This window comes from Melospiza melodia, chromosome 17 (assembly GCF_035770615.1).
Source record: "Melospiza melodia melodia isolate bMelMel2 chromosome 17, bMelMel2.pri, whole genome shotgun sequence".
Classification (NCBI taxonomy): Eukaryota; Metazoa; Chordata; class Aves; order Passeriformes; family Passerellidae; genus Melospiza; species Melospiza melodia.
In genome coordinates, this window is record NC_086210.1 from 972721 (window position 1) to 1044191 (window position 71471).

The 71471-nt window shown below is 51.5% G+C and overlaps 1 non-coding gene and 1 pseudogene across 1 annotated transcript; both read right to left on the bottom strand.

Annotated features, from left to right (window-relative positions):
• Positions 1 to 7587: 7587 nt before the first annotated feature.
• On the bottom strand, positions 7588 to 15007 carry LOC134426186 (28S ribosomal RNA; annotated as a pseudogene).
• An 894-nt stretch (positions 15008 to 15901) lies between these two features.
• Positions 15902 to 16054, bottom strand: LOC134426051 (5.8S ribosomal RNA). Its single transcript, XR_010029849.1, has one exon. It is a non-coding gene; the product is annotated as a 5.8S ribosomal RNA (ribosomal RNA).
• Between the last annotated feature and the right edge of the window lie 55417 nt (positions 16055 to 71471).

Below are 71471 nucleotides of genomic sequence, written 5' to 3' on the forward strand. Positions count from 1 at the left end.
CACAGCAAACCTCTTGAATTCTCAGCTGAGGTACTGTATAATAACTGAAGAAATAATAAATGAAGAAAAACACGAAACTGGCAATCTGGATTTAAAAGAAACCTAAAAAACATGAGTAGTTAAGAAACAAAAAGACAAGATTCTGAAGAGACACATGTCTTGTAGATGATCACACAAAGAGATAGTGAAACACATGAAAGCTGGCTGTTGGGGTTGGCTGCGTGCCCACTGCCACGGGACCGGAGCAGGGCTGGTACCTCGGGCACCCTCTGCACCTTGACCATGCCCTGTCTCTGCCTGTGCCATCACGGGAGTGCAGGCGCTTCTGCCCTGACCGCGCCTCCCCTGCACTCGTCTCGGCGCAGGCGCGGTCTTGGGAACATCCTCTCTGCCTGTGACCAACGCCTGCGCTGTCCCAATCCCGATCTGGCTCCGTTCCCGCTTGGCGGTGTCCGTGCCGCGTCTCAGAACTGGGGAAAAACCCTCCCCTCTTTCCTGCCTGCGTGTGCGGTGTCCTGCAAACCCTCTCTGTTCCCGCCGACCACGTCCACGTCCCCCCACCCGGGGGTTCGCCACCCTGCGGCGCGGAAGGCGGAGGCTCCGCCCAGGCTCTCAGACTCTGAGTTAATGACAGTGCCTTGCGCCTCCGAGTTAAACGGTGGTGCCTCGCGCTTTCTCCAACAGCCCGTCCCAAAATGACTGCGCCCGGTCTTTTCCGTCAGCCGGCGCGCCTGGGCTTGGGAGCCGCAAAGAGCGTCCCCACGGCTGTGAATCCCTGCGCTCAGCAAAATCACAATCACCCACAGTCTGCGTAGCCGCCCCAGCACCCAGCCAGGGCACCACAGGCAAACAGTTCTGCGCGGCTTTCCACGTTTCTTGCTCCTGCCGTGTTTTCCGTAGAGCCCGCACGACTCTCCCCCATAATTTGAGATTCCGCCCCGAGCCTGAGGATATGGCCTCCTCGGCTAGGGCCTTGGTACACCTATACCACATTTCTGTGTGGAGAATATCCACCGGCTGCCCAATAACCCCAATCCGCAATAGCCTTGATACTACGAGGGCAAAATCCCCTGGCTTGCAGTCAATACCCCACTGCCTGTGAACATGAAAAATGACCTTCGCAAGGGTCTCCATTCCTCTCGCTGGTCCGGGAGTATCCTCCCCGCTGAGCTGGGCCAGCTGCTGCGGCCGTTGTTCACCCGACCAGGCGATCCCTGACCCCCGGGCAACATCCCAGGTTTTGGCACCACTTTGTTGCCTCCGCTGGAGGTGTGATGACCTGATTCGGGAATGGCACAGTGACAATGCCCCTGCCACTCAGGCCACGTACTCGCAGACACCAATGTGGTGGACGGCAAATGGCATTTATTAACGGTTACACAGGGTTATATATAAGGGGGGTTAACGGCCAACAAAATGGGGGGCTAAGTAACTTTAACAGTAAAGGGGAGGGGTTCTGTCTACCCGTAACATCACGAGATCTTCCGATCGGTCCCTAATCTCGCACATTTGCAGTTTAAGAGGGCATCATTTATTCAGGCCTGAGGTCTAGCAAGGGATAACTCCTCACATTATGTGAACATGTAATTCTACCAATGTCACTAAATGTGTATTAGAATTTATCCATTACCGTAAAACCCACCCCAAGTTCCCAGATTTAGTCCTTTTTTCTATCACTGCATTCTTGAGCCAGATGTCTTCTTGTCTTCCAACCATTCCTGCTGGGAAGGCAGCCCCTGCATGCCTTGTTCCTGTGCTAAAAGCTCACAGGCACAGTAAAAATGAATTAACCCTTTTGATAATGAGCCAAAGGCTTTGTGTGGGCAGGCAGAGGGAGGCAGGAGGCAGAGCTGTCAGCAAAGGAAGGGCCCAGCCAGGTGGGGCAGCCGGGGGATGCCGACAGCCTGCAGGGACAGAGGCACAGGGCAGGGACTCCGTGGGACAGCCTGGGCTGCACAGGGCACAGGGATGAGCAGCAGCTGCAAGACAGCCCTGCCAGAGCCAACTTGGGCAGCACTTTGGCCATGGCTGCTGGCCCTGGGGCCAGGAGGGGACAAGTGACCCTTGCAGGCCTGGGGCCTCATTGTCTCCTTGTCCCTGCTCAGCAGCCTGGCAGACGCCACCACATGATCCTGCCCCTGGCATTGCACATCCCCGCATGCCAGTGCCCATCCCGGGAAGAGCCCTGAGCAAGGAGGGAGGGACAGGATCTGCCTGGCCAGGGGCTGGGGCTCAGGCCTTGGCCCTTTGCATTCCTCAAACACATCCAGCTTTGCTCAGCACCAGAGACACCTTTCCCTTGCTTGTCCCCACGTGTCATCACTGCCTCCAATGTTCTGCTCTGCCTGGAGAACTTCCTCAGTTGTGTCCCTCAGTGGGACCCATTAAAACTTGTAGAAACTTTGGAGTTTAAATTTAATTTTTAGTTCCTGAGAAGTTCTTTGAACACTCTCTGGGACTGAGTCTTATGTAAACAGCAGCAAAGCCCTGAGAGGGTCATTAAAGTCCTTGTGCTGTGTCTGTGCTGCTGAGCTGGGCTGGGCTTCTGCCACAGGAGCTCTTGGAAACCAAGAAGAACACAAAAAGTCATTTCTCCTGATGAGCAGCTTTTCTCTCAGTCCAGCAGGGCTGAGGGCACTGCTTGCAGGTACCTGAGAGCAGTGAAGCAGAGAGAGACTTAAAGGAACTGGAAGGACAATTTTAAGCTCATTCATGGAGAAATCTTCCCAGTTTTTGACACAGTCAGTTTCTGGCTGCAGGGATCTCCTAAAGCTGGAGATGGCAGGACTGATGTGACTGTAAGGATGGCTCTGCTGCCCTTTCTGCTTTGGGGGAGGATGTGCTGCAGAGTGGGGTTGCCCTGGGCACCGTCAGAGGGACAGGGCAGGACGGCTCCTGCTGCCAGGGACGGCTGCATGGGGTGAAGCTGGGGCTGCAGTCAGGGCTGCCCAGGGCTTTCCTGCAGAGCAGCTCCTGCAGCCCTCAGGACTCTTGGCCAGCCCAGGGCATGTGCCACCTGCCAGGGGCAGCTCTCAGCCTGCCTGGCAGCTCCCCATGGACGCTGCAGGTGAGCGGTGGGTGCACGGAGTGACTCCTGCCAGGGCAGGTCCTGCTGCTGTGAAGAGGGTGCTGTGTGGGCCAGGGCTGCTCAGAGCTCCAGCTCATGCCCAGCTCATTCCTGAGGGGACTTTTCATGGGGTCATTCAGGGCAGGGGTTTTCTGCTTGGGTCTCTGCTTTCCTGAATCTGTGCTCCCACTTTTCCCTGCTCAGCTTGGTGGCAATGGAAACTCAGCTGTGCAGGCCAGAGCAGGAGCTGAGGCTGTTCAGCCATCACACTGAGTTTTCCTGGGAACCTCAGCAAGAGCCTACACCTGCCCAGCCTCCAGATCCATGCAGCATCACCTTTCCCTGGTGCCCAGGCTGGGGGAGCTGTTCTTTAATCCCTGCAGGGCCGAGCAGCTGCAGGGCAGGGCTGGCCCAGGGGCTGGGCTGGGCTTTGGCAGCTCTAGCAGGGAAGGAGCCCGGGGCCACAGGAGCAGCTGGGGCTGGGGCAGCTCCAGCAGCAGAGCCATGGGCAGGGAGGGAGGGAGGGAGGCAGTGCTGAGGGCAGCCCTGCTGCAGGGCAGATGTGGCACCTGCTGGGCCTGCCCTGCAGGGCAGACACTACCCTGAGCAGCACAGCTCTTGTGTCCCCTCGCAGCCAGCACAGCCCTCAGCCCGGGGGCTCAGGGCCCTCAGTCCCTCCTGGGCCAGCAGAGCAGCCCCAGAGATGAAGGGCATCTCTGCAGCCATGTGCCCATTCCCTGCTGACCAGGGCCTGAGGGCCACTGTCCTGCCCTGCTGCTGCCTGGCAGGGGCTGGGCAGGGCTGGGCAGGGAAAGGCTTTTCCTCAGGCCCAGCTCTCTCTCTCTCCTTGCCTTGCCCAGGTGCTGCTGGCATTGCTGAGGGGCTCTCTGCAATGGCAGTTCAGCTGCAGGGCCAGGCCCAGCCCTTGGGCTCCTCCTGTGCAGGCTGAGCACAGCAATGGGGTGTCCCAGCTCCCTGTGCCCGGGGAGCTCTGGGCAGGGCAGCCTGGGACCCTGGCAATGAGCCCACTCTCCTCAAGCACTGCCATGGACAGGACCCTTGGTGTGTCCTCAGGATGCCATCCAAGCTGTCAGCTGCCTCCAGGGTACACTGGGGGACAGGAGTGTCCTTGGCCAGAGTGGGGCTGGGACTCTGAGAAAGGCTAAACCAGTTTGCTTTGCTGTGGGTCCCTCTGCTCTCAGTTGTGTCAGGCTGATTTCCAGGGGAACACAGGGACTGCCCTGGATTGCAGAAAAGGGCAGCTGGGGACCGACGGAGTGACAGAGCAGCTCCCCTAGCCCTTCACTGAGTTCCAGCCACTGCTCTTGCCTTGCACAGCTGTCTCTGCTCTCCCTGGGTGAAGCAGGAAACCCTCTCAAACTGCCTTTGGCCATCACCCTCCCTTAGTCCTGGGACAGGAGATGCTGCTGAGCTCCTCAGCCTCAGGAGCTGTTTGAGCTGATGGAATCTAACCCCAGGACTTGCCCCTGTCCCCATTCCATGACCCCACTGCTTCAGAGCAGAGCTGACCCCTTGGTGTCCATGGGCAGAGCCCCTGCTCATCACAGCAATGGGGCCAGATCCCAGCAAAATTCCAGGCACGGGGCTGAAGGAAGAGCTCTGAGAAAAGGAAAACTGGGGGGCACAGAGCAACAGGGGCAGGGCTGGGAGAAAGGGCTTGCACAGAGCTCAGCAAAGTCTACCCTGACTTGTCACTGTCTCCCCTTTGAACATCTCCCCATGACCCACTGTCTCCCAGCCGGTATCGGCATTAATTGTTGCAATAAAGGTGGCGTATTGAGATGGCCCCAGATTCGCCAGGCTCCACAACATTTGCCCTGTGCACCTGACCTTGTTGGGGTCATTATCATGCTGTCCATCCCTCCCAAAGAGTACCTCCAATACTGTTACTTCTCTCAGCTGTTGGATCCCATCCTCTAGTCTTCCAGCACATTCTATGGTGCTGCTCCTGCATTCTCTCCCTGTGAACAAACCTCTCTCTGACACTTATTAAAAGCCCTGGCGCCCTTACAAAAATCTGATTGATACCTGAGTCCTGGGTCAAGCGTCCCAAATTCCTTGCCTCACCACCATCCAGCTGGACACCTGTACCCATAAGATCCCAGACCCAGAGTAACCAGGTTGTATAAGCCTCACGTCCCTGTGCGTACAATGTCTGTGTGCAGATTACAGAGTCTTTTGTACATCAGGGACTCAGTGATGATCTCAACCATTGGCTCCCCTGTGAGTTGTGAGGGCCCTCCATTCTTATCCTTGTCTGGGTGCTCTGATTTCATCTTAGACCTCCTCGTTTCCACAGAGCAACTGCTGCTGGCTGTGACTGCCTCTGCAGTTCAGCTGGAACTTGGACAGTTGTAACATCTGTGGGTTCCGCTGCTGCACCATCAGACTCTCCCTCTTTGAGGCAGGGGGAGGTTTCCTCACCAGCTGGGGAAGTGTATTCCTTCAGCATCTGGCCCATCTCACACATCTCCTTCATCAGACCCCCCACCCAATCTGGGTGGATCATTTCTGAGGTGGGCTGTGGGGCGTGGTCAGGCTCTGGGGTGTTGAGGATTTTTTGTAGGTTGAGGAGTTCTTGCTAGACAATGGCCATATTCGGCCGATGCACAATCCAGCCTGCTTGTACTAATGGACAATGAACACATTCACAAAAAATGGATAATGGACATATTCAGAAATGGGGTCAGTATATCCTTGAGAAAGATACAAGAAGAAGAGTCATCAGGACTCAGCAAGTTTGTCAGCAAGCTTGGGAGAGTGAGAAAAAAGAGAAAGCAATGGGTGGGCCAGACATCCACAGCAAGATGCACGAAAAATTAGATGATCCAATAAGCATTTTAATTTAGATGTGTTAACAGCTAGGATTAACCAATCATGTATTAGCTAGAGAAGCGTGGGCAGTAGAAACTTATTATAAATCTGGTCTTTTTAGGGATAATAAATTTGGCTTCACTTGATCATATTGGTCATGGTGTGATGTCCCTGAACATCCGCACCTCGCAACTGGGCTCCTGGAAGTCTTCATCTATGTCACATTCCGTGGGTTTTTATTTACTCCTTATTTGTCCATCCTGTAGAAAAGGATTGGTGTCAGTGGGAAACTGACATTGCTTGTTTGAAGGGGAGCCCACCCATCCTGCCTGAGGATGATGAACTCCTCTGTTTTAAAGTCTCTTTTTGAGGGTCTCTTCTTGGGTCTTCTACAGGTTGGTTTTTTGTTTCCTCTCCTCCAGGCTGTCCTGGCCTGTGCTGGGAAAAGCCCACTGCAGGGACATCTGTGCACCCTGGGATCCCAGGGTCCTGGGCATCTGCATGGGGATGGGCAACATAACAAAGGACTGTCTGGAGGCCTTTGGAAATGGGAATTTATGGACAGGTGGGACTGCTCAATCTGACTGCACCAGGCCCTCACCTCTGGATCTCCTTCCTGCTTGGCAGGGTTCCGTTTCCAGGGAGTGTGGGCAAGGACTGGCACTCACCTGCACAGAAAGGCTTCTGCCTTTTGTCCCTGTAGCTAAACCCAGGGTGAGATTCCTCCTTTAGTGCTCAAAGAAAGGAAAGGAAATCCCAGAAGGGATGTGCTCTGTCTTTGAAATCATTACCAATTGTGAGGAACACCCCTGCTAAAGTAGGATGTGTCCCTGATCAAAGAAGGTCACCCTTCTGACCAAACTGATCCCAGCCCAAAGGCCAGGCCTTCTGCTGGGCTCCGGAAGGGGTTCTGCAGGCAATGTGCTCAGGGGAGAGACCTCCACTGCCCTCACTTCTCTCAGGGATAACACATCCCATCCCATCCCAAGGGTTCCCAAGATGGCCACAGACAAGAGCAATGGGATCCAGCACACTTAACGACTGTGTCGAATATCAGGTTTAGGACTTTCCCAACCAGACAGTCATGAACCACATATCCTGAACTTGAAGTAGATATGAAAATAAAATAAAAAAGAAAACCAGGACATTTAACAAGGACCTTTCCCCAAGGAAATCCAGGACTGCACTGAGCAGGTTCTGGGGCAGAACACATCCCACAGCTGGCCCAGGAGCCCCATGCAGTGCTGGGGAGTTCCTGACCCTTGGGCCCACTGAGGCTCTCCTGGGCCAGGGAGCTGCCTCAGCTGCCACAGCACTCGGGCACCACACAGGTGCCTCAGTCCCACCAGAGCACAGCCACCCACGAGAGGGTGAGACCCTTCTGCCACACACCAGGAGTGGAGAGGAACCTCCCAGGCCCCTTCACTGTCCCTTGGCACATTCATTTCAGCCTGACCCTCAAAGCCCTGCTCAGCAACATCCCCCACTAGAGTAGGATGTGTCCCTGGTCAAAGGAGGTCACCCCTCTGACCAAACTGATCCCAGCCCAAAGGCCAGGCCTTCAGCTGGGCTCTGGAAGGGGTTCTGCAGGCAATGTTTTCAGGGGAGAGATCTCCATTGGCCTCACTTCTCTAAGGGATAACACATCCCATCCCATCCCAAGGGTTCCCAGGATTATTATTGCAACAGTACATCATCAGTAGGGTAAAACTAACCTGTCTCATGACAGTCCAAACCAAGCTCAGATTCCCTATTAGTGGGTGAACAATCCAACGCTTGGTGAATTCTGCTTCACAATGATAGGAAGAGCCGACATCGAAGGATCAAAAAGCGATGTCACTATGAACGCTTGGCCGCCACAAGCCAGTTATCCCTGTGGTAACTTTTCTGAAGCCTCCTGCTTAAAACCCAAAAAAGCCAGAAGGATTGTGAGGCCCCGCTTTCATGGTCTGTATTCGTACTGAAAATCAAGATCAAGCGAGCTTTTGCCCTTCTGCTCCATGGGAGGTTTCCGTCCTCCCTGAGCTCGCCTTAGGACACCTGTGTTACGCTTTGACAGGTGTACCGGCCCAGTCAAACTCCCCACCTGCCGCTGTCCCCGGAGCGGGTTGCGGCCAGCGCGCGCCAGCCGCTTGGCGCCAGAAGCGAGAGCCCCCCTCGGGGTTCGCCCCCCGCCGCCTCACCGGGTAAGTGAAAAAACGATCAGAGTAGTGGTATTTCACTGATGGCCGGGACGCCGGCGGGTGGGTCGCCCCGCACCGCCAAGCGCGTGCCCGGCTTCCCACTTATTCTACACCTCTCATGTCTCTTCACAGCGCCAGACTAGAGTCAAGCTCAACAGGGTCTTCTTTCCCTGCTGATTCCGCCAAACCCGTTCCCTTGGCTGTGGTTTCGCTGGATAGTAGGTAGGGACAGTGGGAATCTTGTTCATCCATTCATGCACGTCACTAATTAGATGACGAGGCATTTGGCTATTTAATAAACACATACAAATTGTATATGTTCCTTTTCCGGGTTAAGTAAGGTGGCCCGTCCACCTGAATGACCAAATTGGAATTTATAGCCCAAAATGGGCTAGACGTGGTTATGACGGATGAACCCCTCCCAAACAAATACCGATTCCACTGTCCAGCGAACCTGTCGAGGGGAGAGGCCTAGTTTATTTACCAGGATTTACACAGATACAATTGATCTAGCTTGGCTAATGAATATATTTACAATGTCAACGGAGGTGGATGATAGGGCCCATGCGGTTCTCTCTAGAGAGACCAAGGGCGGTCAGCAACTCATTATTATTGCCAAACCATTTGGTACGGGCTCCCATGGGGAAGCCAACATATTCAATGTCATCAGCATTGGTCAGTTGCTGAATTTCTGTATGAAGGCGCTGATATTTTTTGGCCTTCTCCAAGGCGGCCTCAGTCAATGAGACATCAGAGTGCTCAGACCTCACAGTCACATTGACCACAACTGCCTTAGAACCTTTGACAAAGATTAAATCCAGTTTAAATACTTAATTTACATAATCCCTTAGGTGTGGCTCCTCAAAAACTGTCCAACACTCCCTCTTAGCCTCCTCGCTAAGGGTTTCACAGATGGCATTGTGTCTCTTAATCCTGGCATCTTGAGTGATGGCACAGTTTCTGACAATGTGGGCTGTGGTCTCAAATCTAGCTCCACAATGTCCACATGATTGAGCAACATACTCTTGTTTACCCCTAGCCAGGAATTCTCTTGTTGGGTAGACATTCACTCTGAGTTGTAGGGCCGTGATTAGTTTACAGTGAGGTATGCCCTTAAACTGCCCTATCCAGGCATTACTGATCTCATCATTCTCGAAATGCTCAATCCCATGGCCCTGGGCAACCAGATGGGTCCATTTATGAAATTCTCGTTTCCTCCAGTTACAAGGTGTTGGGTAACGAATCTTAGGGATGGGTGCTTCCCATTCCAGCCAGGCTCCATCGTCGCCCCCCAACTCTACCAATGGTAAAGGCTCCCAAATCGATGGGATGGACTCTTGTGTCCTCCCCGCTTTCAACCACAATTTTCCAAATAACCGTTCCAGATGTACTTCCTTTAGACAGTTCACAAGAGTCTCATCCGAAGACTGGGCTAATCTATGGAGTCTTCACACCTGAATACTTGGAATGAGCAACGCCAACTTGATGAGGTCTAAACCGCCATCTTTAAAACTCGAATACAAGATCGCATCACATGTACTGGGGGGAAGATGAAGCCATTCCTTAACCGTGTTATGAATTAATTGGTCAAGGGATTCAAGCAGGCCCACCTTAACTTCGGTATGGTCAGCCAGATATATCAGTCTCGGGATGGTATAGGTCCTGAGTATATCGACTTTCTGAAGAGGTTTTAAAGGCGAACGACCAATCTGATGAAGCCAATCCATGAGCTTCTCTGATAGTCTAGGATCTGGAAAGCCAGTCCAGGGGTCAACCCATGTGCTGACGTACCTTTCTGAGCTCCCTGGGTCGATCATGTTAAGGGGGATCCATTAATCACCCACGTGGGACAATCATTGATAGTATATGAGTCCCTTGTAAGCTTGATGTAAAAGCCATGACATTTTCCCCCCTGTGTACTGAGGCCAGTTAGACTGCAAAAGGCCTCCAAAATTTTGATGTTATGACACATGCCTTCCCAAGAGTCACTCAGCAGCACCAAGTCATCAGCAAATGCCATGGCTGTAAATTTCCAGCCCCCATGATGGAAAACCTCACCTTCATTCTCGAGTTTATATAGAAGGGGGTCCATCACTAAAACTGAGCAGCAAAGGTGACATGGGGTCGCCTTGCTTGACACCTGAGCAAATGTATATGGGGTCTGTCCTTTCTCTTCCCATGGAAATGCACATCTTAACATCCCGATACATTTCCCTCACCAACTCTATCATGTGTGGATCCACCCCTCTCTGGACCAGACCCTCAAATGCTGATGACAGACGGTGTCAAATGCCTTAGCAATGTCCACGAACACAACCCCCAGATGTTTATGCTCTCACTTAGCTGTTCCACCACAAGCCATAACAACTTGAGGTTTTCAGCACAACTTGATGCGCAACTAAAACCCCGTTGCCGGGGGTTGATGGGACATGCTTTGGACAGCCTCGCAGTAGCAATCCTGGAAAACAGCCTAATCACCACTGAACCAATAGTGATAGGCCTCCAGTTATTGATATCACCAAGCTTCTCTGCATCCAAAGACTTGTGTATCAAGACTGTCTTGCAGTCCCGCAGCGCATCTGGAACAGTACCAGTGATAAGCCAGAGGTTGAACATCTCAGTCAACTGGGAAAACTTTGGGCCTTTTGCAATAATCTGACCCAAAGTGATCCCATCTGGCCCGGGAGCAGAGGTTTTGCACATCTCTCGCATGTTCTTATCAATCTCTTTTCCAGTAATTAAGGCCTCGAATGTGGCGTTATCCGCCTCCTTATATGGAGGGAAAAACTTGTCCACCAATTGTACCAGAAGAGCCTCTTCCTCCTTAGTCCATACCCATTTGTGGGCCCCTCAGGGCGATGACTCTTTGGGATGAGAAGCAACAATCCGCTCCACATTTCGCACAAGAGGATGTCTTATTCTCTTGTGCAGACCCAGGCCAGTCTTAGTAGCGAACCCACGTTGGCACACGTCACAGACCCATTCCCCAGTGGGAGCCATACACACCACCCCCTTGCAGCGCGGGATGTGATTGGAGATACTGTGGTATTTTATATTTTGTTTACCACATTTTGAACACCTGAAAATGATCTTTCTCTGCCCGTGCGTCCTTTTGAGATGGTCAATCAGCCCCAACATCCTAGTAAACCAGGTCTCACAACAAGGACAAGATGGTTGTTTGTCAGGCATGGACACGACAGGTGTTCTTGGCGTTGTACCACCACCTTCAGACCCGTGAGGAGCCTTGGGTGTTTTGGGCTCTTCACTAGCTCCCATCGCGCTCTCAGCCTCAGGTGTTTTGGGCTCTTCGGTACCTCCCACTGCACTCTCAGCCTCATCCTGGGCCATCCCCATAGGGGAGATCTCATAGGGCTCAGGGAGTTGCCCCAAACCCTACCAAACATCCACATGATGTACACCATCTTCTTTAACAATTCTGGAGTTAAAAAACTCCAAACTTACAAGATCGAATCCCTCTTCCCTGGGCACACAGGGCATAGATGGTAATTTGACATCAATGACCCTTAGATCTAATGGGTCAGTCTGAGTGGTAGTCAAGATATAACGCAAAGCCATTTTGTCCGTCTGGTAAGCAATAAAGTGACAAGTCCAAGTGAGAGTAGAAGCATATAGTAGCTGACCCTCTCTCAAACTACCAACTGTGTCAACAACAGCCCATGGACAAGGCTCTGTGCAACAGCGAACTAACTGTGCCAACCTTTTTGTTTCAGCAATTCGTGAAACTATCATTGGGTGGTGAGTCCAACGACAGGGAGGGCTGATATGCGCCCTCTCTCACACTGGGGCAGAAGTCGACTCAGTTACCACGAGGGTATCCGGCAGGACCACGAGGAGGTGTGACTTCCGCGACTATGCCCAGTTAGTAAATATAGTTACTCCCGCTGTTTACCTGTGCTTCATTGAATTTCTTCACTTTGACATTCAGAGCATTGGGCAGAAATTACATTGCGTCAACACCCGCCTCAGGCCTTCACAATGCTTTGTTTTAATTAAGCAGTCGGATTCCCCTGGTCCGCACCAGTTCTAAGCCGGCTGCTAGGCACTGACTGAGGCGGGGCGCTGGCCCGGAGACCCTCCCCCGGGGACCCTCCCCCGCACGAACCGTTCAGCCTACGCTGGCTGCGGCTGCGCGCGCACTGGCCGCACACCGCGGGAACCCCACCGGCGGGAACCGCTGGGAGAGCGGTGCGCAACAATGATGGCCGCCACTGGGGCGCCGGCTGTGGCAAGGCGGAGGGTGGGCGGAGGGGGGGAGCAGGCGGCGCCCGCCACAGCCGGGGCGATCCACAGGAAGGGCCCGGCATGTGTCCAGAGTCGCCACTGCGCGGTGCACACCCCGGTGCCCGGGCAGGCCACGCGGAGCGCACTCACCCACGAGCAGCACCTCGCCCAGCTGCAGCACGCGCCCAGCCCCGCTTCGCGACCCAGCCCGACCGACCCAGCCCTTAGAGGCAATCCTTATCCCCAAGTTACGGATCCAGCTTGCCAACTTCCCTTACCTACATTGTTCCAACATGCCAGAGGCTGTTCACCTTGGAGACCTGCTGCGGATATGGGTACGGCCCGGCGCGAGACTTACACCCTCTCCCCCGGATTTTCACGGGCCAGCGAGAGCTCACCGGATGCTTCTGGAACCGCAATGCTTTCCAAGGTGAGGGCCCCTCGCTCGGGATGAATCCATTCCAAGGCACCCAGCCCTTCACAAAGAAAAGAAAACTCTCCCTGAGGCTCCCACCAGCTTCTCTGGGATCGGTTGCATCACCGCACTGGGTGCCTCACGGCGCCCGTCTCCGCCACTCCGGATTCAGGGATCTGAACCCGACTCCCTTTCGATCGGCTGAGGGCAACAAAGGCCATCACCTGGCCTTTCGGAACGGCGCTCGCCTATCGCTTAGGACCGACTTACCCATGTTCAACTGCTGTTCACATGGAACCCTGCTCCACTTTGGCCTTCAAAGCTCTCGTTTGAATATTTGCTACTACCACCAAGATCTGCACCTGCAGCAGCTCCACCTGGGCCCACGCCCCTGGCTTCGAGGCGCACCGCAGTGGCTCTCCTACTTGTTGCAGCCTAGCCCCTGCGGGCATCGTACTGCCGGCGACGGCCGAGTATGGGCCCGACGCTCCAGCGCCATCCATTTTCAGGGCCAGTTGATTCGGCAGGTGAGTTGTTACACACTCCTTAGCAGATTCCGACTTCCATGGCCACCGTCCTGCTGTCTAGATCAACCAACACCATTTTTGGGCTCTGATGACTGTCAGCATCGGGCGCCTTAACCTGGCGTTCGGTTCATCCCGCAGTGCCAGTTCTGCTTACCAAAAGTGGCCCACTGAGCATTCGCATTCCATGGCGCAGCTCCACGCCAGTGAGCCGGCCCCCTTACCCATTGAAAGTTTGAGAATAGGTTGAGATCGTTTTGGCCCCAAGACCTCTAATCATTCACTTTACTGGGTAAAACTGCCCATTGCCGAGTGCCAGCTATCCTGAGGGAAACTTCGGAGGGAACCAGCTACTAGATGGCTTGATTAGTCTTTCGCCCCTAGACCCGGGTCGGACGACCGATTTGCATGTCAGGACTGCTACAGACCTCAACCAGAGTTTCCTCTGGCTTTGCCCTGCCCAGGCATAGTTCACCATCTTTCGGGTCCTAGCACGGACGCTCACGCTCCACCTCCCCGGCCCCACGAGGGGGCGGCAGGCAAGACGGGCCGGTGGTACACCCGGGGCTGCCAGGCGCGACACGCACCCGGGATCCCACCTCAGCCGGCGCGCGCCGGCCCTCACCTTCATTGCGCCACGGGCTTTCGACAACGGCCCCTGACTCGCGCACGTGCTAGACTCCTTGGTCCGTGTTTCAAGACGGGTTGGCTGGGTAGCCGACATTGCTGCGGACTCCGGGCGCCCCAGCGCGGCCCGTGAGCCTGGCCCAGCGGCGCTGCGCGGTCAGGGCGCACTGAGGACAGTCTGCCCCGGTTGACAGTGGTGCCAGGGACTGGCAGGCCCAGCCCCCACACCCCTGCGCGAAACGCCGCGCTGTGATGATGCCGCCCCCCCCCACCCTTGTGAGAGGCAGGGAAACGATGCCCCCCACCACAGCACCGCCGATGTGGGGGGAGGAGGGCGCGGCAGCAGTCCTTTTCCTCGGCCCCGGGATTTGGCGAGACCTGATGCCCGAGGGCTGTAACACCTGCTGCTGCTCGTGCGGCACTGGAACACCTGCCCGTCGGAGGCCTTCCCAGCCAACCTGGAGCCGGACGTGGCGCACCATTGCAGAGGAAATGTGCCCGGCCAGGGCCAGCTGCCGGCTGGGCAGCAGTGCCCGCACCAGCCTGCATCCCCCAGCCCGCCCCCGCAGACGGGGTTCGCCCAGGGGACAGAAGGGAGGCAGAGGTGAGGTTCCGCTGAACCCATGCCGACCGCAACTCGCCCGGTTGAATCCTCTGGGCGGACTGCATGGGCCCCACCCGTTTACCTCTTAACGGTTTCACGCCGTCTTGAACTCTCTCTTCAAAGTTCTTTTCAACTTTCCCTTACGGTACTTGTTGGCTATTGGTCTCATGCCAGTATTTAGCCTTAGATGGAGTTTACCACCCGCTTTGGGCTGCACTCCGAAGCAACCCAACTCCGAGAAGCCCCGGGCCTGGCGTGCCGGGGGCCGCTACTGGCCTCACACCATCCGCAGACTGCGGCCTCAATCACAAGGACTTGGGTCCCCCGAGAGCGCCGCCAGGGATTGGGGCTTCTGTACGCCACATGTTCCGCACCCCACTGTGGGGCAGGGATTCGGCGCTGGGCTTTTCCGCTTCATTCACCATTACTGAGGGAATCCTCGTTAGTTTCTTTTCCGTGGCTGACTAATATGCTTAAATTCAGCGGGTTGCCACGTCTGATCTGAGGTCGCAAGGCCAAAGCTTGGCCACACCTCCTGGCCCATACAGCTCCTAAAGAAGCAGAATGCCAACAGGCCAACAGCCAGCCAGCTTCTCCCACCTACTACCCTCACCTTCCTCCCCCACTGGCGCCCACGTGCCAGGGGAAAACAAAGCCAGAGGGAGAGAAGCGGAGACAGAGTGTCCCATCCCGGAGATGAGAACCGAAAAGGGAGTGTGGCAGAGACAGCCCTGATGGGGGACCAGCCGAGTGGCGGCACGTGATGGCCTTGGTGGAGAGAGAGAGAAAAGCCATGGTGCTATTTGCGCCCTGAGACCACAACAGAAGAGGAGGAGGGCAGGTGAAGGGAGGAGGGGGTCGGAACATCTGTCCCCAGCGCTCTCGCCTCATGCGCACGCGCAGTGGCACAGTACCCCTGCAGTACCCACCTGCAGACAGCCGCCCGCGCGGGGGGGAGGCTGGGGGCGAGGCCTGCGCCTCATCTCCCTCTTGCGCTCTCCCTTCTCTCGGCCCATGGCGGTGCTTTCAACACTGTCTCTTACTCTCCTCAGCTGCCACCACCACCGTACCGCGGTACGGGCCCTGCAAGGACAAACTCTGCCCCAGTGGCTCACTCCAGGAGTGGGGAACTACGGAGCAGTCCCTGAGTCTGCATATAGGGGGATGAAAGCCCTGCGCGGCAACAGTGACGATGACGGCCATGACGATTATGACGCCTGCTGGGTCACAGCGAAAACATTGAGGCTGCCGAGGGAAACGCATCCCTTGCCAAACCCCTGACCGCCTTCCCTCCGGGCACCAGTGAGCCACCATCACCACCGCCGCTGACCACAGTCAACTGGCCTGTGAGGCAACCCCAGCCGCACCACCGTGGTGGCCGCTGGATGGCGACTGATCGTCAAGCAACGCTCAGACGGGCGTAGCCCTGGGAGGAACATGGGGCCACAAGTGTGTTCAAATTGTGGATGACCAATGTGTCCTGCAATTCACATTAATTCTTGCAGATAGCTGCATTCTTCATTAACGTACGAGCCGAGTGATCCACCACTAAGGGTTGTCTGGCTTTGGCACCAATCCTGCACCCGTGGAGGGGCTGGGACCGCTCACATGGGGTGCCCCTTTCTCTTGTGCTGAGGATGTGCGGGCGTGTGCCTGGCTTTGACCGTCCTTACTTGATAGTCAGGAGTGCAGACATAGGAGATCCAGCCACACTGAACTGGAATTCTTCCTCAAACCTCCACACTATGGTGGCACTGAAGGAGATCTGAGCAGTCTGGGTCACACCTGGTGCAATGATGCCATCCTCAGGTGCAAACTTGAAGCAGAAGCCCACGTTGGCAGTTGAAGGGCTATAGGTGAAGGGAGCATCAATATCTCCTAGGTTAATCAGTTTCACCTGCAGCAGCAAGAAAGCAAAATGGAAATACATGTGGAATCTTCCCTTCTTGTGAGTTACTGTCTAATGACGCAATTAATACCCAGAAATAGCAGACGATGCTTTGAATGGCAAAAAAATACAACAGGACAAGTTCTGCCTTGAAATTTTCATGCAAAGCAGCGGCAACTCCACAGAACTGGAGTCCACAACCCTGGGGTTATCCCATGGACACAGAGCTGTGCACCTCTGATCAGCATCACCAAGTTCATTCAGACCTGGCCCTGAGAGCAACGTGGGCTGATTGCAGCTGCGTAGTCAATCACCCCAGAGCTGCTGCTGCCCCAGTGAGCACAGCTCCAACAGCACCATCTACTCATTCACCTTTTCCCATGTCATGAAAACAATACATTGATTATGAGGCATCAGCATCAAAATGTATAGACAGCATCATCTTTTGGTAAGAAAACTCAGCATGTCTTTGCCTCCCACAGCCAAGCTTTTGGAAGTGTCTGGCATGATGTAGTGCCTCATCTTCTACCTCTTTCAGCTGCTCTCTCTTTGGATTTTGTTGCAAACTTGACACTATTGGGGAGGAGACAAATAGGTAGAAAAATGCTTTGCTTTATTCCCAGGAACACTTTTCTCTTTCTAGAGCCAGAGATGCACCAAGGCTGAAGTGTGGTGAGGGACTGGTCAGCAAGGGAAAGAACTCCCAAGCCCTTTGCAAGGGCCAGCACTGAGCCAGGAGGCTGGATGGCTTTTCTGTGACCTGCAGCAATAAGCAGGAGACACTTGACTGGAAGCTGTCTGCAGTTGACTGAAGCTCAAAGGCAGCCAGTTTGTTCCAGCTGCTTCTGAACAGCCCAGTCCAAAGGTGCCTTGTGTCTGGCACTGCCACAAAAGCCTCTGAACATCCCTTTTTGACCCAGGCTTCGTTTCATATGCCAAGGGGTTGTTTTGCAGCAAGCCTCCCAGCTGATTCCCAAAGAAGGAACTGGGGCTTCATGAACAACAGACACACCTTTCAGACCCTCCCAGATTTCACCAGTAGATCAAATATTCCCTGCTCACAACTGCCCAGGTCGGCAGCAATTCCACACTTCCACCAGGCTTGCTCTGCCTCAGGAGCCATCAGGATCCACCCCAAGCCTTCTGCTCACGTCATAGATGTGGGGGGTGTCGATAGAAATGTTCCCAAGGTTCAGAGTAGGAGAGCTGAATTCTACCAAGGGTCCTTGGCCTTCCCCTGAGAGGTGCAGGGGCAGCCTGCTCTCACAGCCTGGGGAGAGATGTCTATTGCACTACAATCATTCCCTCTGTTATACTGGATTTTCCAGGCTGCCTCAGTGCTAGACCCTGACTCTGAGCTGGATGCAACCAGCTCCTGACGCTGCAGGAGAGGATATGGACCCTCCTCTTCCCTCAGCCTTGGGGCTGACTTCTAATTTCTAACCCATTCCTTGGGCTGCTTTCCAATTTCAGCCACCAGTCTGCTGAGTTTAAAACATCTCTGCTGCCTTGTAGTGACAGGCCAAGGAGTTACAGGTATAAATTGAAAGAAAGGAAATTTAGCTTAGATATTAGGAAGAAATTTTTTACTCTGAGGGTGGTGAGACACTGGAGCAGGTTCCCCAGGGCTGTTGTGGAGGTTCCAGCCCTGAAAGTGTTCCAAGCCAGGCTGGATGGGGCTTGGAGCTACCTGCTCTAGGGGGAGGTGTTCCTGCCCAGAGGCCTTTAAGTCCATTCCATCCTTAACATACTCTGGTTCTATGCTTTCCTTCCCATGCACTTAGAGGAGCTTTGAAATCATTCAGTGAAGGCACAGAGCTCCTACAGAGTTTGGCAATTACCAAACTACCTGGCCCAGGAACACAGGACTTCGTTGCCAAAGTCCCCAACTCCTGACACTCAGCACTGTGTTCTATTTCCACAGACAGAGCTGCAAGGGCTCAATTCCCACAAAGGGAGAGAGGCAAGTGCTGGCCAAGGCCGCTCCTTCTACCAACACCCTGGGCTCAGGGGGGCTCAAACACCTCTGCTCTGCTGCTGTCTGGGCACTGGGAGGTGATCCAGGCTCAGGGAACACATTTGTAACTCAGCTCCTGCTGCCTGATGATGGATCCATGTCAAATGGACCCATCATCCTGGAGGCCAGGGGCCTGCAGGGGCTGAGTGCTTGTTCACTAAAGCTGTTCTGCTCTGCAGCTCTCTGGCCTTTGGGGGAATGCTGACAAAGCCATGGCATGAAAACCTCTCCCTGCACTGCCTGAGCTGTTCTGGGATCAGTCAGGCACACACAGCATTCTGAGCCCTGGCCTGGCACAGGAGACTCCCTGGGAGCTGCAGGGCCAGGGGGGATGTGCCAGCACTGCCCTGCTGACCAGGGACTCTTCCCAGCACTTCCATGGGAGCCCCGTGGGCTCAGGCTGGCACCATGGCTTCACTGAGGGGGAGAGAAGCAGGGCAAAGGAGCTGTACCTGAGATGCTGCAGTAAGCCACACTTCCATTCTCCAGTGCTTCCAGGGGTCTGAAGGTCACCTTGAATTTGGCCAAACAATTTGGCCCAATTTCTCCCTCCTACAGCAGAAAGAGACAGCAAAACATTGCTCTGCAAACTTCACATTTCTTGTTTTCAACCACACTTCTGTAAGCCTCTGTTTAGAGCATTAGTAATGAGTGAACAACACAAGGAGCCCAAGGAAACACTCCAAACCTAGCTCAACACAGCGCTGGAAGCTCTCAATGCTCAGCTGTTCAGCTCCCACTCTCCACACTATTCCTGCTGCTCTGACAAAGGCTCTTGGTCACATCATGCTGCTGTCAGCTACAGTGGGATGCAACTGCCACTGTGCACTGGTGGCTCTTCACAAGAAGAAGAGAACATGATGCCTGTCTTGGGTCGACTATATGATGCTTTTATCCCAAATCGTCTTGTTCTGTTTATGCTGAATAATAAGTTTTGCACCTTTAAGACTTGTTGCAGAGAGTGAAGGGGGGAGAGAAGAAGCAGCAGTTTGTTTTCAGACACTGCACTCACTCCTCCACATTCCTGCTCCTGGACTGCATTGTCTGTGGATGGACAGACAGCGGGACAGAGCTCTCCTTTGCTTTTAGTTAATTTAGCTTGCTGAGGCAAAGAAGTTCCCTGGACTGTGGGGTTTTTTTCCTTTTCTTTGGACCTGTTCAAAACTGCTCTGGACTGAACACCAGAAGAGCACCGACAGCTCCACCTGTGGCCACTGGGCTGGGCCTGGCCTGTGACATTTCCAGCACCAGAGGGACTGATCAGAGACTGAGTGAGCTGAGCTGCAACCCAGGGAGGGACTTTCTCAGTTTGTCATCTCTTTTGGAGCAGCAAGGGGTTTTATTGATTAATACTGTTTAGGGTTTATTGTTTAATAAACAGGTTTTTTCCACTTCAAGGAGGTCTTTTCTCCAGGACCGGTTGGGGGTAGGGGCCGATTGAATCTGCTTTCCGAGAGGAGCCCCTTTGGGGGGTTCTCTCCCAAATTTGCCCGGAACCAGAACCTGGGAAATAAAAATATTAGTTTAACCTATATTGAAAGAAAGCAGAGGCTGGCATTATTCTAGGGTTTACTCCAAGATGAGAAGGGATGTTGCACTGTGCAGACATCAGGCATTCATTGTCTCTCACAATGCCAGTACTCAGAATCAGGACTCTGGTTGATATGAGGACGTGGTGGTTTGCTTGCAGAAACAGAAAAGGAAAAGGTTTTCTGTCCCTGTGTGCAGGACAACTCCAAAGGCCCATTTCAACCTTCCACCCTTGTGTCCAGGCTCACAGAGGACACTGGAAGGGACACTCAGAAATAGTGCAAGGCGTGGTTACGGGAGGGGATTGGCATTTCTATGATTAGCCGTAGGCTGAATTTGGCCTCACTTTCCCAGCAAACCATTGCAAGCTTCAGGTCAGTGTGTGAGCTGGCAGTGCTCCAACAGCCTCTGCTGAACCTCATATGTGGGGGGAGCCCCTGCCTACAAGAACTGCTCCCTGTGGACACTGCAAGGACACGCACAGAGTGCCCTTGAGCTCAAGCCCTGGCAGCACAGCATGGCTTTGTCAGGCTCCCAACCCTGCCATGAGCCTCCAGGGCAGAAATGCTTTTAGCATTTGGCATTTTTAGGCGAGCTCTGCAGGTGCACCAGAAACTCAATGTCCTCCCTCCCAGCACTTCGAGCCAGCTGACAATCTGCCCAGTGACCGCAGCCGGGGGTAGAGTGGGTGGGAGGAGGAAGAGGGGGAGTAGGATGAGGAGGATGAGGACGAAGAAGAGGAGGAAAATGAGGTTTTCACCTATCACTTACCATTGGCTCAATGAAAAAAATGTCATCAGAGAACAGCATGGGGTCTTGGTGCAACTTTGCCTTCTCCCCCAGGAGCCTCAGGAGGGCAGTGTGATCTTCACAAGAGCCCTTCTTCTTCCCTGTTTCTTTCCCCTCCATTAACTTTTCCAGCCACAGCTCTCTCCGTGTCTGCAGGAATCTACGCTGCCTGCACCCACAGGAGAGACAAAGCCAGCAGACTGTTTAATAAGCCACAGATTGGCAGAGAGAAGTGTGAGTGCAGGAGAGCAAAGCACCTGGGGAGGAGCTGCAGTGTGAGAGATGAGTAATGCGATGATTTATCAAAAAGCAGGATGCCCCATTGCAGGGAATGATTGGCAGCTGACTCCATTGATTCACAAGGCTGAACAGTTGCTTTATTAAACTAAATTATATTACATTGTACTACACTATATTAAAGAAGCATACTATACTACAAAGAATACTAGAGAATCCTAAAGAATACTAAAGAAAACTTGTGACTGTCTCCAGACAGCCAGGACAAAGCTTTTTCCAATTGGCCAAGGAAACAAAACAATCCTCAGCAGAATCCAACTGACAAATCACTTCAGGTAAATAATCTTCCTAACACTTTCCACATGATGGAGATACGAATTTTTTTCTTGCTTTTCCCTGTGCTTCTCCAGGAAAAGAAACCTTGAGAGAGAATTATGTCTCTCCATTCAGAGAATGTGAATGCCACAATGATTGACTCTCACAATTAACAGACAAATACCATGTATAGAAGTTAAGAAAAATTTCTTTTACCCCCTCAGTTGTTATCAAGGGACACCTGGGGTTGGGATATGTGGGAGGGTCACCTTGTCACTACAGTGACATTTGACCTCCAATCAAGATTTGAGGAAGTAAATTCTACCACTGGACACTGAAGAAGGAGTCAATGGACAGAATTTTGGGAGGGGCTAAAGGGTTAAAAGGCAAAAACTCCATTGTATGGGAGAGCACATGGTGGGGAAAATCCTTTGCTCCTGGCGCCATAACATTTTCTCTATTCAGTCTTCTGTTGCATTTTTGATAAGGTTTAATAAACCTTTCTAAACTTATGAAAAGGGAGTGGCTATTTCTCCCAAGCAGCAGCTCCCCAGCAAGGGCTGACCCCAAGCCATGGGGGTCCCAGATGGATCAGAGGATAACTTGTTGTTCACTGGCCCAGCAGGGAGTTTTACTCCACACCTGCAAGCTCAGGAGAGGTTTCCAGAGCCAGCGTCCCTCCAGGGAACCTCCTGGCTCAAAGCCTCTGGCAAAAAACTGAGGGAGAATCCATCAGCCCCTTCAAGTGGCTTTTCCTACCACTGAGCTGCTGGGGAGGCAGATAAAGGTCATGGAGCAGGACTTCCCTGGGAAGGGGAGACAAAGCTGGGTCGCAGCTACGTGCTACCAGCACTGTGAAAAATGCACATTATATGATTGGCTTTTCGCATATATGAAAATAAAACATTGGTCTGTTCTGTTTCAGTCTCTATGCAATATTGCATAGGGAAATGTAAGATAACGATTAGAAATCAATCAGATAATACACATAACCAATAACACATCTGCAGTCATACAGTTATCAATCACTGCAACACTGAACTGTCATCCCAGAGTCTGCGACAGCTGATGAACCTTGAAACAACAGAGAACTGGAGAACTCATGTCTGGATTCATGTTTCTCCAAACTCCCTTTGAAAACAGGCTCAGCTATCATACATGGTCAAATTGCCAAGCCAAAACGACTTGAATACTTTTTGATGCAGAAAACATCTGGGTTGATTGTCAATCATTCCATTCAAGCAGAGCTAGACCTTGGCCAGAGTTCAAACTCTAATTGATGGACATCACTTAATACATTTTAAAACAAGACTGTTAAAAACAGCAATTATGAATAGGAAACCTTACAATTTAAGATCAATCAAACTATTAAAGAATTGAATCCCTCCGAAACTTCTGTCAGGAGAGAAATTCTTCAAACACAGCAAACCTCTTGAATTCTCGGCTGAAGTACTCTATAATAACTGAAGAAATAATAGCTGAAGAAAACCACAAAACTGGCAATCTGGATTTAAAGGAAACCTAAAAAACATGAGTAGTTAAGAAACAAAAAGACAAGATTCTGAAGAGACACGTGTCTTGTAGATGATCACGCAAAGAGACAGTGAAACACATGAAAGCTGGCTGTAAATATTACAACAATATCTTGATCATAATTCTTATAATAAATTCTGAAAATTCTCATTATATAATCAACTTATCAACAGGAAGTATTTGAAGGGGTTATGACAACTTTTTTAAAGTATTCATATAGCATTAATAACAATCCTTATTTATCAGTATCACCTATAAAATCCAAAAATAACAAAGGTTACAAACTCCATACCAACAAAACTGTGAATCATTGGAGAATCAGCTGGTGACCCCACAGATAGGATCTGATTGATATTTCTCAAATGCTCTTTCTTCAGAGACATTTCATGTAATTGAATCATTGCTAATAATTCTATCTTTCTACAGTGGTTTCCCTTCCTAAGAGGCATTTTGCACAACAGAAGATTTCCATTTATATCATATTTGGAATACCACTGATTTGCACTGGTTTCCCCTTTTTCTGTATCTTGGGAAAAAACCTGGGTGCTTTCTCACTTTACTCTGATTTTGGACACCTTTTTTACATGTCCATCTTTTGCATCTGAAGCCTGATCATCTGGTAAATGCTGTTTCCGTCACTTCTGTGGGACCGGGCTGTTGAGGAGTTCGGTGCGCCTCACACAACATGCGCTGCACCCGCCAAAAATCTCCAGCTTGAGATTTTGATGGAGGCTGAAACTGTGTGCTGGCTGCCGGGGCCGGCTGCGTGCCCGCTGCCGTGGGACCGGAGCAGGGCCGGTCCCTCGGGCACCCTCTGCACGCAGACCGCGCCCGCTCTCTGCCGGTGCCCTCACGGGAGTGCGGATGCCCCCGCCCCGACCGCGCCTCCCCGGCGCTTCTCTCGGCGCAGGCGCGGTCTGGGGAACGCCCCCTGTGCCCGTGACCGACACCGGCGCTGCCCCGGTCCCGTTCTGGCTCCGGTCCCCGCTCGGCCGCGTCCGTGCCGCGTCTGCGCACTGGGGAAAAACCCGCCCCGCTCCGGCTGCCGGGTTTGTGCGTCATCAGCGGGCGCCTGCCGCGCTCCGTGGCGGTCGCAGGGACGCTGCAGCCGTCCCGTCCCGTCCGCCTCAGTCCCGCCCGGCGCGGCTGCCGCGGCCCGTGCGCGTTCCCCGGGTGCCGCCGCCCGCCGCCATCGCAGTCGCGCGGGTTCTGCCCTTCGCGCGCGGCTTTGGCACCCCCTGCGTGAAACCGCCGCCGCCGCCATGGCGCATGCGCCCGCCGCCAGCGCAGCCAGCCCTGCGCCTCCCGCTCCCGCGCTCCGCCCGGCCCGGCCCCGCTCGGCGCTGCCCCCGCAGCCGCCGGCCGTGCCCTGCACGCTGCCGACCGCCCGCTGCTGCGATCCGGGCACCGCCGTGCGCGCTATCGCCTCCGCCGCTGCTGTGCCTGCGACTGCCCCGCTGCCCCCGTGGGCCCCCGCCGGCCTCCGCAGCCCCCACGGCCGCCTCTGCGGCCCCCCCGGGCTGCTGCCGGCCGGCGCCGCCGTGGCACGGGTTCGCCAGTCGCCGAGAAGCGGCTCTGCCCCGGGTTCCCCGACCCCCTCCGCCCACCTCCCCCTGAGAGTTCTGGGCGTTCTGGGGACCCATGGGACCCTGGGCACTGTGGAGATGATGCCAATTCCTCCCACACCTGTTTGCTGGGGATTACCTTTGTCCCTCTATGGTCGGTAAGGGCAACTGCCGCCTGCTGATGGCAGGATGACTTCCCCCATCCTCGAGAGAATACTGCTGCCTGCTGATAGCTGGCAGCCCCCGCGGAATTCCACGAAATTGCCTCTAACATTACCCTTGCTGGGGATAAAAGCTTCAAGGCCGTTTATCTTTTTTCAGAGATTTTCACAGGGTGTGTGGCTGCCATGCCCTGTAGGGCTGACAAGATGCTGGGTTGTTCCTGGGAACATGTCTCCCCCATGTTCTCAATTTTGACTTTTCTTACCAAAAGCTGAATCATCTGCAAGGTCAGTCCGGAGTTTGCCCTGGTCACCGTCCAGCAGCTCGCAGGTGAGGGTTTCCAGGCGTGCTTCTGGTCCTCCTCTTTCCAGGTCGAGCTTGAAATGAATCTTCTCAGCAGAGGTCGAGATGCTCTTTCTGGATTTTTCCCTTGAGAGTGCCTGTTTCCTTTCCTTCTCGGGCTGGGTTTCAACAGCTGATGGCTGTGGCGTGGCTGCTTGCCAAGAGCCCACCTGGGTGCCCTCTTGGAGCCCACCAGGGATGCCAATGTCTCAGGGTCTCTTGCTGCTCAGAGTGACCCCAAGAAAAGTTCAAAGTCTCTTTTCCCAGCCCGGCGCTTGAAGAAGGAGTCAGGGCTCTTCATTTCTCAGCCTCAAGGTTGTTTATTTTATCTTATCTATAAAAAAATTTTCTCCTGCCCTGCCGAGGTCAGCTCAGCAGGACAGTCTGAGGCACTCTGCCTGCCCCCGGGGCGGTGTTATGTCTTTATACTAAAAACTGCGTGTACAATGTTTACAATTACTTTCCAATACCTATCACCTATGTTAGACAGTGAGCTTCTACTCTAAACCAATCAGTAAGTGCCAACATCACAGCAGAAGATGAAGGCCAAGAAGAAGAAGGAGAAAGGCTGGACACACCCAGTTCCCTCCATCTTGCCTCCTGAACCCCCATACCAAAAACCCCAAAATCTACTTTTCCACCCTGTGATAACTTCACTAATATTCTACCTAAACTGTTGTGGCCTGCTGATCTTCATATAAGGTTTGTATTTTGCTCTACGGGTCATAATCAAACCCACTGGTGTTTTGGGCTCTGTGCCAGGGCTTCTGAGCCCCCTGGCATGGGTCCTGGCCATCCTGGACTGCCAGAGGGATGTTCTGGGTTCCCACAGGTCTCTTCTTAGGTCTTCTACAGGTTGGTTTTTTGTTTCCTCTCCTTCTGCTTGTGCTGGGAAAACCCCCTGCTGGGACATCTCTGCACTCTGGCATCCTGGGCATCTGCATGGGGATGGGCAATGTAACAAAGGACTGGCTGGAGGCCTTTGGAAATGGGAATTTATGGACAGGTGGGATTGCTCAATCTGACTGCACTGGGCCCTCATGCAGGACAGAGCTCTGGATCTCCTTCCTGCTTGGCAGGGTTCCGTTTCCAGGGAGTGTGGGCAAGGACTGGCACTCACCTGCACAGAAAGGCTTCTGCCTTTTGTCCCTGTAGCTAAGCCCAGGGTAAGATTCCTCCTTTAGTGCTCAAAGAAAGGAAAGGAAATCCCAGAAGGGATGTGCTGTGTCTTTGAAACCATTACCAACTGTGAGGAACACCTCTGCTAGAGTAGAACATGTCTCTGGGCAAAGAAGGTCACCCCTCTGACCAAACTGATCCCAGCCCAAAGGCCAGGCCTTCTGCTGGGCTCTGGAAGGGGTTCTGCAGGCAATGTGCTCAGGGGAGAGTCCTCCATTGGCCTCACTTCTCCCAGGGATAACACATCCCATCCCACCCCAAGGGTTCCCAGGATGGCCACAGACAAGAGCAATGGGATCCAGCACACTTACTTAGCTCTTTGAATAGTGCTTCTACACCTTTCTGAGCCAGACAGCCAGCAGCCACAGACACTGGACATCAGGTGCACTTGAAAATAAAATCAAAGACAGGATATTTAACAAGGACCTTTCCCCAAGGAACTCCAGGGCTGCACTGAGCAGGTTCTGGGGCAGAACACATCCCACAGCTGGCCCAGGAGCCCCATGCAGTGCTGGGGAGTTCCTGACCCTCAGGCCCACTGAGGCTCTCCTGGGCCAGGGAGCTGCCTCAGCTGCCACAGCACTCGGGCACCACACAGGTGCCTCAGTCCCACCAGAGCACAGCCACCCACGAGAGGGTGAGACCCTTCTGCCACACACCAGGAGTGGAGAGGAACCTCCCAGGCCCCTTCACTGTCCCTTGGCACATTCATTTCAGCCTGACCCTCAAAGCCCTGCTCAGCAACATCCCCCGCTAGAGTAGGATGTGTCCCTGGTCAAAGGAGGTCACCCCTCTGACCAAACTGATCCCAGCCCAAAGGCCAGGCCTTCAGCTGGGCTCTGGAAGGGGTTCTGCAGGCAATGTGTTCATGGGAGAGATCTCCATTGGCCTCACTTCTCCCAGGGATAACACATCCCATCCAAGGTTCCCAAGGATGGGCACAGGCAAGAGCAATGGGAGCCATGAGTCCACACTTACTTATGGACTCAAATTGGCCTCCTTGGTCATGCTGCCAAGAACTGCCTTTTTTTGTGGCCATTAGGTTCACCTGAAAACAAAAAGAATAATGAAAAAGAGGAAGCTTAACGATGATATTTCCCCTTAGGTTTTAAAAAATGCATTTAAGAGCTTTTTTGTGACACATATATCCCTCAAAATATACTACTCAAACCTCTGATTTACTCAGGGTTTTTTAATTTACTGATTTTCCTTTCCATCACTGTCCAAACAGAATACAGCTCTTTCCAAGATATTCAGTCCTTGCTTGTGGTCTCCCGTATCATTTTCTCTAGGTTCACTCTGCAATGCAAGGGAAAAGAGGGGCAAAATCTCTGTGGTGAGCAACATCTCAGCACTAGAGAAGATAAGGCAGTTGATAAGATGTTCTGTTGCACTCCCAGCTGGTCCCTAACCCATCTTGTCTGCCCTGGAGCTCTGAGAATTCTCACAGACGCACACTTTATCTTCCTTGGTAAAAATTAAGACCTTCTGCTTTTGCAGAGTGCAGAACCTGGTGTTCAACCCCAGTCATATTTTCCTCAGAGGCAAGGGACCATTTTCCATTTCTTCAGACTCAAATCCTGGAGGTTATCCTGACCAGCTATGAAGAAATCTATGGTGAAAGGACAAGTGACCTTGGCTGGAGTCGACGCAGGAAGTGTCCCGACCAGAGAGTAATTACCACTCATTCCATGATGCAGAACACATGAAAGACACTTTATTATTCGTGTATAGTATTAAGAAATATACAGTTCATATAGGAACAGTAGTGGACCTAAGACCTGATTGGTCTTAAGGTGAAAACCTCTCACACTAGTGATGCATTATGATTAGTACACTCTAGCAAACCATTTTTATAAACAATGGTTATAGAAAGAGAGATAATAATTGTTTGATATTTTTTTTTTCTAGGATTGTTAGGTTCAGTTTGTGAGGAATTGTCTCTGTTCATTCTTTGACTGAACTGAGAATATTTACAGGCTGGCTGCCAAATGCCCATCAAACTTCTCTCACTCCCCCTCCTCAACTGGACAGGAGGAAAAAATACAACTGAAGAGCTCACATAAAGCTTGGGACATCCCTCTCCAGCTGCCACCATGGGCAAACCAGACTCCACTTGGGGACGATTGCTTTGCTTTTTCAGCAATTCCCAATAGAGCAGCAAGCTGGGTAACAAAGACAAAACTGAAATCACCTCACTCCCACTCTCCCCTCTCCTGGCTGTGAACACACCTGGTGAAGGTGGCTGGGGCAGCTGCAGTGCCTGATGCAAGCTGAGCTCCAGGTGGGAGCCCCAGACAGGAGCTCATGAATGGCCAACAGAGCCCAACAAAGGGCACCAAGAGTGGTGGCACCGCTGGGGAAGGGACACCGAGAGACCCAGCAGGAGCTGAGGGCCCGGGAGGAAGAGCCAGACTCGAGCCTTGGGCATGCAGACTGAGGGGATAAAACTGAGGGGCTCCCTTGCTGGGGGAACAGCTCAGGCTGTTCCTGTGTCACTGCACTGGGAATAAATGGCTTTATGGAATCAGACAGCTGAGACTGCTCTGGGAAGCCTGGGCTGGAACCAGGGAGGACACAGGGGCTGGGTGTGGGGAGTCCAGCAGGGCCCATTGGGGCACTGCAGCCACTGCTGTGGAGGGGCTCCTCCCAACACTGAACACCTCTGGTGGCTGGAGTGTGATGGCCAGAGAGCCTTGGGAAGGGTCAGACTGGGAAGTTTCCCAAATATCCTCTTCTGCACAGCTGGCTGCAGAAAGCAGGGCCCTGCTGACCCTTCCAACAAAGCTGCCTGTCCCTTCTGAGCACATCCATCAGAGCAGCAGGGACGAGGTGAAGGCAGAAACAGGGACTGCTCAAGAGTGAGGAAAGGTCTGCTCAGGGCACAACTCACTGCTGTGCTCTGCTCTCCCTCTTTCTCGCACTCCATTTCCCTGGGCTGTCTGCTCCTTGGGACTTTCTGTTTTCTTTGGCCACGTTCCAGAGAAGGAGGACCTGGACTGAATTAAGGGACCCCTTGCCAAAAGCTGCTGCATGTCCAGAAAGCTTTCCTGGTGTTCAAGGAGAGGATAGACCCAGGTGAGGAAAAGAGGGGAGGATTAGAAATAGAGAAATGCCAGCAGGGACCCAAGAGAAGTCACAGCCCCAGGGCCCATGGCTGTCCCACGGGTCTAACTGAAGGCATCAGACAGGAAATGCCAGGGGTGATTTCCCAGGAATGAACCCTGCTCCATCTCTTCCCACTACATTTTACTGTTTTGCTCTGGTCTGAAAGGAGGGAAAGCATATAAATGGCAAAAAATGCTCAGAGTTTGAGGAGTTTTCTCCTGAAAGCAGAGCAATAGCGTGATGGCTTCTCAAACAGTAACAATGAGTAGATGATGTGCACGTGGAGCTGTCCTGGATGTACCTCTGCCATTGATCACTGATGAACACCGACATTAGCTCAGATCACCGCTCATGGAAAGATGGTTGTGCTTCCAGGGATGGGTCACCCCACTTCTCACAGACAGAGACACATTGTCCTCTGTGTCTCTCATATTTGGAAGGAGCCCTGACAACTGCTTTAGACAGGAGAATTATTTTATGCAGGGCCACATCTGCACTCTTGAGCCAAAGCTGAAGCTTTGAGGGGGAAAAAGAAAAGGAAGGGGGAAAGACAGGAGAAGGGAGGAGAATAAAAAAGAAAAGGGGGGTGGGGCAGGGGTAAGAGAAGACAGAAAAAATATGGAATAAAAAAAAGAAATAAAAGAAACAAAAAAAGAAGAAACTCTCTCTGCCACATTGTCAGTGATGGCTTTGTTGCCCAGAGACGAAGAGAGTCTGGTCTGCCAACAGATGCCCAATAAATTAGACATTTTGAATTATGCATTGAGTGCAATAAAACATTATTACCAGCATGTGAGTTAAATCCAGGAGGATTGTATGAGTGGTGGTGAAATCTCATTATGCTTTTTCTGGTGTGCTAAGGTGAGGTAATAATATTAAATATAAAAATTAAATTAAGTTCTAGTCACTCCATGAAATAATTATTCATTCTATATTCAGACTAAAAATTTTTCCAATCAGCCAAGATCAAAGCAACAAACAATTATCCATAATGTATTCATGGCAACCAGGCTGTGCCTAATCAATATGCTACTTACTTTTCACTTTTTTCCCATTTAATGTGTAGCAAGAGTCATGGTAACAATTTTTGCTATCAGAAAAAAACCCATGAAATAAATAAGTAAAGCCTGAATTGACCATTTTTTCTCTACGTAGGAATGAATTAGGAACTGGATTAGTGTCTGTAGACTGAGGGCAGGAAGGGACAATCGACTTTGAATGGGAATTCTATGGAATATTAACTTTGTGGTCTCCCTCCAACCCTTCCTGACTGGTCCCCCACCCTCTGCTGCACAGCTGGGCCTTGATGAGGCAAAGACACTGAAAGCCCTGGGGGCCCTGGAGGGCAGCAGGGCTCCTTCAGGTCTCAGCAAAACCCCAGTGAAGGCCCCAGGATGGTCCAGGGAGCTTTTCCCACTCAATCCCCTCTGGCAGAACTGGACTCAGCACTTGAGCCCTTTCCCTGGCTGGGCTCCTGCTCACACAGCCCCGGGTGCTGCTGCCTTGTTTGGCTGCTGGCCCGTGTGCTCCCTCTCCCAAGCGCTGCCTTTTCACCTGGAGCTTGCTCAGTTCAGCCGAGAGCCTCAGGAGAGGAGTGCTTTACTCCTGGCTCTTGGAGAGACCATTCCTGCCCTCAGAAGAGGCTGCCCTGGAAAGCTCGGCATATTTCCTGATAGGCATTTATGGGAAATCAGTGTCAAACGGAGAAAGGAGGTGCTGGGGGGGAGGGAGGAGCCCGTGGGGGTGGGAACCCTCCGCAGCTGCTGGTTCAGCCCATCAAAGCCTTCTCCTCTGCAGCCCCAGCTGTGTGCTCTGCTGCTGGCCTCAGTCCCTGCCCCTCGGTGCCTGGACCCCGCTATTTCCCGGCTGTGACAGCCCAGGCTGGCACTGAGGAGCTCATCCCTGTGTGGGGCAGGAGCAGCTCCCCGTGAGCACCCCCCATCCACGCACCAGGCAGCTCTGCTGAGCCATCGCTCCCGGATCCCCCATGCTGCTGGAGCCCTTTGCTGTGCCTGGCCATGGATGTCAGGGCAGCTGCCATTCCCATGGGAACCTGCTCACTGGCCTGAGACCACTCCAGGCTGCCCCCAGAGCTCTTCTGCCCACTCTCCCTGATGATCAGGGGGTTTCTGAGCTGGCAAGGCAGCGTCCCCCCTTTCTGACCCCTCCACTGCTCACTCACACAAGTCAACTTAACCTCTGCCCATCCTGTTGAGGATGTCCAGGTATCCCAGCTGCTCTTCACACCTCCCATCCTCATCCTCCCTGACACTCCTCTGGCAGAGCCTCTCCCCTTCCTCTGCATTCCACCAGCACTCAGGCACAGCCTTCCAAACCATCTAGGGATGGGTTTGGCTCTGAACAAAAATGATGTAGGCAGCTTCTGAGATCAAAACCAGCAATTTTGGGTTCTCGGGGGTTCAGAAACTCCCACTCAGGAGCATTTGGACTAAGAAACTGCAAGTTTGGGAGCTCTGGGGTCCCAAACACTGATTTAGAAAGATTTTGGGTTCTGAAGAAGCCTCAACTTTAGGCAGCATTGGGGTTGAGAAACACAAATTTAGGGAGCATTTGACTCAAAACTACTGATTGGGGGAACTTTTCGCCTCAGAAAGTCCCCTCTAGGCAGCTTTTCAGCTCAAAATTCCAATTTAGGGAGCTCTTGGGCTCAGAAGCGAATTTTTAAGGAACTGCAATACTCAAAATGGGATCTCAGGAAGCTTTGCAGGTCAGGGAAAGCAACCTGGGGAGCTTCAGGGCTCAGAAACATCAATTTAATGAGCTTTGGGGCTCAGAAAACTCAGTGTCCAGAGACTTGGGACACAAAAGCAGCAATTTAGGATACTTTGGGGCTCAGCAATACCATTTCAGGGCACTTTTGGCCTCAAAAATTGGTATTTGGGGAACTTCACAGCTGAGAATACTGGAGTCTCAGGAGCATTGGGGCTCACCCACCTGGGGATGTTTTTGGGACCTGAAACAGCATTTGGGTGCAGAAATACTGATTTAGGGAGCACTGGGGCTCTTAAACACCAATTTAGGGACACACATGCCTATGAAACCCTGATTTGGGGAGTTTAAGGCTGGGAAAAAATCATATTGGGAGCCTTGGGAATCAGGGAGAGTGATTTTGGGATATTTTCAGAGCAAAAAGAACAATTTAGAGAGCTTTTGGGCTCCAAAACAACCAATTTAAGCCGATTTTTGGCTCTGTAGTCCCTATTTAGGGAGCTTTGGAGCTCCAAAACAGCGATTTATAGAACTTTTGGGCTGAGAAACATCAGTATCGGGAGCAGAAGGAGCAAGCCCTGAGGAAACCCGGGAGCAAGGGGCAGGCGCTTACCTGGGACAGGTCAGGGGAGAAGCCGCTCCGCGCTGGGAGCACTGCTTAAAAACTGGGATAGATACAGCTCACTAGCTCACTGTGCCCGACCCGTTCCCGCCCCCACGGGCTCCTCCCTCTCTGCCCGCAGCTCCTTTCCCAGTTTTACACCGATTTCCCCTAAATGAGGTTTCCCCGCTCTGGGAGCGGTTCCTTGGCTGGGGGTGGGAAATGGGCACAGCCAGCGCTCCCCGCCCATCGCTCCCGGAGCCTCCCTGGCTGGGATGAACCCCACGGGCTGATGGCACACCAGGCACAGGGCGTGAGTGAGGGGCGTCAGGGCTCTGGAACATTGATCTGGGAACTTCATGGCTTAGAAACCCCTGTGTCAGCAGCTTCGGGGCCAGAATGGTGAGCTCAGGAGCTTTGGGGCCGAGAATTAGCAGTTCTGGGGGCTTTTAGACTCCAGAACACTGATTTTGGGAGGTTTTTGGCTCGGGGAAAAAAAAATTTTGGGAGCTCCGAGTCTCAATGAAAGCAACTTAGGGCTATTTTTAGCTCAGAAGCAGCAATTTAGAGATATTTCAGGCTGAGAAACATCAATTTAAGGATATTTTGGTGTCTGAAATACCAGTTTAGGGAGCTAAGAAACACTCATTTAGGGAGGATTTGGGCTCCGAAATATCAAATAAAGAGTTTTTGACCTCCCAAATAAAAAACGTTTTTGGGGAGGGTTTTGCTCCTGAGGGCTGGAATATAAGTGTGGGGAGTCCTGGCAGACTGACTATCCCCCAAACCCACCACGGCAAGTGCTGTGTGCCTGTGGTGGCGAGAACAACCCCTGGATGACTGCAGACAGACCCTGTGTCCCATGTCACTGCCTGGGACACTGTCCTGAGCTTGGAAATGGGTGCTATGGGCACAGGTGCCCCATGAAAGAATTTAATCAGAGTGTGGTACTCATTGCCAAAGCAACCTTACAGACACCTGGGGAAGAAGCAGGCACCGAGTGGATTTAGGACATCCCCTGTGATGGACCAGCCTCTGGAATGATGGAATGGGCTGGGGAGGATGACAGCGAGCAATGGGTCCTTTCGGGACTACAGCTCCCATCATGCACCGCGGCATCCACTGAGTGCCAGTGCAGCCGAGACTTCATCTCCCGTGATGCTCTGCGCACCGTAGAGCGTCTTTGTAGCCGGACCACCATCTTCAATATGCCCTGCGACCCCAGAGCCCCGACATAACCCATTCCCGCCGTACAAGTCCCGTCATGTTCCGTGCCCCAAAGGGACCCATAACGACTCTCCAGGTGTCCCCCAAGGGCTTCCCGGCACCATAGGTTCCTCGTAGGTGCCCCCTGAGGACCCCAAGTGGCCGCCCGCACCCACAATTGGCTGCCCGGACCCCCAAGTGCTGCAGTGGAGCTACTTCCGGGACTACAGCTCCCATCATGCTCCGCGGCGCTCGTGGCGTTTGAATGCAGCCGAGACTTCATTTCCCGTCACACCCCGCGCTCTGCAGGGCGCCATTAGCGCTCCGCCTTCACCCCCGCGCCCAGAGAGCCCCGTTAGAGCCCCCCAAGGGCCCGCCCGGACCCCCAAGGGCCCCAAATTCCCCTCCCTGACCTCCAAGGGTCTCCCTGCATCCCCAAGGGGTCCCTTGGACCCCGAATTGTCCCTCAGAATCCCTGAGTGCCTTCCCCCACCCCCCATTTCCCACCCGGCTCCCCCAAGTGTTCTCCCGACGCTCAAGTTCTCTCTGAATTCCCTCCCCAGACCCAAAACTGCCCCAAATGTGCCTCAAAATTATCTCCGTGTAAGCCCAAGTGCCCCCTTGAACCATGTGTGAGAAAAACAGGATTAAAAACATTACAAAAGGACTAAACATAGGGTGAAGTAGCAGAAAGAGGGTAAAAATTAATAACCAATAGAGGTGAATTAGTGAATGAAGGGAATTGTGATACTTAGAACCAGTTACCATTAATTTTACTGGTTGCTAAACACGGATAGATTTTTGATATAAATATAAAATTAGGTAATAAAAATGAAACAACTATTATTACAAATAAGAAATAAATACAATAAATACATTTAATTGAAAAATATTAAAAATAAATAATAAATTACTTTCTTTTTAATATATTTTGGGATGTTAGTCCCAGGTGGATGATGTCAGACATGGTGAGGCCGGGGATGAGGAGCAGGTTGTCCAAACAGTCAGCTTGCAAGGGTGTCATTCTTCTCTGTGCCCAGACCTCCTAAGGAGACATTCAGCATCAAGATCACTTGGGGAAAGCTTCAGTTACCTTTTCTCTGAACTGAAAAATAAAAAACAATACTCATGATTAAAAAACGAAAAATCATGAGGTGCACTTTGAAATCATCCTCCTGAACAGAACTCCAAACTGACTCTAATCACTGCACAAACCCTGGAGACTCAAAGACAATGGAAGGGAGACAAAGAGCTCCCGAGGGCATTCTGTATTTTCATGATCCCCATGGTGGGTTTGGAGCTGGGTCCAGGAGCCTCAGGCACAGAGAGAAGGATGAAGAAGCTGCTCAAGGAGTCAGCAGCAAAACTCCAAGTGCCTTGGAGCATGGCTGGGCCCCACTGAGGGCAGGGAGTATCAAAGGCTGCCCAGGTACTGCTGAGAGCAGATCCTTGAGGCCAGGATTGCAGGGAGCCCAAGGCTCTGAGCAGGGAACTGCAGTGCTGGGCAAGGCCTGGGCTGGTTGGGGGAAGCAGAAAGGCCAAGCCCTGAGCCCAGCCTGGGACAGCAGGGCCTGTGCCTCATGGCTGGCTCAGGGCTGTTTGTGGGCCAGGGGGATGTGAAGGGCAGCAAGGACAAATGCCATAAACCTATGTGACACTCCAGATCCTCATGGAACTGAGGGGCCAGTGGGACACTGTGGGAAGTTGTGCAACCAAGGGGATCATGGTGGCACTGTTGGGGCCCATGGAACCAAGGGGCCAGTGTGACACTGTGGGGCCTCATGGAAACAAGAGGCCATTCTGAGCCTGCAGGGCTGCAACACTCCAGATCACTGAAATGCTGGGGGTAACCAAAGGTTCCTTGACTTGAGTTTGGTGCACAGGAGAAACACCAACCAGATATTCTCAACATGGACAGATGCAAAGAATATTCTTGGTAGGAAGGGCCCAGAAGGATCATCAAGTCCAGCTCTTAAGTGAATGGCCCACACAGGGTTGAACCCACAGCCCACTGATACCAGCACCATGCTCTGATCAATGTAGCTAAGAGGTCAAAATGACACAAAATATTATTGGCAAAATATAGACAATCAAGGAACTTTTGCAAAGGGTTTAATACAACATCCACTTCAATATGAAACCCTTATCATAGCATTAAATTCAATAACATAGCAAATTTAATCTAAAAACCTTTATCCCTTAAGATGTTAAGTTACCCAAAAATGTTCCAGCTAAGTAAGATTAGAAGGAGAAGAAATAGCAAACAACAGAAAGACAGAAGATCCATAGAAAGACACACGCATAGGTACCAACTGCTCAGGTTCCAGCATCACTAACAAAGAAACCCCAGGAGAAGGCAGGACCCAGACCATGGTCTGGCCTTGTGCTCCGGCTTTTAACCCCCTGGGCCTTCATGAGCCCACCTCTGGGTGGGACTGTCAGTTGCTTGTCCAATCAGAGCCAGGGTAGCACCAGCTGCTAGTGTGTGATTGATTAACAGCTGGGCTAAGCAGAGCTGGGTTAACATCACCCCCCGCTGTGTGATTGACAGCTCTGCCAGGCCAGGGCTGGGAGCGGGGCTCTGTCCCACCACAAACCAAGGCCTGACCCGGCCCTGGCCCCACACGGGCATTCCGAGCATCCCAAGGTGTCTCGGGACATTGATCTCATCCAGCCTCTGACAGCGACCATGGTGACACTACGGAACCTCATGAAACCATGGGTCAGTTGTGACAATGCGGGTCCAAGGACACCATGGTGAGACTATGGAACCTCATGGAATCAAGGAGACCATTGTACAGCTCAGAGGCCCTATAGAAGCAAGGGTCAATGATCAAACTGTGGGGCCCATAGGAACAAGGAGCCATTGTGACACAGCAGGACCGCATGGAGCCATGTGGGCCTCATGAAACCAAGAAACCATTGTGACATTGCAAGACCTCATGGAATCAAGGGGACCATTGTGGCAGTATGGGACTCCATGAAATCAGGGGAACATGGAACAGGTCTGCCTGGTTTGGCCTCCTGGGGGCTGTCTGACAGGTCCCACTGAATTAGACATGCCAAGGACCACTTCCCATCTGACCATGAGACACCGGGGCTCTGTGTTTTTATTCCTATGGAAAAGAACTGTCTTTCTTGTCTAGCCTCCCATGGCTGAAATTAGGATTCCACCTCTAAAATTCCCTATATCCAAGGGTTGCTCCCAGATAAAATTTGCTAATAGTCAAGTCTGGCTAGCCTTGGCCTCTGGTGACTGCCTCTCATCTGCCCCTGCACATTGGGGCTCACTTGTTTCCTTCCTATGGAAACCATTGTGACACTGCGGGGCGTTGTGGAGCCAATGGGACATAGTGACACTGCAGGCCCTTGTGGAGCCTGTTACACTGTAGGAACTTGTGGAACCAAGGAGATCGTTGTGACACTGTGAGTGCCATGGATCCATGGGGCTCTTGTGACACTGTGGGGTCTTGAGGAGCCATGGAGACCATTGTGACTTTTTTGAGCCTTGTGACACACAGGGGCCATTGTGACACTGCAGAGTACCATGGATCCATGGGGCCATTGTGACACTGTGAGGCCTCATGGAACCAAGGACATCACTGTGGCTCTGTTGGGCTGCATGGTCCCAAGGGGCCAGTGTGAAGCAGCGGGGCTTTGTGGAACCAAGAGGCCATTGCTGCATTTCAGGGCCTTATGGAGCCAAAGGGCCGTTGTGATCCTGAGGGACACCATGGATCCATGGAGATCATTGTGACATTGCAAGGCCCCATGGAATCATGGAGACCATTTGTCGTGATCCGTCCTAGTGAATGGATGATGTGATGGTTCGTAGGGGTGATCTCAGGGTGCAAAAAAAACCAACACGGCACAGGGGATTTGCAGTAACAATCAACAAGTGCAATTTTCTTGAAATAACCACAACAGAAATGCATTGGTGAGGGGAACCAGGGGAACAAAGGAGAAAATAAGGAAAAGAGGAAGGAAGAGGAGGGGTGCGTTATAGCTACCAAACGTGGTGCTGCGTTATCCTTTGGGATCCAGCCAATGGAGTCTGCCAGGCCACATCCGGGGAGATCTCGGAGGTTCATCTGGACCCCACGTTATACTATTTTTTGTTGGGGAAAGGGGGAATGAATTTCACAACCAAAGCAAAGGTCTTCAGGGGGAAAGAATAGTATTTGTTCAGGGGTGAACAAAGTCAAGCCAGGCAGCAAGCAAGAACCATTGTTTTCATGGCCCACTGCCTGCACCTGTGCTTGCTCTGGGCAGCTTTCCTCCCTGCCCTCTGCACAGCTCCCCCAAGTTGGGAGGGTTTCAGTCCCAGTCTCTGAAAGAAGGTGAGAGGGAGCCTTCTCACACAGGGGTTTCATGTCTTGGGTCCTTGATGAAGAGGCCTACATCTCTACGTGTCAATCCTGATGGTTGAGAATGGGCTAGAGGGGTCTACTCTTGGAGGAGGGACCACGCTAAAGCTCAAACCAGCCAGGCCAGGAGGCAGAGAGAAATTCCAGGACCATTGTTCAGGGAAAAGGGCAGGGTGCTCCTTCGAGTTCAGTGTTGCGTATAGCAAAAAACACCTCTGGAAACAGTGAGCTAAGAGGCACATGATTTCCTCCCCCCACCACTGGTTCAGCAGTTTTTAGTTTTTTGATGGTCCCTCTTCATGGCAGCCATGAGGCAAAAATGAAGGATATTTTGGACAGACTCTCACATGGCCTCAGGCCCAGGGCCAGCAGCCATGGCCAAAGTGCTGCAGGAGTTGGCTCTGGCAGGGCTGTCTTGCCGCTGCTGCCCATCCCTGTGCAGCCCAGGCTGTCCCTGCCCTGCACCTCTGTCCCTGCAGGCTGTCAGCATCCCCCGGCTGCCCCACCTGGCTGGGCCCTTCCTTTGCTGACAGCTCTGCCTCCTGCCTCCCTCTGCCTGCCCACACAGAGCCTTGGGCTGCTCCAGGCTACTGCTGGGGACCTGTTGCACCACAGCCCTGCCCTGGCAGGAAAATTCCTTTCTCCTGGTGTCCACTCTGCACCTCCCCAGCTGCTCTTGGTGCTATTATGTCTTCTTCAGGCTCATTCCCACTATGAAGAAAAGCTCCAGCCCCTCTGAAACCAGCCTTCCATCCCTCCCAGGCTACTCCTGTTCTCTCCTCAGTCTCCACACCACTGAGCCCAGAGCCTGCAGACTACCCCTGCTGGTTTTGTGGTGAGGCCTCCAAAACCCCATCCTGGGAGATTTTTGGAAAAAAAATAAGGTCTGTGAAAATGGAAAAATTGTGGTCAAAGTTATTTTCTCCCAAATCTTGCCATGCCATGACAGAAAAAGGGTCAATATCTTTAAACCGAATGAGGGTGGATTTACATTTGTTAGAAGGAAGAAATATTCTACAATTATGAAAGTGGCATGAAACTGCAGCTGTTTTTCTAGAGAATTGGATGCCCTATCCCAGGAATTGTCCAAGAGCAGGAGCTTTGTGCAGCCTGACCCAGTGAAACCCTCCCCACCCCAAGAACAGAATTCCCGTAGTGTGTGTTCTCTGCTGTGCTGGGTGCCCTCACAAGGCTTCTGGCCAGAATGTTTGCTGAGGGCAGCCAGGCTGCTGCAGGGGCAGTGGCCTCACAGCCATCACCATGGCAGCCCTGTCCCCTGGGCCTGGCTCTCCCCTTTCCTCTGCCCCTGCCTTGGCTCTGCTGGCATGAAGAGTTTTGTCATTAATATCTTGTCCCCGAGGTGCTGAGGCCAATGGCTTCCCATTCAGGCTTCTGGAGCAGAAGTGGCTTTTCAAGCCCAGCCAGGAATGAGCCCTGAGGCAGCAGCTCTGCAGTGGTGGCCACCAGGCCAGGCTGCCAAGGGAGGCTTCTGGCCATGGCCTGCAAGCAGCTGCTGCTGCCAAGGTGCCTTTGGTGCCTCAGGCTCTCCCTGGCACAGCTCCCAGCATGGCGCTCTGCCCTTGTGCCCGAGCCCTTCCCTGTGCTGGGGCTGACCTGGGGCTTTTCCTGCAGCGGGACCTGCCCTGCTCATGGCACAGGAAAGGCAGTTCCTGCTGGAGCAGGAGGCTCTGCCTGCAATGGGCTCCAAGAACTCCAGCAAGGCTCTGTTGACTTCAAAATTGCTGCCTAGAGCAGAATATTCTAATTGTTAGAGCTCCAGTGCTGTGGAGGAAATAACTCTGATCAAGATCTTTCTGTCTCATCATGATCAGAATCAATCAGAGCTGTATTTCTAGAAATCTCTCAGGTATTCCATCATTAATCCTGTGGGACAAGTTCAATTCCCCCTGTCCAATCTTTTGCATCTTTCTCAATGTCTGGGGCTGGGATTGGATCCAGCCACTCCCAGTCTCCTCTCTGAGAAGAAATTTTAGAAGTCTAGGGGTTCTGGAGTGTTTTATGGGTTCTGTGGTGGCTGCTGGGTGTCATTTCTCCATCCCATGACTCAGCAGGAGTTTCTTCAAGAAAGAAACAAAGCTTTTGCCTGCAGCTCCCACTGTGCCCATGACAGGAACCCCTGTGAGTGTCCGGGACATCCTGGCTCTTTGGCAGCCTGGGGACTCCTGGGATGTCACCGTGGAGCCCCCGTGAGTTCCTGTGACAGATCGGTGCCTTTGCAGCCCAAGGTGCCCTGGGATGTCACCATGGAATGGCTGTGACTGCCTCTGACCACAGGGCTCTTTACCATCCCCAGAAAGCCCTGGGAGGTCTCCATGGAGCCCCTGTCTCTGCCTGTGACATTCCAGCTCTGGAACAACCTGGAGACTCCTGGAATGTCCCCATGTGTTGCTATAGGACATGAAAGAACACAAGAACACATCGCTGTTGTCATGGTGAAAAAAAAAGGGAAGTTAATTTTCTGACTCCAACATTTATAGTTTCCCAAGAGTGACAGTGGATTGGAGCGTGACAGTGCCACCTCTCCAATGACACTGGACAAACCAAGAGTCCATCAACTTTCTCCTCCTCCATAAAGGAATGCAAAACAATGAGTTATTTACAGCAAGTGTGTGAGAAAGTTCGCTACAAGAATGTCAATATCTTAGAAAATCTTAAAACATCAGGGCGCCTCCCATGGAACCCCTCTGAGTGCCTGTGGCAACTCAGTTCCTTAGCAGGCACCCATCACCAGAACCCATTGCTCTGGACAGTTTCCATGGCAACCCTCCCCAGCCCCCTGTTGCTATGGTCAGTTTCCTGGCAGGGCCAGGAAGAGGGACAGGTGTCTTCCAAGCATTAACGACAGGGAACATGGATCACCAGGGCTCTTCCCAAAGGGGATCCTCCAATGGGGGATGAAGCTGGAGCAGTGCAAGAAGCTTTTTCTGCAGTGGGGGCATTTGCAGGGCTTCCCTTACCAGTGCCTCAGTTGGTGTTTGGTCAAATGAGAGCTCTGGTTGAAGCTCTTTCCACACTTGGGACACTCGTAGGGCCTCACCCTGGTGTGGATGCACCAGTGGGTAACAAGGCTGATGTTTTCTCTAAAGCCCTTCCTGCACGCAGGGCAGTTGAAGGGCCTCTCCTCTGTGTGAATCCACTGGTGCCTGACGAGAATGGAGGTGGTGTGAAACATTTTTGGACACTCAAGGCACTTGTAGGGCCGTTCCCCAGTGTGGATGCGTTGGTTGGTGTGGAGAGTTTAGTTCAGGCATGGCTTGAAGAAAAAGGCCATGAAGCCATGCAATTGAGAGAAAAGTAACAGGTAGCTGTGAAGCAGTTCCCAGCCTGACTTCTATAAACAATTAGACTCTCTCAGGCATCACTGTATAAACAATAAGGTTCTCAGGCAGTCTTCCCATAACAAGTGTAACACCCTCTCTGGGAAAAGATGGCACCCTGAGAACAGATGTGGAAGTTTTGGGAACCGTTCATATCACAGTGGGAACACTGGTTTTGTTTTGTGTAAACAATCAACGGTGTAGTAAAACAAAAGGTGTGGTTAGAGTTTTCTCTGTTAGCCTATCATAAACCTGGATTTTGGAATATGCACGAAGTTGGTTAACACTATTATTTAAGCTGGCTGATCGATCAATAAATTGAGTTCCATGCATCAAAGGATTGGTCGTTCTCCCCTCACTTCAACAGGTTGGTGACGAGCTCAGAGCTGCACCTGAAGACCTTCCCACACTCCAAGCACTTGTAGGGATTCTCCCCATTGTGAAGCTGCTCATGCACCACCAGCTCCAAGACGTGGCTGAAGCTCTGTCCACCTTCCTGGCCCAGGGTGGGTCTTTCCTCCTCATAGCAATCCAGGCTGAGTTTGGTGCCCCTCCTCCTGAGGGACCTCTGGAACTTTTCCTCTCCATTGGATTCCTGCACAGTAGAGGCGCTCAAAGTGGCCTCTTCCATGAGGTTCTGCTGTGGGGATTTGTCCTCCCTGGTCTCCATCCTCAGCTTCTTGCCTGTGGGTGGAAGGATAAGGAGAGGATGAGATTTGCCTCTGTGCCACAGCGAGGGGGAAAGAGATTCCCCCAGTGCATCCCTAGCAGGATGGCGTTGGCAGTGGGGTTGTCCTGCAGCTGGGGGCCATGCTGGGCTGGGAGATGGAGCAGAAGAGAGGGAGAAAGGGGCACTGACATCCTCCTCACCTGGGTGTCTGGGGATATTGTCGCAGTTTGAATAGACAGGTGTCTGCAAAGGAAGGCAAGAACCTCCCTTAAAATGGAAAAATGTAAACAACCTCCTTCCGAACTCTTATAATTTTGAAATTATGGGGCTCTAGTGCAAAAGATATGGGAATGGGAAAAACAGTTCTATAGCAGCAAAATTAAAATATAAATGCAATAGTACAAAGAAAAAACACTGACAGATTCGGAATACGACCTGACACCATGCGGGGCACAGTGGCGGTGGTAGTCCCAATAAACGGTGGCTACAGTCCGCCTGCAGTGACTGGCGTGGCTCTGTTGATGCAGGGATCCTGTAGGAGGGTGGAGTTTTCCTCTGAAGATCCAGTGGTGGTGGTGTTGGGCCTGATCTTCCTCCGGGAATCCAGTGGAAAAGGCTGACTCTGGTCTTCCAGCCCTCTGATTGTATCCAGGTAGGAATGCTTGGCTCCTCCCTCTGGGCGGAGCTTCTCACAATGGGATGATGGAATTTTATCAGTCATGCAGTGGCACTCAATGGCCCCTTAACAGAAGATATCTCCTGGGAGGGAGGATGGGTTGTGGAAGAGATAAAGAAAACTGCCCAATTTACAGAAGGTAACTGCCCCATCAGATAGGAATAGAATACATGCCCCATGTCCAATCTAAGACAGCTGGAAAATGCTTTGCAGCATTCTGTGTCTGTGTGCATTTTACACTCAAAGTCCCCCAGATTTCCAAGAGGTTTTCCCTGGGGTTTTGTCTTGTCCCTGTGTCCCTCTGCACCTCCCTGTGTCACTCTGTCACTGTCACCTCCACACATCTCTGAGCCCATTGGCACCTCCCAGGTTTGCACTGAATCTCTCCCTCCTGCCCTCCAGCACCAGCAATGCCCATGGCAGGGAGCTCATAGCTCCCTGGCAGCCAGGGAGGGCTAATGCCAGGATCAGGAGCACCTGGCAGAGGCAGGAGGAATTCCCCATTCCAGGCGGTGCAAGGGGGGCACCCGTGTCCCCTCCCAGCCCCAGGGTTACAGACCAGGGATGAGATGCCTCAGCTGCCTCAGCTGAATTGCTTCCCTCAGCCCTTGGCCCGGGAAGTCTCTAGCTGAAGCACAACCTCTAGAGAAGAGTTCCCACAAGGAAAACAAAGGAATTGTTTCTTCCCTTTCTCTCATCCCTGCCCCGTGTGCTGATTTTCTTGGCATCTCTTAGCAAAACCAACAAAAAAGCATCTGGAATGAGGTGTTTCCTAGGGTCAATTCCTAAATAGGGCCAAAGAAATGTTTTCTGCCAGGGAAAAAGGGACAAATGTGGGATTTGTTCAGACAGTTGAAAACATGACAGTTTCTAAGCACTGGAAATCCAGAGACTATAAAAACCAGAGTTTGCAGTTGTAATGGTCTCTCCCTCCTCCCACTGATTTGTCACATCCCAACTCCAAAGGAGCAGATTACGGAAAGAAGACTCCAACATCGGGTGTTGGAGGCCTAATCCCAGAGACAGGAAGAAAGAGTTACATTGGGAAAAGATCTCCAGTTGTTTTCCTATCATAATGACCACAAATAGCTCTTTAGTCCATGTGCAATATCCAGATGAAGAGGCACGTTCCTGGTTTTTAATGCCAAATTGCAGTACTTTGGAACATCTTTCTGGATGAGAACAAACCACAGGCCAATAACTGACCCACTTCAGTTCCCAAATCAGAAATCATTCAACTTCTACCAAGATGTCTTTCTCTGCAGATGTCCCAGATTGCAAGGCAAGATGGATTCTATTTGCCATCTGTATGGCAGTTTTCCTTATCTCTTCCACAACCACTCCTCCCTCCTGGGGGGACATCTGCTGATAACAGGCTATTGAATGTCACTGCATGGCTGGTAAGAACTACAGCATCCCATTGGGAGATGCTCCGCCCAGAGGGAACAGCTAAGCATTCTAGCCAGATAGAACCTGGAGATTCTGGAATAGCAGCACAACTTCTCCCCTGGATTTCCCAGAGGAACAGCAGCTGCCTCTTCTTCCACTGGATCTTCAGAGAAAGACTACACCCTTTTCTACAGTACCCCCTGCTCCAACAGAACCTGACACTCCAGGAGGACTGCAGCCACATTTCCAGTTGGATTGCTACCAGCACCCTGACCAACAGGGTGTCAGGTTGTGTTCTGACTCTGTCAGTGTTGTTTTAATTTACTGCATTGTTTATTTTTTCCTTTTATTTTCTTCCCTATGAAATAACTGTTATTTCCTGCTCCCATACTTTTTATTTTTTGCCTGAGAGCCCCTTAATTTAAAATCATAACAATTCAGAGGGGGAGGGTTCACATTCTCCATTTCATGGGAGGCTACTGCCTTCCTTAGCAGGCACCTGTCTTTGCAAACCAAGACAGCAGGACAGAAGGCACTTTGATTCCTTTTGTCCCAAGTTTCTCCTGAGTTCATGACTTCACATGAACTGGAATGGTCCCAACAGCACAAAAGCAGCCGCAATGAGCAGAATCAAATCCCCAGGTCACCATTAAATGCACTCGATCCACGCCTTCCACAGCCCGGCATCAATTCCTGCCTCTGCCCCCAGCTCTGGCTCAGCCTGAGGGGCATTGCTCTGGTGTGTGCGGGGCCGGCTCCTGCAGGACACAGCGCTGGGAGCCGCTCTGTGTCCCACAGCTTCGGCATCTCAGGCGCCGCTCCACAGCTGCGGGGCTGTGCCACCACTGTTGCATGGCTGCAGTTCCTGTGCCACCACGGTTCCGTGGCTGCAGTTCCTGTGCCACCATGGTTCCATGGCTGTAGCACCTGTGCCACCACTGTTCTGCTTTTTCCATGCTCACTTCACTGCTGCTCAAAAGCTGTGCTGTGCTGTTTCAGCACGGTTCCTCAGCTCCTGCACCTCTGCTCCACTGCTGCTCCAACACTGCTCATCTACCACTGTTCCACTGCTCCTTCTCTGCTCCTCCCCTGCTCCCCTGTTGTTCCTCAGCTGCTGCTTCTGTTCTAGCGCTGCTGCCACAGCTGTGGTGTCACAGAGAGAGGAACTTCGGGCAGCAACCACTGTGGTGTCACAGAGACTGGGACAACAGGACTGCCTCAGCTCTGGTGTTGTGGAGAGGGGAATGTTGGGGCGGCTGCTGCTGTAGTGTCATAGAAGGTACAACTGGGGCTGCCACCACTGAGGTGTCACAGTGAGGGGAACGTTGTGGCTGCCACCACAGTGGTATCATACACATGAGAATGCTGGGGCTGCCTCTGCTGTGGAGTCATAGAGAGGAGAACATTGGGGCTGCCTCTGCTGTGGAATCATAGAGAGGAGAACGTTGGGGCTGCCAAAGCTGCGGTGTCACAGACAGGGGACTCTGGGCCTTCCACTGCTGTGGTGTCACAGAGAGGGGGACTTGGGACTGCCACAACTATGATGTCACAGAGAGGGAAATGTTGGGGCTGACACTGCTAGGGTTCCACAGACAGGATTTCTGGAGCTCCCACCGCTGTGGTATCATAGAGAGAGGAATGTTTGGGCTGCCATCCTTGTGGGCTCAAAGACAGGGTAATCTTGGGGCTGCTACCCCTGTGGTTTCCTACAGAAGTCAATGTTGGAACTGCCAACTCAGTGGTATCAAGGTGAGGGGAATGTGGGGGAGTCACTACTGTGGTGTCACAGGGGAGCATTTGGGGCTGCCACCCCTGTGGTGTCACTGAGAGGGCAATATAGGGGTTGCCACTGTGGTGCTGTCATAGAGAGGAGAACGCTGCGGGTGCCACCTCTGTGGTGTCACAGAGAGGGGAACGCTGGGGTTGCAATTTCTTTCGTGTCATAGACGGGGGGACATTGGTATTGCCACTGCTGTCATGTCACAGACAGGGGAACTTTGAGGTTGCCACCACTGGGATGTCACTGACAGGGCAATGCTCGATCTTGAACATCTGTGGTATCATAGAGAGGAGAACGTTGGTGTTGCCACCACTGTTGTGTCACAGATATGGGAACACTGCCAAACCTCCCCTGGTGCTGTGCCCACTCCAGTGCTGCTCCTCTGTGACACTGCAGGTACTCCTGGGGACATTGTCACACTGCAGTGCCTCCTGGGGACATTGTCACATTGTGACAATGGGACTCTAGGGGCCCTGTGACACTCCAGGGTCTTGTAGAATCCATGGAACCAAGAGGAGACTGAAACTCTGGGACTTCATGGAACCATACATTGCGATACTTCAGGGCCTCATTCTTTCCAGGAATCCTTGTGACACTGCAGAAATAAATGGAACCAAGGGGACATTGTGACACTGTGGAGTTCATAAAACTGAGGGGATGCTCTGAGACTCTGGTGCCTAAAGATGCTCAGGAACCGTTGTGACACTGAGGCTTGTGGAATCAAAGGCACACTGTGACACTGTGGGGTCTCATGGAATCCAGAGGCCCTTGTGACTCAGTGAGGCCAGTTGGAACCAACAATCCATTGGGATCTCCCAGAACCTTGTGGTGTCCAGGGATCCTTGTGACATTGTGGGGCCTCATGGAACCAAAGGGACACTGGGACACTGTGTGATCTCAGGGAACCAAGGGGACTCAGAGACACTGTGGGGCCTCCTGGCTCTCAGTCACTTCTGAAACTTGTGTCCATCTACAAGGGGGCAAAACTCAGCAGCTTGAGCCTGTTGATCCAGAATATTCCCATCTCCATGGAGGGTTTTCTTGCCAGCTATGGTGCTTTGTTTTCTCTCTGTGCTCTCTGGGGGAATTGCATCCTAAAGGAGACCCCAACAACTCCAGTAGCTGACACCACAGAGCCTCCTGTGGGGTGCGGGCAGAGGCATCTTTCACTCCATTATGTTGCTCAGAGCCCATCCAAGCTGGAATGTTTCCAAGGATGCGGCATTCACTGGCTCTCCACCAAGGCTAACGGTGAAAGCAGGGTTCTGGGGTAGGCAGCAGGGAGAGCGGGTGCTGTGCTGAGTGAACGAGGGAAGAGGATGAATGCAGAAGGCACAGCCCACCAGGAGGCCACCAGGCAGAGCTGTGGAGCCTCCCCAGGTGAGGGTGACCAGCCCAGGGAGTGCCCTGCTGCCACCCAGGACTGTGCTGCCACCCTTGGCAGAGGTTATTGCCCAGCAGGATGTCCCCTGGTCACCCGGGGCCGTGCCACTGCCCCAGGCAGGAGGGCGATGTCAGCTGAGTGTGCCGTCTCTGGGGTCAGTGCTGGAGGCGCCCCGAGCAGCCTGGCTGTCTTAAATGAGCACCCTGCAGCCCCTCTGTGCCCTGCCATGGCTGCAAAGACTCCTGAAAGCACTGGCTGCTGTGCAGCTCTGCCCTCTGCTGCCCCTTGTTCTGCCCTGCTGGCAGAAACTGCCGCAACCGCCCAAGAGCAGCGCGGGTGGTCAATGGAGCGCTGCTGCCGATCCAGAGGGTGGAGAGATGTCATGCTGCAGAGTCACATTGAACAGGTACTCTGCCACTCTGCTGTGCCCTGCTGCCACAGCTGGAACCCCAGAAGCAGCACTTGGTAGCAGCAGCGAGGCGCTATGCCCCTGCAGCCGCTGCAAGGCACCCAGCTGCCACCACTGTGAGATGCCTTGCTCCTGCAGGACAGTGCCTGGCCATGGAGCGGGGTTTGCTGCCCCTCCACCAGGCCTGCCATACCAGCTGAGATCTCAGAAGCAGTGCCCGGCCCCTGTGAGATTCCAGCTCCTCTGTGCCATGCGGCTGCCCCTGTAGCCATCTCTGCCTGCGGTGGAACCACCTCTCTGTGCTTTGCTGTGACTGGAAGCGCCCCTACAGCTGTGCCCAGCCACGGCGAGACAGTGCCGGGCCCCGGCGGGAGAGCACCCTGCCACTGTAAGGGGGTACCTGGCTGAGGAGCCACTCCTGGCTGCTATGGAGCTGCCCGTGCCTGTTGCCAAGCTGTACCTGGCTGCTGTGAGACTCCCAGCTCCTGTGGAACACCTGGCTACCATCACGCCGTATCTGTTGCTCCATGTCCTGCTGTCAACTGCTGTGAAAAGGTGTCGGCTGAGTGGTTCACATGGGGAATGTCACCAGGGGGGTTACCAGGTGGGGGCTCCACCTGGGCCATCACCCAGCAGCCAGCTTAGAACTGGTGCAAACCAGGGGAATCCGACTGTTTAATTGAAACAAAACATCACAAAGGCCTGAGGTGGGTGTTGATGCAATGTGATTTCTGCCCAGTGCTCTGAATGTCAAAGCGAAGAAATTCAATGAAGTGCAGGCAAGTGGCAGGTGCGACTATGACTCTCCTAAGGCAGTTTTTGAGAGTATAGTTACAAACTGGGCATTGCTGCAGAGATTGCACCTCCTCATGGTCCTGCTGGATACCCTGTGTAATGTAACCCAATTGATCTCTGCCCCAGCACAGAGGCAGTGGGGAACGTTGGGCACCACAACTGAAGTGGTCCAGCTGGAGAATAATGGTCGTTCTCGGACGTCCCGGCCAGCTTTCCAGCACGGCTAGTAGTAGGTGGGCACTATCCCAATCTCCGTGGGTCGGGACAGCACGTAAGTCTAACGCTCTGTGCTATGACAGTAGCAGTTCCTTGTGGTAGGACATGGCATGGCTTATGGCTACAGTCAGCAGAAACAAGAAGAGAGCACTCTCCAGCTGTGGTGAATCCAGGTTTATTGAATCCCAGGGGAAACCGACAACTGAAGAGGAAGAGGGGGAAGTTGCAACAGCTTATAAGGAGGGAAGGACACAGGGGAGGAGTCAGTCCTTGGATGAATAGGATTGCAGAGGGGAGTGGGATACCAAAGATTGACTTAGGGAGAACACCAATGGGAATAACTTGAGGCTGGAGCTTTGGCCCCTGAGCCAATCACTTGACGCTCTAGTTAGATGTTTCTAGAGAGTTCCAGAGAGAAGGGTGGGAGCGCCAAGTGACGGACAGGGCACCAGGGAGGGATTTAAGACAGGGTACATTTATCTCCAAGGCAACAGGGAAGGAGCTGGGATAACTGGCAGCACAAGGGAGGGAAGGGAGAACCAGGGCAGAACCATTACAAGATAGGGGGGAACAGAACAGTCCAACTTATACAGACCCAACACAACAGTGAGGGATTGCAGGACTCTTGATTCCTAAGTCAACCAAACCAGATCGCCTCAAGGAAATTAACAACTGGAGACCTATCCCAATCATTTCCATCTTGCTAAGACTGTTCTCCAGGATTTTAACAGCCAAACTGACCAAGGCTTGACCCTCAATCCAAGGCAAACAGGCTTTATAAGAGCAGTGGGATGCTCTGAAAACCTGAAACTCCTGCAAATCATTATTCGGTCACAAAAGGAGAACACAAACCCCTGGCTGTTGTATTTGTGGACATCACCAAGGCTTTTGACACCATAAGCCAGCAGCACATTCTACATGCCCTAGAGCAAAGGGAAGCAGATCGCCACATCGTCAATTTGGTGAGCAATATTGTGAAAAATGTTTTTGTGATTTGTGTCAATCTGCAATGGAATCAGCAAATGCTTGTATCTGCTGTGTGGAAAATGGATGCATTCCTTGGGATAGATACAAGGAAGGGTTTTGAAACTTTCTATAGCCAAATAAAGCTTTGAAATAGGGGAAGTATGGTAAAGTAAAGAGATGAGGTAGAAAGATGGCTGATGCTTAGAATAAAATAGAGGAACTTGTAAAGCTAAAGGGACTGCAATGTGACTAAATGCTTATATATAATAAAAAGCTTAACAAAATATTGTAGTGGTCAGTGGTGAAGGGGCCTCCCTCCAGACGAGCACAAGAAAGACAGGAAGCCAACAACCACCTGGAAAGATGATGAAATTGCTGATTCCAGCTTACTGATATTTACTCATTTGTATTAACCAAGCACATTGGAAAATGCTTTATAAGCTTAAAAACAGTATATATACTTTACTGAATTTGTAAGTAGTGTGTGCCATGAGTGGAGCAGTGACTCCTCGGCCACCCTGCGCTGCTTGCTCACCTTCTTTCAAATCAAAGATATAGAAATAAAATTCGCATTGACTATTGAAATTTTATGTATTAGTATGATCTTTGTGACATGCCAGCATTCCCAGTATGGTCCCAGAATAATCCCAGTTCCTTTCAAGCACTCCCAGGATGGTCCCAGTTACCTGCAGCTAGATCAACCCAGTCAGTCCCAGGATTATGTCAGTTGCTCCCAGTGTGCTCCCAGTTGCTCCCAGTCACCCCCAGTCCAGGGATGATGTGCATGGTGTGTTCCCAGTCACTCTCAGAAACTCCCAGTGTTAATCCAGTCAGTCCCAGTACAATGCAGAGATGAGCCCACTGTGGTCCCAGTTGCTGCCAGTATGAACCACTTGTGCCCCACATGGTTCCAGTTTCTCCCTTTCAGCCTGACTTTTGTTCCAGTCTCTCCCAATATATCCCAGTTCCTTCCAGCATATTCCCAGTCACTCCTGGCATAATCTGAGTTCATCCCAGTGGAAGGCCAGTTGCTTCTAATGACCCCCAGTGTGCACCCAGCATGATCCCAGTTCCTCCCACTCGCTCCTGGCATGATCCCACTTGCTCCCAGTATATCCCATTTGCCTCAACAGGGCCACAATTGCACCCAGCAGGCCCCTACTCAGTCCCAGTATGATCCCACTATGATCCCATTCACCTCATTGTGATCACAGTCTCCACCAGCAGGGGTCCAGCTGCTCCCAGTATGATCCCAGTATGATGTTAGTACAAACCCAGGATAAATCCAGTCACTGCCCGTATGATCACAGTATGATCCCAGTACAGCTCACTCCCTCCCAGTGATGAAACTCCTGGGATCCCCCAGCCCTCTCTGCATTTGCCCCTCCCAGATCTCCTGAGTGGAGCCACAAGGGCTGGCAGCGCCCAGGCAGGGTCCCCAGCAAGACCCAATTTGGATGTTCAGCCCCGAGTTTTCCCAGTTTGCCCCTCCTTTGGCCCAGGCTGGGTTCCCCCCACCCGCAGTGGCTGGGAGCAGCCGAGAGCCCCGCGCTGCCCATCCCGACCTGTCCCGGCTCTATCCCCGCTCCTGCCGCAGGCTGCGAGGGCTGTGGGAACGGGGCACCGATAATACAGCGACGTGAGCGGGTTGCTGCTGGTGAGAGAGAGACGAGAATCTTGTTTCTTGATCAGAAGGCTGAATTTAGTGATATATGATATCTAATACATTATAGCTATACTAAAAAGAAATAAAAGAGAACGTTGCAGAGCTGCTGCTAGCTAGTTAAGAATAGAAAGAAAGAATCTCTAACAAAGTTGTGTCCAAGGACTCTGTCCCAAGCTTGCACTTTGTGATTTGGCCCCTAATTATAAACATAGGAACATGAGCCAATCAAGGTGCCCCTGTTGCATTTCACAGCAGCTGATAATAATTGTTTATGTTCTCTTCTGAGGCCTCTGCCTTCCAGAAGACACAGAAATCTGAAAGAAAGTATTTCTGTGAAGAAATGTCTGAGATACACCGAGGGTGTGGCTGCTGCTGGGGGAGGAGGAGGGAGGGAATGGGAGGAAGAGGAAGATGAGGGACAAAGGAGGATCAGAGAAAGCAGAAGGAACCACAAGGTCTTGCACTCCGTGAATTCGCATCCCCACCCATGGGATCTTCACCCCCGCCATCACGCAGGTGACCGGTGAGGGGGGGAGCTTGGCCCAGATATCCTGGGGGGTTCCCTGGGCGGGTTTTTTTTGAGGGGATGTTTGGAAAATGTAGAACTCCAAGGCTGTGCGGAAAAGGCCCCATGGAGGGACATTGGAGGGTCCCAGTGGCAACTGCTGGCAGAGGCAGCCTGGAGGAGCAGAGCCCTGTGTCCCCCAGGAGCCCAAAGTCGGGAGCCCAGAGAGGGGGGAGTACTGCCATTGGCAGGAGCCTCAAGACCCTGGAGAGGGGAAGGAGGGACTACTGGGATCCCCTGCACTCCAAAGCAGAGAATTAGGAAAGTAGGGACCCTAGGATCCCAAAACCCCCCAGCATCCCTAAATGAGGAGATGGAAAAAGGGGAAACGTTTTGCTTCTTGGGACTTCCAGCAGCGGAGGGCGGGGACCAAGTAGACAGGGGACCCTTAATCCAAGTGTGACCCACACCAGCTGGGACAGGGGGCAACCCTGAAACACCAAAGGGGAGAGACCAGAGACAGGCAGCTCCTGGGAAGCATTTTCAGGGCTGAACCTTGATGTTTGGGAGGTTTTTATGGAGCACAGATAGCTGGTTACTTCTAGAGATGGACTTGGGCAGAGGGACATTCAATCTCAATCTGTGCTAAACCCTTGTTTCTCCAGAACCAGGATTTTCCATTCCCAATCGTGGTGGCATGGAGGAGAAGGCTGTGAGGAAGATGGAGATGCCTGTCTTAGGTTGCAAGATGTAGCTGGGGGTTTTTCAATTCCCATCTATTAGAAGAGGGGCAGGTATTATCTGTTAATTGAGCAGTTTTCTTTATCTCTTCTACAACCAATGCCCCCTCTGGGAAATATCTTCTCTTAATGGGCCATTGAGTGTCACTATATGATTGATAAAAATTCCATCATCCCATTGTGAGATGCTCTGCCCAGGGGGAGGAGCAAAGCATTCCTACCTGGATATAAGCTCAGCCTTGGAACTCTACAGCCAGCTTTTCCCACTGGATTCTCACAGAAGCAGCTTTCTTATCCACAGAATTCCCAGAGGAAGAAGCAGCTTTCTTCTCCACAGAATTCCCAGAGGAAGACCAGACCCAACAACACCACCACTGACCTTCAGAGGAAAGCTCCACCCTTCTACAGGATCCCAACAGAACCACATCTGTAACTGCAGGAGCTCTGCAGCCACCATATAATGGGACTGCTACCAGCACCCTGACCCACATGGTGTAAGGTTATACTCTGATTCAGTTAGTGGGGTTTTTTTGTACAGCTGCATTTGTATTTTTAAATTTTTTCTAGTCAATAACTGTTTTAACTAGTCCCATATTTTTGCCTGAGACCCCCTTAATTTTAAACATATAACAATTCAGAGGGAGCGGATTAATATTTTCCATTTCAAGGGAGGTTCCTGCCTTCCATAGCAGACACCTGTCTTTTCAAACTGAGACTATGCCCCCGGACACCCAGGCGGGTGAGGAGGAAGTCAGTGCCCCGTTCCCCCCCTCTCCTGCTCCATCTCCCAGCCCAACACGGCCCCGAGCTGCACAACAACGCCGCTGGCAATGCCTTCCTGCCAGGGATGCACTGGGGGGATCTCCTTCCCCTTCCCTGTAGCACAGAGGCAAATCCCATCCTGACCTTGCCTTTCCACCCGCAGGCAAGAAGCTGAGGATGGAGACCAGGGAGGACAAATTCCCACAGCAGAACCTTGTGGAAGAGGCCACTTTGAGAGGCTCTACTGCGCAAGACTTCAATGGAGAGGAAAAGCCCTGGAGATCCTACAGGAGGAGGGGCTCCAAACCCAGCCCAGGGTGCTCTGAGGAGGAAAGACCCACCCTGGGCCAGGAAGGTGGACAGAGCTTCAGCCAGGGCTCAGAGCTGGTGGTGCATGAGCAGCTTCACGATGGGGAGAAGCCCTATAAGTGCTTGGAGTGTGGGAAGAGCTTCAGGCAGAGCAGCACCCTGATCTGCCACCAGATGATCCATGCTGGGCAATGGCCCTACAAGTGCTTGGAGTGTGTGAAGGGCTTCAGCTGCAGCTCCGCACTTGTCACCCACCAACGCATCCACACTGAGGAGAAGCCTTACGAGTGTTCTGAGTGTCAGAAAAGGTTTCACACCAGCTTCCATCTCCTTCTGCATGAGCGGATTCACACAGAGGGGAAGCTCTTCCGCTACCCTGACTGCAGGAAGGGCTTCATCCGCAACTCCCAGCTCATCACCCACTGGCGCATCCACACTGGGGAGACGCCCTATGAGTCTCCCAAGTGTAGAAAGAGCTTCACCCAGAGATCTCACTTGATCAAACACCAACAGAGGCACCAGTAAGGGAAGCCCTGTAAATGCCCCAACTTCAGGAAAAGCTTCTTGTACTGCTCCAGCTTCATCTCCCATTGGACAACCCCCATTGGGATGAACCCTGGTGATCCATGTTCCCTGTCATCAATGCTGGGAAGACACCTGTCCCTTTTCCTGTCCCTGCAAATGACATGATGTGAGTCCAAGAACATGAGGGTCTGGCCATGGTTGTGTCATTATATTCTCTCCTACATCAGGTCATTGCTAGGGGTAGGAAAGGGACTGTCTCTCTCCTCTCCCTCCCCTGAGTAGAAGGGTGTCCTTTCCAGGCAGGAGTGAATATGTGGCTGGGAAGAGACAGTGGTGTTGTAGTTTTCCCTGCAAATAGATTTTCTTATCCCTTCTGTTATCAGTGTTGTTGCTGTTCCTATTTGTTCCTTATCTGTTTGCTGTTCCCAGTAAATTGTTCTTATCCCACACTGGGATCTTTGTCTTCTGTGCTTTCCATGGGAGGTAGGAGGGCAGCGAATGGCAGTGCGGTTTTAGCCGGAGCAGGAAATAGGGAAATCCCATGCCTATACTCTGGCTCATGGAGACCGGAGCATCCCAGCTGGTCCCAGTCCGGGTTGCCATGGCAAAGGCCTTGGGAGCTGGTCCCTGGCTGAGGCTCTGGTGAGAGAGAGTAGAAATTCTCCAGACTCGAAATTCATTTTGATTTAGGGGCATGTTTGAAATGTACATCTTTGAAATGTACATCTTTGAGTTAAGTCTGTAGTTTGAAAACATAGCTATTTAGTCTGACTGCCTGTTCTCATAAGAAGCCTAGGCTCAGAAAAACTGCTTCAGTGAAGGACAGAGATAAGGGGGGGGAGACAGAAAGACTGCTGTGAGAGCAGGTCAACCTGACCCTGGAATTCTTTCTGATAAAGAAGAACTAGCGGCAAATGTGGAAATGGCGAAATTTGTGAAAATGAATATGTATGAACCTATTGTAAAATTGTATGAATATGTATTTGAGAGGGGGATAAAAAGGGACCTGAAATTCCCAGAAGTATGCATGTCTTTTAAGGAGAGTAATCTCCACATGCATCCAGCGCTGTAATAAACATACCGGCTTTACAACTTTCACAAAATTGTGGAGTTTGGTTTATCTCCACAAAACAGGCACTGGCGAGCCAGGTAGGAGGAATCATCTCTGTCCCCACAGGGGCAGAGAGGCATAGACGGACCTCCAAAGCTCACCCTGGGATTTTCCCAGAGGAGCTCTCCTTGTCTCGGTTTGCCTCCTGCGGAGACAGAAAAGGACCTGCTGGTGTGCGGAGGATACTGTATGTATTGAGGGGCCCTCAAGGGAAAAGAGAGATAGGATGGCTGATTAAGTCACTAAGAAATGTCTGAGTGCTCAGCCTCATTCCTGTGCCTGCAGGCAGACCGGTCGATAGAGCAACTGGGAGATGGGGGTTCACTATCCAATAGAGTGGCTGCTAGTGACCCCGGGGCTGGGCGCCAGAAGGAAGAGCCCCCCTTGGGGTTTGCCACCCCACCTCACCGGGTAAGTGAAAACAGGATCAGAGTAGTGGTATTTCACCGATGGCCGGAACACTGGTAGGCGGGTCGCACCGCTGAGCACATGCCCGGCCTCCCACTTATTCTACACCTCTCATGTCTCTTCACAGTGCCAGACTAGAGTCAAGCTCAACAGGGTCTTCTTTCCCCACTGATTCCACCAAGCCCGTTCCCTTTGCTGTGGTTTCACTGGATAGTAGGTAGAGACAGTGGGAATCTTGTTCATCCATTCATGCATGTCACTAATTAGATGACAAGGCATGTGGCTATTTTTCAAACACATATAAATAATATATGTTCCTTTTCCGGGTTAAATAAAGATGGCTCGTCCAGCTTGGACAAATCCGGTAAATTGGTTCAAATACAGTAAATTGGTCTGAATCAGGTGCTAATTGATCCGTTATGAATTAAAATCTTTGTCCCTACTCACTATGAGCCACCTTACTGTCTTGTGGCTTCCTTATGAACCTAGCTACTCTCTAGTTTATTAAAATATAAAAGTGATCCAAAATAAAAAATTGCATACAAAAATCAACATATAAAAACAGCAATAAAAATCTACAAAACATTACAAAGTACAAAAAATGCAAAAATCCACTACCCTGAATCATTTAATCTTCTGGCCCTGCTGGTGAACATATGTACAATGTCCACAGACGATAGGAGCGCTTCTGTGGATAAAGTCTTTGCAACCATCGCTTGCCTCGATTTGGAGAGGCCAAGTGTACTCAAATGTTCAACGTTCCCCTCGTACCATTTCCCCCACGCTCCAAGGGGAAAGCCCATAAAAACAACGTCCTTTCCATTGGTGAGGCTTCGCACCTCAGTTTCCAAATGTTTTTACATGTTTACTTTCTCTGCAGTGGCTTCTTCCGGACATGTTTTGGAGGCTTCGTATCATACTGTCGCTTCCACGACAAATGCACGTCCGTCCTTAACAAATATCAGATCTGGTTTGTACAGCTTCTTGATGGTTTCCCTTGTGTGTGGTTCTTTGAACACTACCCAGTCCCTCTTCTTTGCCTCCTCGATAAGCCTTTCACAGATGTGATTGTGCCTCTTGATTCGAGAGTCCTGAGTGACTGGGCAGTAGCCAATGATGTGGGTGCGGGTTTCGTTGTCCGCATCATGGTGCCTACAGGCCTTGATGTAATTTTCCTCTCTACCCCGGGAGAGAAATTCTCTCGTGGGGTAGAGGTTGGCCCTAAGTTGTAGTGCAGTGAGGAGTTTCCTGTGAGGTATGCGTCTATAGTATTGGAGCCAATCACTACTAATTTTATCACCTTTAAAGCTTTTAATTTCATGGCCTTGGGACACTAATTTGGTCCATTTCTGGAATTCTTTTCTCCGCCAATCACAAGGCTTAGGAAATTTAGTTTTCAGGGTCGGTGCTTCCCACTCTGAGGTTGTGTCTGCACTGTTGGATGGTTCATTCACCAGTAGTGCTTCCCAAATTGAGGGTATCTTCTCGCTTTCCCCTCCAGCTTGAATCCACAATTTCTTATACAGTTGTTCTATTTGATCTTTCTCTAGGAACTCCTTCATTGTTTCATCTGAGGACTGCGCAATCCGGTGCAGTCTCCGGGTGTGTACACTGGGGATCAGTCCCGCCAACGTGGTGACGCCCAAACCGCCGTCCTTCGTGCTCAAGTACAAGATGGCATTGCACGTGCACGGAGGTAGTTGCAACCAGTTCAGATCTTCTGGTCAAGGGCTTCAAGGGCCCCTGTTTCATTTCTGAATGGTCAGCCAGGTAGGTCAGTCGAGGGATGGTGTATATTTTGAGGATATCAAGTTTTTGCAAGGTTTAAATGGAGCTTGATCAATTCATTTGAGCCAGAATTCTAGTTTTGTGGAGAGGTTGGTTTTTGCTATCCCAGTCCAGGGGTCAAACTGTAGGCCAAGGTATTTCTCATATTCCCCGGGGTTGATCATGTTCAGGGGTGTGCCGTTGATGGTCCATGCAGCGCAGTTATTGAAGGTGTAAGAGTCTTTTGTGGGCTTGATGTAGAAGCCGTGGCACTTTTCCCCTTGTGTTCTGAGACTGGTGAGATTGCAGAAGGTCTCTAATATCTTGATGTTTGTTTTCCTGTTTTCCCAGGAGTTGCTCGACAAGACCAGATCATCGGCAAATGCCATTGCAGTTATACTACTCTGTCTCGGTGGAATCCTTTACCACTCTCTTCCAGCTTGCACAACAGGGGGTCCATTGCCAGGTTAAATAAAAGGGGTGACAGTGGGTCACCCTGCTTTACTCCAACCCGGATCTGGATTTTGTCTGTGCGTGTATTCATTTTTGTGGTGACATACATACTGAAGTCTTTGTACATATTGTTCATCAGGCCGATGATGTGGGGATCCACTCCCCTCTGCTGCAAAGCATGTATGATGTGATGGTGGCCCACAGTGTCAAAAGTCTTGGCGATGTCCACAAATACAACACCCAGTGGTCTGTGCTCACTTTTGGCAGTCCGAACCATAGTTTGCAGGAGTTGCACATTTTCAGAGCATCCTGCTGCTCTAATAAAGCCTCTTTGCCTTGGGTTGAGGGGGCACGCTTTGCTCAGCCTTGCTGTTACAATCCTGGAGAACAATCTCAACAAGATGGAATTGATTGTGATAGGCCTCCAGTTATTAATGTCCTTCAAACGTTCTGGTTTTGTAGATTTAGGAATCAAAGAAGTTCTGCACCCCCTCACCATGTCCGGGATCTCCCCAGATGTCAACCATAAGTTGAAGAGCTGAGCCGTCTGGGAATACCTGCGATCCATCTTTTTGATGTCCCCAAGAGTAATCCCATCTGGACCTGGAGCCAAGCCCTTTCTTGTTTCCTGCACATTTCTTTCAATGTCTTTGGCCGTGATTAAGTCTCTGAAGGTGCTGTTGTCTGCCTTCCCATTAAATTCAAACTCCACGATGCCAGGAAAATTACCAGGTGTTTCCCATCTGGCTTTAACTACCGAGTAAATTTCACTGGGTGATATATCCCAGGACAAACACTCTACGTCATCCAAAACAATTTTTGCTAGTTTCCCCCTGTCAAGATGGAATAAACGCTGAAAGTGAAGGTAATTACCGTTTTTGATCACTCTGTGTTTCATCCAGTTCTGAAAGAGCTTTCTTGGTTGCTTCTCCTGGGTCTCCTTCCCATTTTTTCCACGTGTAACATTTCTTATTTGGCTTATTGATTCTAGGCATTGAAAGCAGTCCTGCACTGCCTGATTAATTATTCTGAGCATCTCCTGGCCGTCCATCAATTGCTTGAATGCTCTGGGGAAGTGGTTAATGGCTCCAGCTGAGAAATGTTCTATGATTGTCTTTTGGTAATGAGCCTGCAGCTGCCCCACCCTCTGCTGGTTTCTGGCGACAGTTATCCTTATCAGGGTGTCGTCTTAACTTATCCATTGTTTTGCCTCTGGCAGCTGGCCTCGCTTGCAGATGGTTCTCCCCAGGTCCATTGTCCACGGTTCTTGCCTGGGATTGCTGACTCAACCCAGGTTCCATTCCCATGCCCTCAGCTGCTCCCCTGGTGCGATGACTCATCACATGTCCTCTGTCAGCTCCATCTGTTGGTTTCCTAGGCAGCAATCTTCTTTTGTCACTAATTTGCTTAGCTGTTTTGGTTGTTATGTGTTCAGCGATAAGTTTATTAATGTTTTTGTTTCCCTCGAACTGTGCCTCCAGTCTTATCAGCAGTTCTTCCTCCTCTTTTGTCCAGCATCTTTTGTGGGCTCCTCGATTTGATGTTTCTTTCAGTTGGGAAGCAATGATCCTTTCTTGGTTTCTTATCAATGGGTGTGCCAATCTTTTGTGTTGTCCCAGGCCAATTTTGGTTGTGAAATCTCTGCCGCATACCTCACAGATCCACTCTCCAGCTGGAACCCTTTCAGTTTCTGGACCCCTGCATTTTGCAAAATGACAAATAACACTATGATAGTTAATATTTTCCTTTCCACACTTGGCACACTGAAAGCAAACCCTCCTTTTCCTGTGCGACTCCTTTAGATGTTCAATCAGGCTTGACACAGAGTTTACCCGGGTACCACAGCAGGGACAAGGTGGGTTTTTGTCAGGAACAGTCACCTTCACGCTGTTATCCGGTGACTGCCCTCCATGTTCCCCAGGCACTGGAGGCAATGCCTCTGGTGTGCTTTCACTCACCTTTTTGCTGCTTCCCTCACCAAGCACAAAAGGTTCACTGTCTCGTAGGAGGCTAGGATCTAAGTCTGAGTGCCCACCAATACCCTGGACAGGCCTACTGGCAGCCCCCAAACCGCCCTCCCTCCAAAGGACAAAATCCGGATTTTGAGCCATCGAATTAGGACCACATTTATTTAGGTGAGAATGGAGTGGGTGGTCACTCCACTTGGGAGCTCTTTGCCCCTGTCTGCAACCGGGGGGCCAGGTTTCAGGCAATAAGCCACACGGCCTTTACCGAGGAATTTGTTTCACCGAATTTGGTAGGAGTTCATTGGTGTCTTGGCTTGGAAAGACAGGAGTCTGCTAAGGAAGGCAGAATGATCCCCTGAAATGGAGAATGTAAATCCTCCCCACCCCTCTGAATAGCTATAAATTTCAAATTAAGGGGCTCTCAGGCAAAAATATGGGAGTAAGAAATAACAGTTCTTCAAGGGGGAAAAGAAAAAAAATTTAAAGGATGAAATAAAACAATGCAGTACACCAGACCAACACTGACAGAGTCAGAACCCAACCTGACACCCTGTGGGTCAGGGTGTGGGTGACAGTCCACTTGGAAATGTGGCTGCAGACATCCTGAAGTATCAGGTGTGGTTCTGTTGGAGCGAGGGGGATCTGTAGAGAAGGATGTATTCTTCTTCTGAAGATCCAGTAGGAGTAGAGACAGCGGCTGTTCCTCTGGGGAATCCTGTGGAGAAAGCCGTGCTAGTGTTCCAGAATCTCGCATTATATCTGGGTAGCAATGCTTGGCTCCTCCCTCTGGGCGGAGCATCTCACAATGGGACGGTATAGTTGTTATCAGTCATGCAGTGACATTCAATAGTTTGTTATCAGCAGATGTCCCCTCCAGAGGGAGGTGTGAATGTGGTCACTCAAAGAGAGAGATAAGGCAAACTGCCCACTTGACAAAGGTAATCTGCCATACAGATGGTAATGGAAAACATCTTGCACGCAATCTTCAACATTATCCACCCCTTTTTCTATTTCCATCTGCACCACAAAAAAAAAAAAAAAAAAAAAAAGAAAAAAAAGACAAACAAACAAACAAAAAAAAAACCTTACACACTGTTCTCTCTTAAGACTAGGTCTCCTTGTTGTACACAACGGCTTTCTCCATCTTTCTGCACTACCTAACAAGTGTAAACAGTCATTGAGCAAAAACAATTCCATGGATGGGTTTGTCTTTGCCTGAGGTGGGATCAATCCAAACAGTCCTTCCTAAAATACCTTTCACATTTACAACAGGGACTTTATATCCACCCACTGTGTGCAGGGGTTCAGACTGGGCAGGACCAGCTCGATTTATGGACCCTCTGCTGTTGACCATCTAGGTGGCTTTTGCTAGGTTTGTTAGCATTCAGAAACACATAATCACGGAACGATTATATGCGGTGCTTTTTATTAAGAGCTCTGGGTGCCAGGGGTATATTCAACCCAAATCTGACTCCGACCATACATCTGAAATGATCATGTTTTATACTCTATCGTTACATAACTTTCATGTTAATTATTAAACTTATATTGTTCTATTGTATACATAAATTTAGCCCCTCTCTGAATTTCCAACATAGTTTCTCACTATTCCTCTATGGTTATATAATAATTATATTTAATTACTAAACAATCATCACATCTAACAATTATATAATTTATCATACTGCTTACGCAGGTGCAGTTGATCTGGGAAAGCACAAAGCCTAACATTTCAGATTCTATCTTTAACTTTTACCAGGGTTCCACTATCAGGTTCATTTCCCAGTTTCTAAAAGTCCCACCCCCCCCGCCGAGTGCCTTCAGGGTTGTTTTAAGTAGTCCATTGCACCATTCAACTTTCCAGGCAGCTGGTGCATGGTAGGGTATATGATATATCCATTCAATACCATGTTCCCTGGCCCAGGCGTTGATAAGGCCATTCTTGAAATGGGTCTCATTTTCTGACTCAGTTCTCTCAGGGGTGACATGTCTCCACAGGATTTGCTATTCCAGGCCCAGGATGGTGTACCGGGCAGTGGTGTGAGGCCCAGGGTAGGTCTCCAACCATACTGTGGTGGCTTCCACCTTGGTCAGCACGTAGCGCTTGTCCTGGCGTGTCTGGGGCAGTGTGATGGAGTCATCCTGCCAGGCCTCCCCATACTTGTACTTGGACCACCGCCCACCTTACCAGAGCAGCTTCACTCACTTGGCCTGCTTGATGGCAGCACATGTCTCAGTCATGGATAACCTGTGATATAATGTCCATGGTTAGATCCACCCGCCGTGCCCACTTATAGGTGGCATCTCTACCCTGATGACCTGAGGCATCATGGGCCCATTGAGCTAGGAACAACTGCCCCTTATGTTTCCAATATAAGTCTGTCTTTGACACCTCTATCTTTGCTGCCTGATCTACCTGCTCGTTGTTTCGGTGTTCCTCATTAGCCCGACTCTTGGGGACATGAGCATCCCATGGTAGACTTTCACAGGTAGCATCTCTAACCGAACAGCAATGTCTTTCCACTCATCAGCAGCCCAGATCGGTTTCCCCCTACGCTGTCAGTTGGCCTTTTTCCACCTTTCCAGACAGCCCCAAAGAGCATTGGCTACTATCCATGAATCAGTATAAAGATAGAGCTTTGGCCATTTCTCTCTCTCAGCAATGTCCAGGGCCAGCTGAAAAGCTTTGAGTTCTGCAGGTTGACTTGATCCACCTTCTCCTTCGGTAGCTTGTGCAACCTGTCGGGTGGGGCTCCATATGGCTACTTTCCACTTCTGGTTCATCCCTATGATGAGACAGGAATCATCAGTGAAAAGAGCATAGTGTGTTTCCTCTGGGGGCAGTTGGTTATATGGAGGAGCTTCTTCAGCACGTGTCACTGATTCTTGATCCTCTTCATCAGTCAGACCAAAGTTCTCACCTTCGGGCCAGTTTGTAATTATCTCCAGAATCCCAGGGCGATTCAGGTTTCCAGCACGGGTGTGCTGTGTGATAAGAGCAATCCATTTACTCCAGGTAGCGTCAGTGGTGTGGTGGGTGGAAGGAACCTTGCCTTTGAACATCCACCCCAGCACTGGTAGTCGAGGTGCCAGGAGTTGTTGTGCTTCCATGCCGATCACCTTTGAGGCAGCCTGGACTCCTTCACAGGCAGCCAACATTTCCTTCTCTTTGGGAGTGTAGTTGGCTTCGCACCCTCTGTAGCTTCGACTCCAGAATCCCAGTGGTCGGCCTTGAGTCTCCTTGGGCACCTTCTGCCAAAGACTCCAGGACAAGTCATGGTTCCTGGCTGCAGAGTAGAGCACATTCTTCCCCTCTGGTCCTGTCCTGACTGGGCCAAGGGCAACCACATGAGCGATCTCCTGCTTCATCTGGGCAAAGGCTTGTTGCTGTTCAGGACCCCAGTGCAACTCCTTCTTCTTGCAGGTAAAGAGGGCTCACAACCTGGACTGTATTCGGGAATGTGCATTCTCCAAAACCTATGGCACCTAGGAAAGCTTGTGTTTCCATCTTGCTAGTTGGCGGAGACATTGTGGTGATTTTGTTGATGACCTCAGTGGGAATCTGATGCCGTCTGTCTTGCCACTTCACTCCCAGGAACTGGATCTCTCAGGCAGGTCCCTTGACTTTGCTCTTCTTGATAGCAAAGCTGGCTTCTAGCAGAATCCTGATGATCCTTTCTCAAATACTTCCATTGCCGTGTTCCCCCACACAATGATGTCATCCATGTACTGCAGGTGTTCTGGAACCTCACCCTTTCCCAGTGCAGGCTGGATCAGTCCATGGCAGATGGTGGGGCTGTGCTTCCACCCCTGGGGCAGTCAGTTCCAGGTATACTGCACTCCCCTTCAGGTGAAAGCAAACTGAGGCCTGCATTCTGCTGCCAGAGGAATGGAGAAAAATGTGTTAACAATGTCAATGGTGGCATACCACTTTGCTGCCTTGGACTCCAGCTCGTACTGGAGTTCCAGCATGTCCGGCACAGCAGCGCTCAGTGGTGGAGTCACTTCATTCAAGCCACAATAGTCCACAGTCAATCTCCATTCTCTGCCAGACTTGTGCACAGGCCAAGTGGGGCTGTTGAAGGGTGAGTGGGTCTTGCTGACCACCCCTTGGCTCTCCAGCTCACAGATCATCTTGTGGATGGGGATCATGGCATCTTGATTCATCCGACACTGCCGGTGGTGCACTGTCAAGGTGGCAATTGGTGCTCTTTGCTCTTCCACCTTCAGGAGTCCTACTGCAGATGGGCTTTCTGATAGTCCAGGCAAAGTGTTCAACTACTTGATGTTTTCTGCCTCCACAGCAGCTATGCCAAAAGCCCATCTGAGTCCCTTTGAGTCTTTGTAATAACCATTCAAGAGGAAATCTATGCCCAGAATACACGGGGCCTCTGGGCCAGTCACCATAGGATGTTTTTTCCACTCTTTCCCAGTCAGGCTCATCTCGGCTTCTAACAGGGTCAATTGCTGTGATCCTCCCGTCAGCCCGGCAATGGAAATAGGTTCTGCCCGCACATGTCCTGATGGTATTAGGGTACACTGCACAGCAGTATCAACTAAAGCATCGTTCTTTTGTGGTTCTGATGTGCCAGGCCATCAGATCCACACCGTCCAGAAAATCCGGTTTTCCCGTGCCTCTCCATGGCTGGAGGCAGGGCCCCTCTAACCCTGGGTATACATGGTAGAGGTACCTTCCAGGGGATCTGACAGATCATACTCAGCAGCTCGGTCATGGGAGGTTGAGGCTACCTTCACTTCACTGGAGTTCCCTTGATTTGTGTTTCCCTCCTTGAGCTGACACACCCGTGCTGCCAGGACAGAAGTGGGTTTTCCATCCCACCTTCCCATGTCTTCCCCATGGTCACGCAGAAAAACGCTCAGGTCAGCCCGTGGGGTGTACCCCCCATCTCTCTAGCTGGGGAACATTGGGCTCTGACTCTGGCGCCTGTGAATTGTACTGGTGCCATGTGGGAACTGTTCCTCCTCACCTCTTCCCTCACCACCTCCCTCATCTCCTCTTTGAGGTCCTTAATCACAGCAGAGACATGAGCCTGCATCAGTCCATTGATCATACTTCCATAATTCCTAAGATTGTTGGCCACAGAACCCACTGTGTCTCAGTTGGTGTCGGCATTAATTGTTGCAATAAAGGTGGTGTATTGAGATGGCCCCAGATTTGCCAGGCTCCACAACATTCTCCCTGTGCACCTGATTTTGTCAGGGTCATTATCATGCTGTCTATCCCTCCCAAAGAGCACCTCCAATACTGCCACTTCTCTCAGCTGTTGGATCCCTTCCTCAAGAGTCTTCCAGCACATTCTATGGTGCTGCTCCTGCATTCTTTCTCTGTGAACAAACCTCTCTCTGACACTTCGTAAAAGCCACACCCAGAGGGAAAGGGACCCTGGCTCCCTTACAAAAATCTGATTGATACCTGAGTCCTGGCAAGGGTCCCAAATTCCTTGCCTCACCACTATCCAGCTGCAGGTCTGTACCCATAAGGTTCCAGACCCGAAGTAGCCAGGTTGTAGAAGTCTCATCTCTCTGTCGTACAATGTCTTTGTGCAGATTATGGAGACTTTCATACGTCAGGGACTCGGGGATGATTGCAACCTCTGGCTCCCCTGTGGGTTGTGAGGGCCCTCCCCTATCTGGGTGCTCTGCTTTCATCTTAGATCTCCTTGTTTCTACAGGGGCAACTGCTGCTGGCTGTGTCTGCCTTTGCAATTCAGCTGGAAACCTGGACAGTTGTAACATCTCTGGGTTCCGCTGCTGCACTATTAGACTTTCCCTCTTCAAGGCAGGGAGAGGTTTCCTCACCAGCTGGGGAAGTGTATTCCTTCAGCATCTGGCCCATCTCATGTTTCTCCTTCACCAGACCCCCCCACCCAATCTGGGTAGTTCACATCTGGGGTGGGCTGTGGGGCAGGGTCAGGCTCTGGGGCAGCAGCATCCCTAGACTCTGGTGGCATGTTAGGTTCTGGGGTAGGTGTCAGGGTGGTTATCCAAGTAAGTCACCCCTTCTCTCTAAATGCTAAATAGAGCAGGCTTATCAGCAACACCAGCCATTGTATGATATAATTAATATTCAGAGTGGAACTGAACCCTTCAAAAACTGGTGGGGAGGACCCAAAGAAATGGCTAAAAGGTTGGGAGAAGATTTTGCCCAGTATCATTTCCTTACAGCAGGTGCCATTAATAAAGTAACCCCAAAACCATACAGTTAGTGTGTGATAGCTGTGAATCCATGTGCCTGTTGTCCAGAAGAAGTTAAAAATCCATTAATTCCTCACCTTATTCACCCATAAAACAATCCAGATAACAGACACAGAAGCCTTGGTTATAGGACCCATGTTTAGATGAGGGCCTACAAATGGGAGAAATACAGCCATGATCACATGCCACCCAAACCAGGGCAAGCTGGACCACATGGTGTCACTTAATGAGGTTTCTATAGCCACACACAAAAATTAGATTACTCAAGAGCTGTTATTCACTTTTTTGTTTCTGTGCCCTCGAACCTCACGTTGGGCACCAAAATCTGTCTGGGTTTGGAAAGAGAGGTGCCTGCTAAGGAAGGCAGGAGCCTTCCCTGAAATGGAGAATGTAAACCCTCCCCACCCCTCTGAATTACTATAAATTTTATATTAAAGGGGCTCTCAGGCAAAAATATGGGAGCAGGCACATGGATTTGCTCACACAAATTAATGCTCGCACATCAATTTGCTCACCAAATTGATGATGTGGGGATCTGCTTCCCTTTCCTGTAGGGCATGTAGATAGTGCTGCTGGCTTATGGTGTCAAAAGCCTTGGTGATGTCCACAAATACAATACCCAAGGGTTTGTGTTATTCTTCTGTCAACTGAATTATGATTTGCAGGAGTTTCAGGTTTTCAGAGCATCCCACTGCTCTTATGAAGCCTCTTGGCCTTGGGTTGAGGGGGCAAGCCTCGGTCAGTGTGGCTGTTAAAATGCTGGAGAACAGTCTTAGCAAGATTGGATCTGGATGGGTCTCCAGTTGTTAATGTCCTTTAGGCGCTCTGGTTTGGTAACTTAGGAATCAAAACAGTCCTGCAACCCCTCACCATGTCTGGGATTTTTCCTGATGTTAACCATAAGCTGAAGATCTCCGTGGTCCAGGAGTTCTCTGGGTCCATCTTCTTGATGTCCCTTAGAGTTATCCCAAACTGGGAGCTGAGTTTTTGCTCATCTCCTGCCCATTTTTCTCAAATTCTTTTGCTGTAATTAATTCTCTGAAAGCACCATTGTCAGCTTTCCCATTACTTTGGAAGTTCCCAAGGCTATCAAGTGTTCTCATATGGCTTTTAAAACTGAGAAATGTTCGTTGGGTATGATTTCACAGACAAACACTGTGTCATTCAGGATAATTTTAGCAAGTTTTCCCCTATCTAGATGGAACAGGTCCTGGACGAAAAGAAAATTACCTTTCTTAACTGCTCTTCTTTTCTTCCATTTTTGAAAAGGTCCTGTTGTTCCTTTTTCCTGGGTCCCCATTTTTTCCTTCTCTCTGGTTGCTATCCTTATCTGGCTGATTGATTCAAAGCATCAGAAGCATTCCTGTGCTGATTGACTGACTGTTGATTGCATCTCCTGGCCATCTAGGAAGTGCTTGAATGCCTGTGGGAAGGTGTTAATTGTCCCAGCTGATACCATTCACTGGGGGGTCTGAGATAATGGGTCTGCAGCTGCCTCTCCCTCTGTCACTTGCTGTTTCCCAGCTGTTGTTATCCTTATCGGGGTGGGGACTCATCTTGGGATGTGTTTTCCTTCCAGCAGCTGCTCTCCCAAGCATCTGACTCCTCCCAAGATCTTTGTCCAAGTCCGTTCTCAGGCCCTCATGTGGTCTCCTGGTTTGATGACTCATCCCTGTTTCTTTATCTACATCCTCAGCTGGTTTCTTGGGCAGCAATCTCCTTTTGTCCTTGCTTTGTTTAGCTGTTTTGCTTGTGATGTGTGTCCTGCAATGAGTTTATTGATGTTCTTGTTCCCCTCAAACTGAGCCTCCAATCTTATCAGTAGTTCTTCCTCCTCTTTAGTCAAGCATCTTTTGTGGGCTCCTTGGTTGGAAGTCTCTTTTGGGTGGGAAAGCAACCCTTTCCTGATTTCTAATCAATAAATGTGCCAATCTTTTGTGTTGTCCCAGAACAATTTTCATCTTGAAGTCCATGCTGCATTCCTCACATATCCACTCCCTGCCTGGAGCCATTTCTGCTGTTCCCCTGCATTTAGGAAAGTGACAAACAATACTATGATAATTACTCTACTCTTTTTCACATTGAGCACACTGAAAGCAAACCCTCCTTTTCCCATGGGTTACCCTCAGATGTTCAATCAAGCCCAACACACAGTTCACCTGCTGGGTACCACAGCAAGGACAAGGTGGATTTTTTATCAGGAACAGTCACAGTAAGGATGTCTTCCAGTGTCTGTTCCCTGCAGTTCTCTGTCTGAGCTGGGGATGTCGCCGGCTTGGTGTTGTTCTCTTGCTCAGCAGATGATGTTTCTGGTTTGCCCTCCATCTCACAATTGCTGTTTCTCTTCCTGTTGTCAAGCACAAACGATTCACAGTTCCTCAGAAGGCAGGTCTTCAGTCCCACACTTGGCCGTGGTGCAAGCTGTTCATAGACTTCAGGCAGCCTGCTCAAACCCTCCCAGCTTGTGGGAAAATGAACACATTCAAAGTTATTCACTAAAAACTCTGATCTATAAAACCTCAAACTCACCAGCATAGCCAATCCGTGGTCTGCCAAAATGGAGGGTTCTGATGGTAAACTTTTCGGCATTAGGTCTACCCAGTTTTTAGACAAGAGGTCTACCTGCTTTTTAGAAAATAAAGACTTCAAATTTCCCTTACAAAATTGAGACAAATTGTCCACTTTAAAACCCTGGGACACCAAGGCTACCTAGTCACATTTAGAGGTTTGGTTTTAAAGTGGCTGCCCATTTTATGGATCTGGATAGTAAATTTGCCACAATTTTAGGAGAGGTAGAATAAGAATGATAGTGAATCCCCAAGGACGTAGCAATCTTTTCCCCACTTTCAAACTCTGATGTTGCAGTGTGATGTTGGAATTAAATCCCAATACTCTGGAGCCAGGTTTTGGGCAAAAAGCCGCACAGCTCTTACTGTAAATTTGTTTCAGGAGGATGAAATTTCAACAGGAGGATGTTGAACTGGCCATCCCCACTGCCTCTGTGCTGGGACAGAGATCGACTGGGTTACATTACACAGGGTATCCAGCAGGACCACGAGGAAGTGCAATCTCTGCAGCAATGCCCGGTTTTTAACTATACTCTCAAAAACTGCCTTAGGAGAGTCATAGTCGCTCCTGCCACTTGCCTGCATTTCATTGAATTTCTTCACTTTGACATTCAGAGCACTGGGCAGAAATCACATTGCATCAACACCCACCTCAGGCCTTTGTGATGCTTTGTGTCAATTAAACAGTCGGATTCCCCTGGTTTGCACCAGTTCTAAGCTGGCTGCTGGGTGCTGGCCCAGGTGGGGCACCGGCCCAGGGAATCCCCCTGGTGACCTCCTCCGTGTGAACTGCTCAGCAGATGCCTTTTCACAGCAGTTGACAGCAGGACATGGAGCGACAGATACAGCTTGATGGTAGCCAGGAGTTCTGCAGCAGCTGGGAGTCTCACAGCAGACAGGTACAGCTTGGCAACAGGCACGGGCAGCTCCATAGCAGCCAGGAGTGGCTCCTCAGCCAGGTACCCCCTTACAGTGGCAGGGTGCTCTCCCACCGGGGCCCGGCACTGTCTCGCCGTGGCTGGGCACAGCTGTAGGGGCGCTTCCAGTCACAGCAAAGCACAGAGAGGTGGTTCCACCGCAGGCAGAGATGGCTACAGGGGCAGCCGCATGGCACAGAGGAGCTGGAATCTCACAGGGGCCGGGCACTGCTTCTGAGATCTCAGCTGGTATGGCAGGCCTGGTGGAGGGGTAGCAAACCCCGCTCCATGGCCAGGCACTGTCCTGCAGGAGCAAGGCATCTCACAGTGGTGGCAGCTGGGTGCCTTGCAGCGGCTGCAGGGGCAAAGAGCCTCCCTGCTGCTACCAAGTGCTGCTTCTGGGGTTCCAGCTGTGGCAGCAGGGCACAGCAGAGTGGCAGAGTGCCTGTTCAATGTGACTCTGCAGCATGACATCTCTCCACCCTCTGGATCAGCAGCAGCGCGCTCCATTGACAACCCGCGCTGCTCTTGGGCGGTTGCGGCAGTTTCTGCCAGCAGGGCAGAACAAGGGGCAGCAGAGGGCACAGCTGCACAGCAGCCAGTGCTTTCAGGAGTCTTTCCAGCCACGGCAGGGCACAGAGGGGCTGCAGGGTGCTCATTTAACACAGCCAGGCTGCTTGGGGCACCTCCAGCACTGAGCCCAGGGACAGCACACTCAGCTGACAGCGCCCTCCTGCCTGGGGCAGTGGCACGGCCCCGGGTGACCAGGGGACATCCTGCTGGGCAAACACCTGTGCCAAGGGTGGCGGCACAGTCCTGGGGGCAGCAGGGCACACTCCGGGTGGGTCACCCTCACCTGGGGAGGCTCTACAGCTCTGCCTGGTGGCCTCCTGGTGGGCTGTGCCTTCTGCACTCATCCTCTTCCCTCGCTCACCCAGCACAGCGTTTGCTCTCCCTGCTGCCTGCCCCAGAACCCTGCTTTCACTGTTAGCCTTGGTGGAGACCCAGTGAATGCCCCAGCTTTCACCTCTTTGTCTTGTGACACTGCAGCTGTGGAAGCCCCACATCCCTCTCTCTCTGATACCACACCAGTGGCTGCCCCAACCTTCCCCTGTCTGTGACATCACAGTGTTGGCAGCCCCAAAGTTCTCCTCTCTATGACATTGCAGAGGTGGCCAGCCAAAGTTCTGCTCTCTATGACAGCAACACAGTGGCAGTTCCAACATTCCCCTCTCTGTGACTCCTCAACATTTGCAGCCCCAGTGTTTCCCTGTCAGTGACACCCCAATGGTGGAAGCCTCAGTGTTCCCCTCTCGGTGACATGACAGCAGTGGCAATACCAATGTCCCCCTGTCTATGACACCAAAGCAATTGCAACCCCAGCGTTTTCCTCTCAGTGACACGACAGAGGTGGCAGCGCCAAATACTCTCCTGTCTGTGACACCACAGCAGTGACTCCCCCAACATTCCCCTCTCTGTGATACCACTGCATTGGCATTCCCAACATTGACTTCTCTGTGGCACCACAGCGGTGGCAGCCCCAAGATTACCCTGTCTTTGAGCCCACAAGGATGGCAGCAACAACATTCCCCTCTCTGTGACACTACAGCAGTGGAAGCCCCAGTGTTCTCCTCTCTATGACAACACTGCACTGGCAGACCCAGTGTTCCTTTTTATGGCACCACAGCAGCAGCTACCCCAACATTCCCCTCTCTGTGACACCACAGCTGTGGCAGTCCCGTTGTCCCAGTCTCTGTGACACCACAGCAGTTGCTGCCCGAACGTTCCCCTCTCTATGACACTGCAGCTGTGCCAGCAGCACCAGCACAGAAGCAGCAGCTGTGGAACAGCAGGAGTGCAGGGGAGGAG